The sequence below is a fragment of the Saimiri boliviensis genome, chromosome 13 (assembly GCF_048565385.1).
Source record: "Saimiri boliviensis isolate mSaiBol1 chromosome 13, mSaiBol1.pri, whole genome shotgun sequence".
Taxonomy (NCBI): Eukaryota; Metazoa; Chordata; class Mammalia; order Primates; family Cebidae; genus Saimiri; species Saimiri boliviensis.
This window is the reverse complement of record NC_133461.1, coordinates 45,850,887-45,915,493: the sequence shown is the minus strand read 5'-3', so window position 1 is coordinate 45,915,493 and position 64,607 is coordinate 45,850,887. Positions and strand designations below refer to the sequence as shown.

Genomic DNA, 64,607 nt, shown 5'->3' with positions numbered 1-64,607 from the left:
CTGATTTTTAATTGCACAATCTCTCTTTCTTCAATTTAGATGGATTATATGATAAAGCAAAACCTGACTGGTTACAGTGGATCACACCTATAATCCTAGCACTGTGGGGGGCTGAGGTGGGACAGTCACATGAGTCTAGGAGTTTAAGACTCTGGGCAATATAGTAAGACTTCTCTTAAAAAAAAATTAAAAGCTGGACATAATGCATACCTTTAGTCTCAGCTACTGGGGAGACTGAGATGGGAGGATCACTTGTGCCTAAGAGGTCAACTCCACAGTGAGCTATGATCACGCCACTGCACTCCAGCCTGGGCAACAGAGCAATACTCTGTTTCCAAAGACATAAATAATTAAATATAAATAAAAATAAAGCAAAAGCTGTTAGGAAACAAGAGAAAAAGGAGAGGAATTTTTCAGAAATAATTATAAAAAGAAAAATTGTCTTCAGACTGGAAGTCTAGCCCCTGAGAAATGAAAACATAAGCATTGGTGTTGACCATGCAGACAAACTTTGTTACTTTAGAGCAATACAAAAGGCACCTTTAATCTATAAAAGTTGAAAAAAAAATAAAAATTGTGTTTTGCATAAAGCTTTAAGGCATCTGTCACTAACTTCAATGCAGCAATTCTGACTCCTATGCCTGGATTCCTCTTATGATAATTTTGCCACCTACAGGACAGATTAGGTGCTGGTCGCCTGGATTATTTTGTGTTGTGAATTATTTTGAGTTCTAAAATGGTGAAGTACAAATACTCATTGTTTCACTGTGCCTTTGGCTTTTTATAAAAAGATATTTATAATTCGTTGCTGAAAACCAGTATTTGAAGCTGTTGATTATCAACAAAAAAATTTCACTCTCTTTATAGTGCCTCAGGATACCACTTTTTCGAGGCCTTATTAGAGAAAAACTGATTCACATGTCATTCTTCTAAAGCTAAATTCTTTTTTTTTTTAAGGCAGGGTTTCACCATGTTAGTCAGGCTGGTCTTGAACTCCCAACCTCAGGTGATCCGCCTGCCTTGGCCTCCAAAGTGCTTGGATTACAGGTGTGAGCCACCACACCCAGCCTAAAGCTAAATTCTTAAAATGGAGGTTGAAAGATTGAATTGATTGTGAGTCTACACTAAAGATATGATTCCAGGAAGAGCTCCTTAGAGATACTGTCTTCAATGATGTTGCATTTCATTACTGTTACTGGGTGCCAAGTGTCTCTCATTTGGAAGTGAACTTACTCCAGTTACTGAATGTTTATTATATCATAATTTGTATTTTCAAACATTGAAGGTATTTTTAAGTCACTAAAAGATTCATTCATTATTCAACTACAAAAAAATTAGTGTAATGATCAGAATTTTAAATGTACAATTCTTTTCCTTCTGTAAGTATGTATTGCTATGAGAAATAAAAAATGGCAGGACCATTGTTTTTATTAAAATCCCTACTGTGTCTATTCTTAAACATTAATCTTGGTTTTTTTTTTTTTTACACAAACCTGATAATGCTTTAAAATTTTTCATCATTGAGCAATATCTATCACATGAATAAAGTATACATTCATTTAGGCCAGTAGTTCTCAGCTGGGGGTAATTTTGTCTTCCAGCAGATGCTGGCAATGTCTAGACACATTTTGGGTTGTCCTAACAGGGCTAGGGTGTGCTAGTGGCTTGGGATCTAGATAGAAGTCAGGAATGCTGTTCAACATTCTACAGTATGCAAGACAGCTCCTCACAACAAAGAATTATCCTACCCAAAATGGCAAAAGTGCCAAGGCTTAGAAACTGTGATTTGGTCAATGTAATACTGAGCACTATGGAATTATTATTCATTCTGCTAGCAAGAAGCTTCACTGAAATTTAAAAGGTAAGCTGTAGATAGATCCTTCCCCCTGCTAAATCCATACTAAGTTTTGAATGGCTGTAGCTGTCCTGCGTACCCATATGTCATGAGCATATTAATTTTTGGATTTTTAACAAGAAGAGGTACAGGTGCCTCTTCATGGTCCATGATGCCAGCTGAGGTTGTAAATACAATGAAACCAAACTGGTGAGATGGAAGCAGATTATGCTGCCATTTTTCTAGATCTTAGAGTTGCATATCAAATCTGGGGCTAATCACCCCACACTTGTTTAGCTTGTCTGTGGGGTTCACAATTTTGCCGGCTCTGTGATTATCAATAATTTCAAACTGTCCAATGTAACCATGCTTCATTATCACAGTTAGAAATGGGACAATGACTGGAGAACAGCCCAATGAGAACCTAGTGTTTGCCTCTCTTTTTGGCATTGTTGATGCTCTTGAGAGCATCAGCCAGGACATTCATGCACACCATTGTGGTGAAATGGAAAGATGGTCAAAAGAGGCTATTTTTTTTGAAATAGGGTCTTGCTCTGTCTTCCGGGCTGAGTGCAGTGGTATGATTACAGCTCACTGCAACCTTGACCTTTTGGGCTCAAGCCATCCTCCTACCTCATCCTTCCTAGTAGCTGGGATCACAGGCATGCGCTACCAGGCTGGGCTAATTTTTTAAATTTTTGTAGGAATGGAGGTCTCCCTATATTGCCCAGGCTGGTCTCTAACTCTTGGACTCCAGTCATTCTCTTGCTTCGGCTTCTCAAAATGTTGGAATCATGGGTGTGAGCAAACACGCCTGGCCTCCCTTGTTACGAGAATAAATGCTAAAGGACTTTCCATGCCCTTCAAAGTCCTTCACAACCTGGTCCCTGCCTACCTCTCCAAACTTCATCTCACTCCATTCTTTCCCTTGATCCTTACACTTGGGCCACTCTGACTGTTAGGTTTATTTATTTATTTATTTATTTATTTTAATTTTTAGGAAGACCTCACCCAAAATTTGTTAGGTTTACTAAACACATTAAATTTACAGTGGATCCTGCATCTTGGCACTTTCTATTCCTTCTGATTGAAAAGGTCTTCCCTGGAAGTTTGACGTGACTACCTTCTAAATCAGGCGTCCCCAAACTAGGCGGGCCACATGCAGCCCCCTGAGGCCATTTATCCGGCCCCCCGCCGCACTTCAGGAACGGGCACCTCTTTCATTGGTGGTCAGTGAGAGAAGCACAGTATGTGGCGGCCCTCCAACGGTCTGAGGGACAGTGAACTGGTCCCCTGTGTAAAAAGTTTGGGGACGCCTGTTCTAAATCATTGAACTCTCATCTCAAATGCCATCTTCTCATAAAGGAATTCCCTTGTAATTCCAGCCAAAGTCACTACTCCACCAAATTTGTCTATTGTTCTATTGTAATTTCTTCACACCTGTACTAGAATGGGAGGTTATGTTATGAATTTATTTTCATTTTTATTGGTTATTTCCTCTCTCTAGAATATAAATTTTTAATTGCAAGTATTCAAAACTAAATTCTCCAACATCTAAAACAATGGCACATGGCAGGTACTTAGTAAATATTTCAGCTAACTGTCTAATCTATCATGAGAGCTACTGATGATATATACACATATACATCATCAGTGTATGATGATAACACACATATGAAACATCCATCATGAAGCAGGAGAATTGCTTAAGCTCAGGAGTTCAGGAGTTTGAGGCTATAGTGCACTATGATGGTGCGTGTGAATAGCCACTGCACTCCAGCCTGGGTAACATAGTAACCCCACCCCACTTTTTGTTTTTTTTTTTTGAGGAGTCTCGCTCTGTCGCCCAGGCTGGAGTGCAGTGGTGCGATCTCAGCTCAGTGCAAACTCTGCCTCCTGGGTTCAAGCGATTCTCCTGCCTCAGCCTCCAAAGTAGCTAGGATTACAGGTACATACCACCTCAACCAGCTAATTTTTGTATTTTAGCAGAGACAGTGTTTCACCATGTAGGCCAGGCTGGTCTGGAACTCCTGACCTCAAGTGATCTGCCCATCTTGGCCTCCCAAAGTACTGGGATTATAGGCATAAGCCACCTCACCTGGCCACAAAACCCTATTTTTGAAAGAAGAAAAATAGCCTAATATTACTAGTAATCAAATATATTGACTTGAACACTATATTCAGGTACCATTTTTTCTCTCTTAGCATAATGTCTTGCATTGTGTAACCTCTAATAATTCTTTTATTTTGAGACAGAGTTTTGCTCATTGCCTAGGCTGGAGTGCAACAGCACGATCTTGGCTTACCGCAACCTCTACTTTCCTGGTTCAAGCAATTCTCCTGCCTCAGCCTCCTGAGTAGCTGGGATTACAGGCACCTGCCACCATGCCCAGCTAATATTTGTATTTTTAGTAGAGACAGGGTTTCACCATGTTGGCCAGGCTGGTCTTGAACTCCTGACTTCGTGATCTGCTCACCTCGGCCTTTGCAAGTGCTGGGATTACAGGTATGAGACACCCTGCCCAGCCAATAATTTTTTTTTTTTTTTTTTTTTGAGACATGGTTTCACCCTCTCAGCCAGGCTGGAGTGCAGTAGTGTAGCATGGCAGCCTTGACGTTTCAGGCCCAAGCAATCCTCCCACCTCAGCCTCCCAAGTAGCTGGGACTATTGGCACACACCACCACATCTAGATAATTTTTAAAAAATTTTTTAGAGACAGGGTCTCACCCTATTGCCTAAACTGGTTGCAAACTCCTGGGCTGAAGTTACCATCCCACTTCAGCCTCCCAAAGTGCTGAAATCACAGGCATGAGCCACTGGGCCCAGCCTTCAATAAATATTTTTTGATTCAGTCTATTAGCAAAATTTCTCAATTAATAATCCCCCATGAAAGGATGATGTGGCAAAATTGGCATATTCTGCTGGTGATAGTGGTGTAATTTACGTATTTCTTTTTTTTTTTTTTTTTAAATTAGAGGTCAGGGGTCTCACAATGTTGCCCAGGCTGGAGTGCAGTGGCTATTCACAGGCGCCATCCCACTGCTGATCAGCATGGGAGTTTTGACCTGCTCCATTTCCGATCTGGGCCGGTTTACCCCTCCTTAGGCAAGCAACCTGGTGGTCCCCAACTCCCGGGAAGTCACCACACTGATGAAGAACTTAGTGCGGACACCGATCAGCATAGCACACCACAGCCCAGAACTCCTGGGCTCAAGCGATCCTCCCACCTCAGCCTCCCGAGTAGCTGGGACTACAGGCACACTCCACAGCGCCCAGCAACTTACATATTTCAAAGCAAGTTGTTAGTGACATCTTACCTCTTGGTCCAGTAATTCTACATCTGGAAATATTTTCTAGCACTCTAATCTAAAATGGAATCTATATGTAGGATGAAATTTATTGCAACACCATTCATAATGACAAAAAAAAGTACGACGTAAGAAAGTCTAATAACTCCATGTTGCTGAGCACCCCCCCCCCCCGCCAAAAAAAGAAAGTCTAATAACGGTTAAATAGTGGCACTTTTCATTGTCACTGTCATTAGGTGAATATCCTTCCTGTAAGAGCTAGCTTAAAAATAAAAACAAAAGATCGGTGAATACATCATTCATAGCTGGGCATGGTGGCATGTGCCTGTAGTACCAGCCTCTTTCTTGGGAGGCTGACGCATGAGGATTGTATAAGCCCAGGAGTTCAAGGCTGCAGTGAGCTATGATCATGTCATTACAGTTCAGCCTGGGCAACAGAGTGAGACCACATCTCTAAGAAAAAAAAAAGAGAAAAAATACATTATTCAGTTTACTGTCAAGTCAGCTTGGGAAGAAATTTGTATCTTTAAATTACTATATTTAAACTTTGCTTTAGTCAGTTTTAATTTAATTTTCAGAGAGCAATCCTTTTCACTATTTCTAAGGTTTTAGGAACTACTAAAAGTAGTTTGTTGCTCTAGTCCTTCCATCCCCAACACATCATGCTGCTTTATGCCGCTATGATTTTGCACAATTTTTCCTCGGCCTAAAATAAATTTAATCATTTTTCTGAAAAGACTTCTTTGACCCATCCAAGTAGAGTCAGTCACGCCATCCTTTATATCACCAGTATCCCTAGACCATACATCTATTGCTACAGTTATCATATATATATAATATATATATATATTATATATATATATATATATATATATATATATATATATTCAAATAGCTTTATTTCTATTTGGTCCACGGCTTGTTAGGGTAGTTAGAAAGCTGCCTAGTGGCTGGAGGGAGAGGCTTACGCAGAAGCCCTGTTATTTTGCAAGGGCTCTTCAGAAGTCGCTGGGCTCAGTAGGCTCTTAATCGTGCTTAAGAGTGAGCCTTTCAAAGACATACTCGCCCAGCCCAGCCTGTGGGCTGGCCAGCCTGCGGAGGTTGGTTGGTCACCCATCTTCTTGATGATTTTCATCTAGGAAGTGACTCTCCAGGAAGTCACAGAGATGAGGGTCTGCGCGGGCAGAACCCAGGGCATGAAGATCCCAAAGGGCCTGGTTCAGATTTTTCTCCAGGGCCATGGCGGCTGCCATGGCGTCCAGGGTTTCACCCCACTCATTTTGAGCCAGCTTCTTAATGTCCTGAAAGAGAATGCGGCCACCACGCTGGTTTTGCATCTTCAGGAGATGCTGGTAGCCCTCGTGCCTCTCTTCAGCCAATTCGCGGAAGAAGTGGCTCACGCCTTCCAGAGCCACATCATCGCGGTGGAAATAGCAGCCCAGAGAGAGGTGGGTGTAGGAGGCCTGCAGGTACGCATTGACCAAGCGGCTGACGGCTGCCTCCACGTCAGTGGAATTCTGACAAATCTGGGAGCTCATGGTTGGTCGGCAAAAAGGAGCTAACCACAAAAACGGTGTTAGCAGGTCCCCAGAAGCAGGAGATGGCCGAGAAGATGGTCCCGGAGGTTGCAAGTGGAGAGGAAATTGGAGGGCGATCAGAGGCTGGAAGAAAGAGTCCCGGGATCTGATCCGTACAAACACTGTTGAAGCAAGAGACAGATCCGCGGGACCGCAGAACTGCCCTTTTTTTTTTTGTGATGGAGTTTTGGTCTTGTTGCCCAGGCTGGAGTGCAATGATGCCATCTTGGCTCACCACAACCTCTGCCTCCCAGGTTCAAGCAATTCTCCTGCCTCAACCTGCTGAGTAGCTGGGATTACAGGCATGGGCCACCATACCCAGCTAATTTTTGTATTTTTAGTTGACACGGGGTTTCACCATGTTGGTCAGGCTGGTCTCGAACTCCTGACCTCATGAACCACTCACCTCAGCCTCCCAAAGTGCTGGGATTACAAGCGTGAGCCACTGTGCCCCGCCCACATTATTTTTCCTTGTTTGTTTATCTGAGATCCTTGAGAGGGAGTTTCTTGAGGGCAAAGGCTGGGATTTATCTTTGTAATCACAGGGCTTTACTGGAAATTCAATTCATGTGTCAATCTATTCAGACTACAATAAAAAAATACCATAGACTGGGTGGCTTAAATAACAGAATTTTGGACAGCCAACTTCTCACTGCGTCCTTACATGGTGGGAAGGAAGGGAAAGAGAGAAGCTCTGTGGAGTCTCTTATAAGGGAACTAATTTCCTCTTAATGGTTTCATTCTCCCGAGCTCATCTAATCCTAATTACTATCCAAATGCTCCATCTCCAAATACTATCAAATGGTGGGTCAGGCTTCAACATATGAATTTTGGAAGACACAAACATAACAACATGTTCATTGAATGAATGAATGAATGGCGAACAAATAGATGAGAATATTTATGTTAGCTTTTCAGCATATTTTCTTAGTTATAAAGCCTACATGGGGAGCAAAATTATAATGAAGAAAGCAGCCCTATGTCTAAATTTGTGTATTATTGTTTCCAGAACTTAGCACAGTGTCATGCATCTCTGTAGGCACTCATTAAATATCTGATGAAAAAAAATTAGTGAAAAAATTGTACGTTGATATGCTTAGACAAGATCTTTTTTTTTTTTTTTTTTTTTTTTTTGAGAGGAAGTTTCACTCTTGTTGCCAATGCTGGAGCGCAATGGCAGGATCTCAACTCACTGCAACCTCCCACTCCTGAATTCCAACGATTCTCCTGCCTCAGCCTCCTGAGTAGCTCAGATTACAGGCACCTGCCACTATGCTCAGCTAAGTTTTGAGTTGCGCAATCTCGCTCACGGCAACTTCTGTCTCTCGAGTTCCAACAATTCTCCTGCCTCTGCCTCTGCCTCCCGGATAGCTGGGACTACAGGCACACACCACCACACCCAGCTAATTTTTGTATTTTCAGTAGAGATGGGGGTTTCACCTTGTTGACCAGACTGGTCTTGAATTCCTAACCTCAGGTGATCCACCTGCCTCAGCCTTCCAAGATTACAGGCGTCAGTCACTGCACCCAGCCCCCAGGATGTTCTTAATTAATAAAGTCTTTCTCTGTCTCTCTTTTTTATTTTTTTATATTTTTTATTTATTTATTTTTTTTAAATAAAGATGCGGTTTCACCATGATGGACAGGCTGGTCTTGAACTCCTGACCTCAGGTGATCCACCCATCTCGGCCTCCCAAAGTGCTAGGATTACAGGTGTGAGCCACAGCGCCCGGCCTTCTTTTTTTTTTCTTTCTGTTTTTCTTTTTTGAGGTGGAGTCTCACTTTGTCTCCCAGGCTAAAATGCACTGGTACAATCTCAGCTCACTGCAACCTCCATCTCCAGTTTCAAGCAATTCTCCTGCCTCAGTTTCCCGAGTAGCTGGGACTACAGACATGCACCACCACAGCTGGCTTATTTTTATATTTTTAGTAGAGACGGGGTTTCATCAAGTTGGCCAGGCTGGTCTCAAACTCCTGTCCTCAGGTGAACCATCTACCTCACACCTCAGCCACCTAAAGTGCTAGGATTATAAGCATGAGCCACCATGCCTGGCCTATCCACTATGTTTTCATATACCTCTAAGGGTATTTTACTTTGTCCCTTTGAAACATTCTTAATAATGTATGCAAGAAGGTCAAAGTCTTATAACAAAATCATACTGTCCTTAGACAGTGTTTCGAGGATGTGTCCTTCAGAAATTTTGGCTTTGAGGCATTCTGGTTTTAAAACTACTTTAAAGAGAGATACAGTAACTTTCTAATTTAAAAAACTTAACAGGGCCAGGTGCAGTGGCTCACGCCTGTAATCCCAGCACTTTGGGAGGCCAAGGCAGGTGGATCACCTGAGATCAGCAGTTTGAGACAAGCTTGACCAACATGGTGAAACCCCGCCTCTACTGAAAATACAAAAATTAGCCAGGCATGGTGGCATGCGCCTGTAATCCCAGCTACTCAGGAGGCTGAGGCAGGAGAATCACTTAAACCCGGGACGTAGAGGTTGCAGTGAACCAAGATTGCACCACTGCACTCCAGCCTGGGTGACAGATGGAGACTCCATCTCAAAAGAAAAGAAAAAAATAAACCTCAATAAAGTGATAAAACTCTTAGAAAAAGTAGAATGATAGTTGAAAGTAGAAAAGGGAGTTGTTATTCAATGGGTATAGAGCTTCAGTTCTGCAAGATAAAAAGTTTTAGAGATTTGTTGCCTAACAAGGTGACTATAGATAACACTACTGTCTTACACACTTAAAAAAGATCAGAATGATATATTTCATGTTTTGTCTTTTTAAAACACAATTTAAGGAAAAAAACAACAAACAAAAAAATTTTAAGCAAATACTATGGTGTATATAGTTCTATGACATCCAGTTTGGGAAATTATAATTGTCAGTAAAATTTAGGAAGGAAGAAATGTCATCTTACTGGCAAAGCTCCTGGCGTTTCAAAAATAAAGTATTTAAATATAGAGACAACAACTCTTCTCTCTGTTGCTATTTTTTTCACCCACTGGTCTCTCTCCAGACTTTGGATGAAGCTTCAAGCACAGAGCATCGATCGTTTGCTTGTTTCCCTCACCATTTGCAGTAGTTGTACCATCTCTTAGATATTTGTGAGTTAACAGTTACAGTATCACCCCCATTTTAACTTACCTACTTTTTAAAAGGCGCTATCTCCAAAAAGAGTCACATTCTAAGGTACTGAGGTTAGAATTTCAACATAGGAATTTGGGGAGAGAAAAGGATACAATTTAGCCTATAAAATCTATTATAATTTATAATTTTTATATTAAACTTTATTCAAATGATGTAGTGGTTTCTCTCTCCTGATTAGACCCAGATTGATAAATTAGATTGTGCAATTTTTTCTGAGTACTTTCAATAAGGTACAACCAGAAATTTATATTCTTCCATGAAGATTTTTCTGGATGTGAGTAAAAAAAAGAAGTTGGGAATTGAGAATGTGGAGGTCCAGATGAAGAAAGCAATCCTTTGATGGAGTGAGGTACAGAAGTCAAGTTCAAGTTCTTCGATTCACTTCCATTTCTGTATGTAAGTTTAAAATGCTTACTGGGAAAGTTTGAGATCCTGGCAACTGGAATGGGAAGGAAAGAATGGAATGGAGAGTTTGGGGAATCTTAGCTCCCTGAGCTACGTTAGAGAACCTCACACTGGCTTCCCTCCTGGCAAATCAAATAGGATGTCACTACCATTGCAAAGTACATTGGACTGGTATTCAATACATTGCCCTGGCTTCCCCCCTGGCAAATCAAATAGGATGTCACTACCAGTACAAAGTACATTGGACTGCTATATATATTTACACACACACACACACACACACACACACACACACACATACACACACATCATATATATTATATTTGTATTTATATGTCTATTTAAATATAAGTAGAGTTTATTTGGGCCAAGTTTGAGGTCTGCAACCTGGGAGCGAAGATTCAGGATGCCATGAATTCAGATCACCAGGCAATATTTTAGGGAATAGAGAAGACCACTCTGCCAGCCCAGCTAGTCTCCTTGACGCTGTCCTGATATAAAGTTTGTCAAACAGCATACTGGGATATATATTGCCCCAGAGTTGCTGAAAGCAAACGGAAACTCTATGGGTGTAGGCCAGCCTTGGCTCTTCAATTTAGCAGCCCTGCTAACCTGACATTTTTGGTGTTTGATTTTAGGAATTTCCCCTAAAATAAAATTAATGGACAGGTGACAAAGTTTTTATTAGAATTACAGCACCAGAAAAACATAATCTGTATAATAGACCTGTGATTCATTAAAACCAATGTTCCAGTTCCTAGGAGACCCTTAAGTCCTCAGGGCATTTGTGGACTCCAGTACCTTTAACAAAAAGTGAATTGCAAGTGAGATATACCCATCATCCTTCCCCAAACAGGGTAGTCTCCTCTAATGTCCTTTTATATGCTCCCTTGACAATAAAAATGATCTCAGAAGGCAATATCAGAGTAGCTAGATTTATTAACAATAGATCTCTCACTATTGCGAAGTCAACCAAATCATGCCCATGAGATGCTATGGTTCTCTGCTTTGCTTTATTAATTCTGTCCAGCAACAGGTGGTACATGTCCTATGGTTTCTTCCCCTTTTTCCATGTTCTAAATGGAAGTTGTTACTGTAGTTTTATTTGCTCTCCATTGTGATACCTAACAGGTGGTTGATAGGAATTACAGTTCTTGTTTGGTCTAAGGTTGCAGTATCATGAGATCTCAAAATTGGACCAGATTAAGACCAAGTAATGGGAAAAGTAAATTATTTGGAGATACTGAACTGGAAAAATAGTGGTCTCATGACATTGTGACATTGCTGCTGGAAAGGACTTTGGGTTGCCTCTTTTTGAGAAAATAATAACTGCCTATGTATTGAGGGGCAAGGCTGGAATAATTGAACTTCATGTACGGAAAGAAGGGCTTATACGTGTGATGGATGGTTCTTCTGTTTCCCTAAAATGTAAGCTTTGTTTGCTTTTTAAAACTGGTGTCAGGCTTTTGCCTCCAGTGTGATACTGGAACTAATCTTGCTATAGTTGCCTCTGTCCTGGTGAGGAAGACAGGGCAGAACAATGCCCAGAGGATGTTAATGAATGTGGAGTAGGCCAGGTGCCTACTCCACAATGTGGGTCAAGATGGCCAGGGGGAGGCCTATGTTAATTCTAGCTAAATAATTATAAGCTTGATTGGCTCACAGTGCACTGAAGTTTATACACTGAAATAAACTATATTATTGGTGCAGTTAATTAGAAATCAAGCAGCAACAGGAGGCCTAAGGTAAAGATCATCCAAGAGGCCAGGCGCGGTGGCTCATGCCTGTAATCCAAAAACTTTGGAGGCCAAGGCGGGCGGATCACCTGAAGTCGGGAGTTCAAGACCAGCCTGATCAACATGGTGAAACCCCGTCTTTATTTAAAAAAGAAGAAGAAGAACATCGTCCGAGAGCACAGTAACACCAGGAAACACCTCGGGGTGGTTGCAGAGCAGGGAATATTGCTCTGGTCCCACAAATGCCTTCTCAACATGGAGTCTTCATGAGGGCCTTGTAAAGAAGGCTTATGCAAAGATCTCTGAGAAAGGAGGCTACCTCTGCTCACAAGATCGGGGAGGGTCTTTGCAGATGGGAGCTGGCAAGGAGGAGAAAAGCCTTGCAAAGCAGAGATCACAGAACACCTCAGGCTCTGCCTAGGTTCTCAGAATATGGAGTGATTTAATTGCTCTATGTCCTCAATGCTCAGGAGATAAAAGCCCCTTGATGCATTGGGAGTGGTTAGACGAAGTGGCTCTTAATCTGCTATACTTCTGATGCAGCTGCACCCTAATAATCGGTGATAAACTCAGAGTACTAATTTAGCTTGTCTCAGAAGGATCTCAAGTGCTCTCCACTCGGCTGTCTTACCTACACCTTCACCCTCCCCTTCCAAGCCCATAAGATCAATGAGACTGTGCATATAATAAAAGTGTTTGGAGCCCAGAGCTCTGGGCCAATGTGTTTTCCACGCTTGCGTTGGTCCCCTGGACCCATGCTGTAAATTCTACTTTTGTGTCTCTGTCTTTATTTCCCTTTCCCAATCCCTCATCACCACCGGGACTAACGGCACCCATGATGGGGTTGAGCTAGTTCCCAACGGTGGCTTATGCTTTTAATCCCAGCACTTTGGGAGGCCGAGGTAGGCAGATTTCTTAAGCTTAGGAGTTTGAGACCAGCCTGGGCAAGATGACAAAACCTTATCTCTACAAAAAATACAAAAATTAGCTGAGTGTGATTGTGTGTGCCTATAGCTCTCACTACCCAGGAGGCAGAGGTAAGAGGATTGCCTGAGCCTGGGAATTTGAAGCTGCAGTGAGCTGTGATAGTGCCACTGGGCGACAGAGCAAGACCCTGTCTTGGAAAAAAAAAATGTGGAGGCTGGGCATGGTGGCTCACACCTGTAATCCCAGCACTTTGGGAGGCCAAGGCGGGTGGATCATGAGGTGAGGAAATCAAGACCATCCTGGTTAACACAGTGAAACCCCATTTCTACTAAAAATACAAAAAAAAAAAAAAAAATAGCCGGTCACGGTGGCATGCGCCTGTAGTCCCAGCTACTTGGGAGGCTAAGGCAAGAGAATCGCTTGAACCCAGGAGGCGGAGGTTGCAGTGAGCTGATATCATGCCACTGTACTCCAGCCTGGGTGACAGAGCGAGACTCTGTCTCAAAAAAAAAAAAAAAAAAAGTTGAGTTAAGGAAAAATAAAAAGGCAAAAAAGAGGAAGGTGAGATGGAGGAAGTGTAAGGAAAAGAAAGGGATAAAGGGAGAGAGAAGAGACAGAAACAGAGAAAGATCTTACTTTTAGCTTCAAATTTACATGTTTCTCTCAAAGATTAAAAAACAACAATTGAAAGCATGGTGGCTTATGCCTATAATCCCAGCACTTTGGGAGGCTGAGGCAGGTGGACTACCTGAGGTCAGGAGCTGGAGACCAGCCTGACCAACATGGTGAAACCCTGACTCTACTCAAAATACAAATCCCAGCTACTTGGGAGGCTGAGGCAGGAGAATCGCTTGAACCTGGGAGGCTGAGGTTGTAGTGAGCCGATAGCACCACTGCATTCCAGCCTACAGGATAGAGCAAGACCGTGTCTCCAAAACAACAACTACAACAACAACACAACTACATCGTCAAAGAAAAGTTGAAAGTGAGTTGATTTGTTGAAATCTATTTACCATTACTGGTCTAACCTAGGGCTCTGCCTCCTAGGACAGCATAGCTTATTCAGTGAAGTGACTTTAGCTGCATTCAGAATGTCTGTTTCATTGTTGGTTTGCTCTCTTTCTATGGGCTGATTTCTGTTTTTGGGCAAGGGAGAAGGTGGCTGCCCCACAGCTCCTGTATTAACTTGCCTTTCAAGTTAAGGGATTTAATAGAGACTGACTAGAATATTGAATCTCAGTTCCACAGTCTTGGGAGAGTACGGCTGTCACAGGCTGTGATTATATTCACCTGTAACAGAGGCCAGATTCCATAGGATAAACAGGGCTACTGGGGCTACTCATAGAAACATTAAAAATGGAAGCTGTATAATAATACATAAATACAGATGATATGAAATTAAATGTTAGGAAAATTCATGTTCATAATGACACTGATGAAGAAGTTGAAATGTAACTGTCTCAAATTGGGGTGAATTCAAAAAGAGTAAATTCCTTCGTTTTCTATAGTTAATTTAATCTCCCTTTTGAACTTCCATTGGAGCTACTTTGTATAGGTTTGAGGAGAGAATTTAAACTCACAATGAAAAGTAACCCAGTTTCTTCTCTTTGGGAAGGAAGAACCACTTTGCTGTATTTCTTTCTCACTCGCCTCCCCTCTCCTTCTGAAGTGTTGATTCAGCTAGGAGAATGGGACAGGGGCCAATCGGGAAAGTGGAGCATGCATGGGTGGTTTAGTAGCGGATGTTTAATATGGAAAACTAATTACAAAGACATTGAAAGAGCTGAAAGACCGAGTGTGATAGTGAAGCAAATACACAAGGCATTGAGAAAAGGCAGGGCTGGACCAGTGAGAAGTGGGACCACTGAGAGAAGTGCAGTCTCACAGAAGCTGAAACCGCAGAAGAAACAAAGCCACTGACAGAAGTAGGGGTGGGGGAATGGGGGGGTGGGGGGATGGGGAGAGGGAGAGAGAGAGAGATTGAGAGAGAGAGAGAGAGAGAGGCTGAGGCAGGTGGATCACCTGAGGTCTGGAGTTCAAGACCAGCCTGGCCAACATGGTGAAACTCCATCTCTACTAAAAATATCAAAAATTATCAGGTGGTGGGCACCTCTAATCCCAGTTACTTGGGAGGCTGAGGCAGGAGAATTGCTTGAACCTGGAGGGTGAAGGTTGTAGTGAGCCGAGATTGCACCATTGCACTCCAGCCTGGGCAACAAGAGCAAAACTCTGTCTCAAAAAAAAAAGAGAGGGAGAAATAACTTGGTTTCGTCCTTCCTTCCTTCCTGATCTCTCACTGGGGCCTCCCATTGGCTGAATATAGCCAGAAGTCAGCTAGCAAGGGAAACTGGGAAACAGTTTATGGGAGTCAGCTCCAATAACACAGAGCAGAACAGGAAAACAGATGCGGAAAGGGATCTAGTTGTGAACAAATGCCTAGGTCAGATACTTTCAGCTACAAACAACCGAAGAACCCACTGAGAATAGCTCAAACTAGAAGGCGTTTAATGTCTTGATTAACAGATGGAAGGCAGGGCAGTTTCAGGGTTGACTAGAGCAATTGAATGGCTCAACTATTAACACATCAATAACCTATATATTCTTTCCATCTTTCAGTTCTGCCACCTTCAGCACATTGGCTTATCTTTTCACAGCTGGCTCTTTGCACAGTTTCATCCTGCTTGTAGCAGTTTTGTGTAGCACATACAGACACAGAGACATCTAGATCGGGGAATAGATTTGTCTGTTTCTGTTTTTGTTAAGAGACAAGCTCTTGCTATTTTGCCTAGGGAGGCCTCCTGGGCTCAAGTAATCCTCCTGCCTCAGCCTCTTGAGTAGCTGGGACTATAGGTACACACCACAGCACCTGCATATTTGTGAGTTTTTGTTTTTGTTTTTTTTTAGACAAGTTCTCTTTTGCTGAGGCTGCAGTGCAGTGGAGCGATCACGGCTCACTGCAGCCTCAGCCTCCCTGGCTCAAGCAATCCTTCCAACTCAGCCTCCAGAGTAGGCTGGGCTGCAGTGGTACAATCTCAGCTCACTGCAAACTCTGCCTCCTAGGTTCAAGCCATTCTCCTGCCTCAGCCTCCAAAGTAGCTGGGACTACAGGCAGGCACACCACACCCCGTTAATTTTTGTCTCTTTAGTAGAGACGGGTTTCACCATGTTGGTCAGCCTGGTCACGAAATTCTGACCTCAAGTGATCCATCCACCTCGACCTCCCAAAGTGCTGGGATTACAGGCATGAGCCACCATGAATGGTCTTGACTGGAGAGTTTGGGTACCCATTCAGCAATAAGTGGCAAGGGGAAAAGTCCATTCCTTCTAATCCAAGAGACTATAGGAGAAGAGACAAAGTAGGGGCTTCATTCTGGGGGGGAAAGTTGTGTTAGAGGGGGTGAAGTGTGTGCTGAGGGCAGGAGCCCTGGAAGCACATGGCCTTATAGGCTGTTCACAACCGGAGGGAGAACCACAAAGGATGTCATAAACAGTAGTTGTGTTGAGAGCCGAGGGCCTGCTAAGGAACCTGCCATGTTGAGGGTCAAGGAATTAGAAGATGATCATGGCAGAGATCAGAAGGTTTTACAGTGTTGGTGAAGCTAGGACATATCTTAGGGCCTTGGCCCAGCTGAGACAGGTATGAGTAGTGTTTACCAGCAAGTTTCAGCAACAGAATACCCAGGACACATTGCATCTCAAGGAGCAGTGAAAATTAGTCTTGCTAAAGAAAAATCCAGGCTGGGCGCGGTGGCTCACACCTGTAATCCCAGCACTTTGGGAGGCCAAGGCGGGCAGATCACCTGAGGTCTGGAGTTTGAGACCAGTCTGGCCAACAAGGGGAAACCTCGTCTCTACTAAAAATACAAAAGTTTAGCTGGGTGTCGTGGCGCATGCGTGTAAGACAGCCAAAGCAGAAGAATGGCTTGAACCTGAGAGGCAGAGTTTGCAGTTGATGCCCAGGAGTTTCAGTGTACAGAGGCAGAGATCATGCCTTTGTACTCCAGCCTGGGCAACAGCGAAACTCCGGAGAGAAGAAAGTAAAGAAAGAAAATAAAGAAAGAAAGGAAAGAAGGAAGGAAGAAAGGAAGAGAGGGAGGGAGGGAGGGAGGGAGGGAGGGAGGAAGGAAGGAAGGAAGGAAGGAAGGAAGGAAGGAAGGAAGGAAGGAAAAGATCCAGCAAAAATGTAAAAGAGATCTTGCAGATTTCAGGACCTAGATTCCCCTATAGTATCTTGGGTTCATGTCCGATACCTGTCATCCTCCCTTCCCTCCTTCCAAATGTTTTGAGGGAAGCAGACTGAGAGGGACTGACTGGTTTAACCTAAACTTAAAGGAACTGTGTAAATTATTGCAAGACAGTTTACCAAATTGGCCTAACATCTAGGGTTTTCCCTCCTACTGTTCAAAGGCTGAGGACATTTGATTTACAAAGCTGGATGCATTTTGAATAAATCTATGACATTCCTATAAAAATATAAAGTAGTTTTTCACCTGAAATGTTGCCAAGACAGAAAATTATTCATTTGGTAATTGTAATTTTTTTTTGAGCTTAACTTTTCAAGGGTATCTACATTTTTCTTACATCCAAATTTTTGATGGATTTCCACATATTGCCAGCTATATGCTTACATGTATGCCAAATGACTTCTTAGAATATATGAGGGAGTGATACAAATATGTTTGGATAAGTTAGACATGAGTAAAGCTGCTGTTGCAGAAAAGAATGACGGTCACAAAATTTTTTTATTTTTTATTTATTTTTATTTATTATTATTATTTTGTTTGTTCCTCAGCTGGAAGACAAAATTAATGTTATGGGTAGATAGTCCCAATCAATAAAGTATTATGCAGAAAATGTATTTTGCTTCCTAAATGGCCAGAATGAATGAAATGAGTGGAATTATTAAAAAGTAAAATGTAGGCCAGGTGTGCTGCCTCACACCTGTAATCTCAGTACTTTGGGAGGCCAAGTGGGCAGATTGCTTGAGGCCAGGATTTCAAGACTAGCCTGGCCAACATGGCGAAACCCTGTGTCTACTAAAAATAAAAAAACTAGCCTGGTGTGGTGATGCACACCTGTAATCTCAGCTACTTGGGAGGCTGAGGCTGGAGAGCTGGTTAAACCTGGGAGGCGGAGGTTGCCATGAACTGAGATCATGCCACTGCACTCCAGCCATGGTGACACAGTGAGATTCTGTCTCAAAAGAAAAAAGGAAAATTTGAAGTCAAAGAACCATTTTATTTATTTATTTTTATTTTAAAAAATTTTTATTTATTTATTTATTTTTAAGTTGGGGTTTCACCACAGCCAGGCTGGTCTTGAACTCCTGACCTCAGGTGATCTACCCACCTTAGCCTCCCAAAGTGCTAGGATTACAGGCCTCATGTGAGCCACCATGCCCGGCCTATTTTTATTTTTTGAGACGGAGTCTCACTTTGTTGCCCAGGCTGGAGTGCAGTGGCACCATCTTGGCTCACTGCAACCTCTGTCTCCTGGATTCAAGCAATTCTCCTGCCTCAGCCTCTCAAGTAGCTGAGACTACAGGCACCTGCCACCACACCCAGCTAATTTTTGTATTTTTAGTAGAGATGGGGTTTCACCATTTGGCTGATCTCAAACTACTGACCTTGTGATCTGCCCACCTACACCTTTCAAAGTTCTGGGATTACAGGAGTGAGCCATCGTGCCTGGCCCAAAGAAGCACTTTATAAGTGAATTTGAAAAGCACCTGGACTACTGTTATTAGTTGCCCCTCCCCTCATGTGCTCTTCCTCCTTCCAGGAAATCTGAAGCTAGTGTTAGCTTTCCTGTCTTGCTTCCACTGTGCTTACTGTTAAGGAGGAAAAGTAACAAAACCACAAAATGTAGTTTGGTAGAGGGAATTAGCTATTCATTGGACAAGTAATTATTATTCTAGGAGTCACTGTTTTTGAGATGTACATTAAAACTCATTTCCTCCATAAAGTTTTCTGTTAAATCCATACATTTCCAATCATTCCATTTCCTATCCTCATTACAGCCATTGTTTAATGCAAAATTTAATACTTTGGCAAATACCAATTTTTCTCTTATTTTGATAGACATGTAATAATGTAAACTAGTTGAGAGCAAAGTTCATGACATCTGCATAACACCTAACAGTGCCAATGTCAACATGGACAATAAATGGCAGAATTGATTTAACTAGTCGATTAAATGGCTTCTATTTATTCATTTAGACCTTGGTGGAGGGTTTTAACAAAGGATAGTAATAAAACCTTTTTTTCTCTGAAGCTAATGGAAGATGCTGTATAATGTTCCAGATTTTCCTTAGCTTCTTTCACGTCATTGTGATCCCACCTTATAGATGTGTCTTTTCTCTCTCTCTCCCTCTTTTTTTTTTTTTTTTTCTGAGACGGAGTCTTGCTCTATTGCCCAGGCTGGAGTGCAGTGGCACGATCGCGGCTCACTGCCACCTCCACCTCTCGGATTCAAGCAATTCTCATGCCTCAGACTCAAGTAGCTGGGATTTTTGGCGCGCGTCGCCATGCATGGCTAATTCTTTTATTTTAGTAGAGACGGGGTTTCATCATGTTGGCCAGGCTAGTCTCAAACTCCTGATCTCAGGTGACACCCCCACCTTGGCATCTCAAAGGTGTATATAAAAATACAAATATTAGCGGGTCCTGGTGGCACATGCCTACGGTCCCAGCTATTCCGGAGCTGAGGGAGGAGAATGGCTTGAACCCGGGAGGTGGAGGTTGCAGTGAGCAGAGATCGCGCTACTGCACTCCAGCCTGGCAACAGAGCAGACTCCGTCTCAAAAATAAAATAATAAAAACAATTAAATTAGTGAGTAACCTTGGTGAAAATCCACGTCCATACATTTCTCTTCAAAGCTAAAAAAAAAGAAAAAAGAAAAAGAAAAAAAATCAACCCAGAGGTGTGGGTAGAGGAGTGACTGCGTCTGCGACTGCACTGATCATCAGCCACGCTGTGGAAGGAGAAAGCGGACAAGCTCTCAAGGAAACCTTCATCCTGCCCCCAAAGGATTCGATTCCCCTAACAAACACTGTTTTATACCACATCTTGACAAGATCAAGACCGGGCGACTAGTAAGGACTAAATCTCGAGTAGTGAGGAAGACTTCCTGAAAAGCCCAGTGTATCCCGCACGAGAGACGGGGTCCCGGGCCCAGGGAGGCGGGGAGGGGAGACGCAGGTGTCACTGCGGGCGCCAGCTGCTTCTGTCACAACCCGCGGAAGACGCCACGCGCCGGTTGCCAGGGAGGCCGCGCTCCCCACCCCGCCCCGTCGGCCCCGGTGCTCGCGCGTTCGGTGACGGCCGGGCAGCGCGATGCCAAGGGAGAGCTGCTGGCGGGGGCGGTGGGATCTCGGTGCGCCATGAGCCCGGCTGCGGCCGATGAGCACAGCGCACGCCGCCCTCCACTTGCCCCGGGGCCTCGGCCGCGTAGATAGCGGCGGCAGGACAGGAAGCCCGAGGACACCGCAGGGCCGCGTCTCTACCAACACGCGAAGGTAAAGCAGCTCGGTCCACAGCGCCGCCCGGGGGCTCCCAGGGGAACGTCTCCACAGCTGAGGCGTGGAGAGGCGGGGATGCCAGGAAGCGGGGCGGGGAGCGGCGGGGGAGGAGAAAGGGGCGGGGCGGGGAGCGGCCGGGGAGGAGAAAGGGGCCGGGAGGAAGCCGCTTACGCGGGCTCGGGGCTGGGGGCTCGGGGCTGGGTGAGAAGTGACGGAAAAGCGGTGAGAAGGGAGGCCGCGGGCGGAGACGAGGGCTGGGGGCGGAGCGTCAGCAGGCGCCCGGAGCTCGGTAAGGGCGTGGCCTGGGGCGTGGGGCCGCGGTCCGCGGACGGGGTGAGGGGCGAGCGGGGCGGGCTCCCGGCACACTTGGAGGCCGGCCTCCCGCCAAGCGCCGCCCCCATCCGGCCCCTATGGGCGGAGCCTAGGAGGGGCCGCCTGGGGCCCTGCGCGTGCGGCGGTCGCGCCTCTGCGTTTGCCCCGCCCTGCCAGGGCCCCGCCCCCTTCCTGGCGCGGGTCGCATCCTGACGCGATCCCCTCCCCCCTCCGGCTTCGCGCAGGGAGTCGGGCCCCGGGCCGCCACCGTCACCTCGGCCGCTGCAGCCGTCGCCATCGCCTTGTTCCCCCACCCTCCCGCCATGGCCGAAGAGCTCTCCGCGGCCACGTCCTACACCGAAGATGATTTCTACTGCCCGGTCTGTCAGGAGGTGCTCAAAACGCCCGTGCGGACTGCGGCCTGTCAGCACGTGTGAGTAGACGCCCCCTCCCCCGTGCAAAGCCGGGTGGTCGTCTAGGCCCGACCTCCGGCCCGGGACCCCCGGCTGCCGCCCGGCGGGCACCGAGGCCGCCGCGGCCTGCCCGAGCGCCACCGGCCCCCGACGTCCGGTTCCCCGCCCCGCGGAGCCCCGGGGCCCCCTCCCAGCGCGCGCTTCCTCAGCCCGAGCTCCGGCTCTCCGGCTTTGGCGCCCCCGGGGCAGTGGCCAGGCCTTCGGTTCCCTGCGGCTTCCTCAGGCCCCGGAGGCCCGCGTCGTCTCCGCCGGGCCCGGGAGGAATTGCAGGGAACGTGGAGCCTTTTTGTTCCTTAGCAACCCGGGTGAAGGCTGGGGTGTCGGGTGTCAGGAGCGGCCGGCGGTGCCCGCGTGGGCCTGCTGGCCCCGCGCCTCGACCTGCCCCGCTTTCGGGTCCGCTCGGTCCGAGAGCCCTTCCGTGTGTCGCTTCCCCCCAAGCCCGCTTCGCGGGACAGCCTCGCGAGCGTTTTGTTCCGCTTCCAGTCCGCTGAGTGTTCGAGGGATCTTGAATGAGTTTTTTCCTCCTGTCTGTTAACACTGACAGGATTTTCGGCATTCAAAAGATCGTTCCCTTTGTTTTACCTTTCGGCGTATTACTTGGCTGCCGCAGGGGTGGGGAGGAGAAAGGAAGACTTCTGTTCGGAGGAGCGGACCGGAGATGAGATGCTCCGCAGGGTGGGGGAGGAGCACAAGGGGTTGGCCGAGATAACGCGTGCGTTTGATTGACAGGCACGTTTGTAAGAACTTCGATAAAATTCTGTGGACGGCTAGGGTGTCAGTCAAGGTGGAAAAGTGCCCTTCTTAAAAAGGTGGATAGCCCTTCGGACCTGACTGATGAACAGAGGCCCCGGGGAACTTTTTAAGTAATAAATAAACATACCAATTCCCAAGGTCCATTCCAAATTTACAAAAGAATTTTCAGGCAGGTGGGGCCTCGAAATCTTTATTTTCAGGCTTGAAAGTTACGTGTGCTTGCAAACAACCAAAAAGAACTGACTAACCAAATGTATTTCATTCTCCTTCCACTTTTTGTTTTTTGAAGTGAGACTTTTGTAAAGGATGGATTGAATTTTTGGTTCTTAATTGCAAATGCCCTTACTCTAGTTGTTTTCTTGATACCAGCTCTCCTCATTTTGTTCCCCAATCTTAACTGCACTGTCTACTTTATTCCTATTTTCTGCTGGTTGTGTGAGCCAAGAGGGTGTGGATTTTCATGAGGGAAATTATGCCAGTTAGGTTTTCACTCTTTAAGGGAGATGAATGACACTGTTTTGTGCAGCAAAAGCAGATTCTTAGAGAAATGTTTTGTAGTTCATTAGTGTGATGATTGAGTGTTCACAGGCATGTGTGAGATGTGCCACCCTCAAACCTTGTTACAGGGTCAGCACATTACCCGTCTGACATGACAAAAAAGGTTTGGAGATGTCTAGGGCACGGTAGATAAATCTTTCAATACTTTTAATCTATAAGTATTATCCTAACTTTGTCCTTTTCCAGTATTTAAAAAAAAATTAAGTGCTGTGTTGGCAGTGGGTAGATAAAAGGGAGGGAGGAGGGCAAGGTGAGAGGAAGTTGTAATAGCTGCTAACTGTATATATACCAAACAGGTCTTTTTTGGATCGAATCATTCTAATTATCCTTTGGGTCACTGACTTCATGGACCTCATTGTAATTTTTTAGCACTCTCCAAAATTCCGTGTAGATTGCTCTAATCCACTTCCCTTTTGGGACATTTTAGATCAAGGACTATAATTTGGTTTGACCTCAAGACTAGGAACATATTGGAGATGATTGTTTTCAATTCAGGACCTTTCTCAAATCAATTTGTCGTACTTAGACAGTTCTGCCTGAACAATGAATTAAAGAATAGGCAGAGGGAGAAAAAGTTTTATTTGGAAGAGGTGGTAGTGAAGGAACAGGATCTTAATCAGTTGGAAGGAGTTTAGTGGGGAAATGGAGAGAATTTTAAATTATTATTTTTTTGAGACATGGCCTTGCTGTGTTGTCCAGGGTGGAGTGCAGTGGTGTGATCACAGTTCATTGCAGCCTTTACCTCTCACGTTCAAGCAATCCTCGAACCTCAGCCTCTCAAGGTGCCGGGACTACAGGAGCATGCTACCATGCCTGGCTAATTTTATTTTATTTTTTATAGAGACAGGGTCTCATTATGTTGCCCAGGTAGATCTTGAACTCCCAGGCTCAAGTCCTCCCACCTTGGCCGCCCAAAGTGCTGGGATTACAGGCATGAGGCCTGGCACCTGACCTGTTTTTTAAGTAACATAGTTATGTATGTAATTTGCCCTACCTTCTTCACAAAGGACAGACCTATGCCTTTAAAGGAATTTATTTATATTTGGCTACAAGATCAATTTTTGATTCATGAATAGAGAGTTGAAGTGATAAGGGCTTTGGGTTACTGTGGATCAGTTAGAAAATGAAAAAAATATATTTATTTTAATTTTTTTATAAAGATGAGGTTTCACCATGTTGGTCAGGCTGGTCTTGAACTCCCGACCTCAGGTGTTCCGCCCACCTTGGCCTCCAAAGTGCTTGGATTACAGGTGTGAACCACCACGTCCAGTCAGAAAATGAAAAATTTTTATTGCTATTTCATTGACAGGAAAGGATTTGACAACTGACTATCCTAGTTAAAGGAGAAAGTTCATTATCATTAGAATAACATTTCTAAAATATAAATTCTCATTTAATCCCCATTCATTCCCTGAAACTGCAGTTGTTGAATGCTTTCTGTTTGTCTGGGGCAGGGACTACTAAGTACTCTTTCCCTGGAGACTGTTAATAGGCCATTGGAGAGACCTATAAGTGTGATTGATATAGAAGAGATTTTATGTGAGCATCTGGAGCAGGTATCTAAATTAGCCTAAAGGGTAGGCATGACTTCCTAGATGAAGTAATGCCTTAGGTCAGAGTTTGTATTCAGGGTTTGTGGGACATGCCAGAGTCAGGGAGGGTACAGAGAATGCACGTGAGCTGGCCTTTGAAGTTTGGCTGGAGCCAAAGACAGTGTAGTGGAGATGAAACTTAGAGTTACTGGCAGGAACTTAACTATGTAAGCTAATTTGAGTGTTTTCCTGAAAACCTATTAAAAATTAGATAACCTAATGAATAATACAAGACCTAGTAAGTAATTTTTGGCAGGGGAGTAGGATGGTCACATTTCGTTTTTAGAGTTTACCTTCGTATCAGGGTTTTCAGCTTGGTAGTGATGAGACTAGTGAAGAGGTCATTCATTGATATGTCAGGGAGAGAAATGATTAGAACCTGAACTAAGGAAATGATAGTAGGAATGGAGCAGGGAGACTCCTGACATTTTAAGGACATCATGTAAGATTTGGTGACTGTGTGTTCAATATAGTTAAGTGTATATACCATATATAGATCTGGAATACATGGAGCTAAAGCTGTGGTTGTTGACGAAGATATCGAGTTAGATATATAATTTGAAAGATCGAAGAGCACCTAGATAGAGCAAAGTATTGGAGAATACTTATTTAAATATTGAGTGGAGAAAATTGCAGCCTGACAGGAATGAACAGAAGGATAGGAAGAAAACCAGAAATAAAGTGAGAGTAGAAACTGAGGATTCAAATCATATCCTAATGACTGTTAAGGAAACAGTCATCATTGTCAAATGCTTTAGGGTGGTCAGATGTAATTTTTTTTTTTTGAAATAGGTCTTGCTCTGTTGCAAGGAGTGCAGTGGCATGATCATAGCTCACTGCAGCCTCGACCTCCCAGGCTCAAGAGATCTTCCCACCTCAACCTCCCAAGTAGCTGGGACTACAGGTGCGCACCACTATGCCTGGCTATTTAAAAATTTTTTTTGTAGAGGCGGGTCTTGTTTTGTTGGTCAACCTGGACTCTAACTCCTGGGTGCAAGGCAACCTCCCACCTCAGCCTCCCAAAGTGCTGGGATTACAGGCATGAGCCTCCATACCTGACAGATGTGATATTTTGGAAAACATGTTAACACAAATTAATGTGAAGCTTGAGCAGATAGTCAAAGCAAGATTTCAGAAGAAAGTACAGACTGGCATAAGAGGAAGGTGTTTGTCTCTTTTGGTATTTTATTCTATAATCTTCAGAGGCTCTTGGAAACCTCAGTTCTTCCTTGTTTTAAACAGTCAAGGAAAGAACTTTTTTTTTTTTTTAAATGAGACGGAGTCTTGCTCTGTTGCCCATGCTGGAGTGCAGTGGCGCAATCTCGGCAATATTTGTTGAGAGAATGTGTAATGGAAATTCACCTAGCAGCTATTAGTTTAAAGTTGAGAGAAATGTGAAGCAAACCTTTTTGGTTGTTAAAGGGTAATGCCCTATGCTGAAGATACGGGCCTTTTCAGAAACATGAAAATTAGTTTTAGTAATTCTTGATTTGTACCTTTTTTCCTTTTCACTTCTGCTTCGTTTTGAAATAAGTTCTAGCAAATTCATCCATTCCAGCCCAAAGTGAGATGAGAATAAGCAGTTTTATGTCTAAAGAAACATGCTTCGTGGTACAGAGGAAGGAACAGTAAAATTGGAGATAAAAGACCTGAATAACTTTCTTTGTACCTCTATTTTATTTTATTTTATTTTTTTGAGACACAGTCTCGCTCTGTTGCCAGGCTGGAGTGCAGTGGTGCACTCTTGGCTCACTGCAACCTCCACCCCACCAGTTCAAGAGATTCTCCTGCTTCAGCCTCCCGAGTAGCTGGAACTACAGGCATGTGCCACCACACCCGGCTAATTTTTTTGTATTTTTAGTAGAGATATTGTTTCACTATGTTGGTCAGGCTGATCTAGAACTTCTGACCTCAAATGATCCACCCACCTCTGACTCCCAAACTGCTGGGATTACAGGTGTGAGCTACTGCACCCGGCCATTCTTGTACCTCCTATCACAGTTTGTAATCATAACATTTTTGGAATCAGATGATTTGACCAATGCCAGTTTCGTTGGTTAGACTGCAAGCTTTATAAAGGCAGCATCCACCATTAGTACTATAAAAATATATTTGTAATCCATCGTTTTTGCCAGTTTTGTTTTTTTAAGCATTTTAATGCCATTTTAATACAGTTCATAATGGTGTCGAGAAATCATATTAAAATATATTTATTTAGTTGCTAGCAAGGCTGCATGTATTTTCCATATTACATTTTTGCTTGTTTGTTTTGAGACAGGATCTAACTGTCGCCTAGGCTGGAGTATAGGGGCATTTATTTAGTTGCTAGCAACTAAATAAAAACATTTTAATGTGATTTCTAGACACCATTATGAACTGTATTAAGATAGCATAAAAATGCTTTAAAATAGCATAAAATAGGCCGGGCACAGTCGCTCACACCTGTAATCCTAGCACTTTGGGAGGTCGAGGTGGGTGGATTACCTGAGGTCAGGAGTTCAAGACCAGCCTGGCCATCATGGGGAAACCCCATCTTTATTTAAGAAAAAAAAAAAAAAAGTTTAAAAATGCTTAAAAAAAAATCGCAGCTTCCTGCAGCCTCAGCCTCCCAGTCTCAAGTGATCCTTCTGCCTCAGCCTCCCAAGTAGCTGGGACTAGAGGCATGTACCACCATGCCTGGCTGACTTTTTTTCTTTTTTCTTTTTTTGTTAGAGAGGAGGTCTCGCTGTGTTACTCAAGCTGTCGTCAAACTCCTGGCCTCAAGTGATCCTCTTGCTTTGACCTCCCAAAGTGCTGGTATTACAGGCGTGAGCCACCGCACCCGGCCTTTTTTTAGTTGCTTAAATGAATTTTTGTTTTTTTTTTTGAGATGGAATCTCACTCTGTTGCCCAGACTGGAATGCAGTGGCCCAATCTTGGCTCACTGCAGCCTTTGCCTCCCAGGTTCAAGTGATTCTCCTGTCTCAGCCTCCCAAGTAGCTGGGACTACAGGCGCATGCCACCATGCCTGGCTAATTTTTATATTTTTAGCAGAGACAGAGTTTCATTATATTGGCTAGGCTGGTCTTGAACTCCTAGCCTTGTGATCCGCCTGCCTTGGCCTCCCAAAGTGCTGGGATTACAGGTGTGAGCCACTGTGCCCAGCCATGAATATTTTTCATGATATCACTAGTCTGTAGTAATGCAATTAATATTTGAAGAGTTTGTATTGTACAGTTTGTCATCTGATTTATCATGTAATTTTGGAGGTTAATTTGGTATTTTCTTTCTTTCTTTCTTTCTTTCTTTTTTTTTTTTTTTTGAGAAAGAGTCTTTTTTTTTTTTTTTTGAGGCAGAGTCTCACTCTGTCACCCCGGCTGGAGTGCAATGGTGTGATCTTGGCTCACTGCAACCTCCACCTCCCATGTTCAAGCGATTCTCTTGCCTCTGGCTTCTGAGTAGCTGGGATTACAGGTGTTTGCCACTGTGCCCAGTTAATTTTTGTATTTTTAGTAGAGACAGGGGTTCAACACCTTGGCAGGCTGGTTTGAACTCCTAACCTCGTGATCCACCCACCTCGGCCTCCCAAAGTGCTGGGATTACAGGCGTGAGCCACCGAGCCCGGTCGAGAAAGAGTCTTGTTCTATCACCCAGACTGGAGTTCAGTGGTGCTATCTTGGCTTATGGAAGCCTCTGTCTCCCAGGTTCAAGCGGTTTTCCTGCCTCAGCCTTCCGAGTAGCTGGGATTACAGGTGGGCACCACCATGCCCAGCTAATTTTTATTTTTAGTAGAGATGAGGTTTCACCATGTTGGTCAGGTTGGTCTCAAATTCCTGACCTCAGGTGATCTGCCTGCCTTGGCCTCCCAAAGTGCTGGGATTACAGGTGTGAGCTGCTGCACCTGGCCAATATGGAATTTTCTAACAAAGTAGTTTTGTCATCTAAAGTGATTTTTTGCTTTTCTGTATTTTTATGCCTTTAAATATTTGCTTTGTTTTTATGGCCATTCTGTGTGTGTGTGTGTGTGTGTGTGTATGTGTATAAAATGGCCATTGCATATAAAATATATATATATATTTGCATACATATATATTTTTTTTGGGGGGGTAGCCCAGACCATTTCATTTGTTGTGTGTAAATATTTTTGAAAGTAAATGCTGAATAGAAATTGTTGGCTTTGTTTCTCTTTTTTAGTAAAAATTCATTCATTTATTTTTCATTTTTTGACTAGAGACATGGTTTGTTTTTTTTTTTGAGATGGAGTTTCACTCTTGTTACCCAGGCTGGAGTGCGATGGCGCGATCTCGGCTCACTGCAACCTCCGCCTCCTGGGTTCAGGCAATTCTCCTGCCTCAGCCTCCTGAGTAGCTGGGATTACAGGCACACACCACCATGCCCAGCTAATTTTTTTGTATTTTTAGTAGACACGGGGTTTCACCATGTTGACCAGGATAGTCTCGATCTCTTGACCTCGTGATCCACCTGCCTTGGCCTCCCAAAGTGCTGGGATTACAGGCTTGAGCCACCGTGCCCGGCCTAGAGACATGTTTTAACTCTGTTACCCCAACTGGAGTTACAGTAGTGTGATCATAGTAATAGTTCACTGTAGCTTTCAACTCCTGGAGTTAAGGAATCCTACTGCCTTGGTCTCCCGAGTAGCCAAGACTATAGATGCATACTACCACACCTCACTAATTTTAAAACTTTTTGTAGAGATGAGAAAATCTTACTATGTTGTCCAGGCTGATCTTGAACCCCTAGGCTTAAGTGATCCTCCTCCCTCAGCCTTCCAGAGTGTTGAGATTACAGGTATGAGCCACTGCTCCTGGCCTCATTCAGAATTTGATTAAACATTTTTATGTTTAATCAGAAAAAAAAGAGGATGTCCTTCAAGGAATGCAATCAATAAACAGCAATTTTCCACTTAATAAAATATTTTAATTCATTTTGATCATTAAAAAAATTATTTTTAGACAAGAATACATGGTGAGCTTTTTGCAACTTCATAGCAAATTAGGAATAGACTAAAAAACTATATATATTTTTTGAGACAGTCTAGTTCTGTTGCCCATGCTGGAGTGCAGTGGCCTGATCTTGGCTCACTGCATCCTTTGCCTCTTGGGTTCAAACAATTCTTGTGTCTTAGCCTGCCGAATAGTAATTGGGATTATAGGCATGTGCCACAATGCCTGGCTAATTTTTTATTTTTGTGTAGAGACAGGGTTTCATCATGTTGGCCAGAGTGGTCTCCAACTCCTGAGATAAAGTGATTCCCCCCCCTCGGCCTCCCAAAGTGCTAAGATTACAGGCATGAGCCACCGGGTCTGGCCTAAACCTTTTTTAAAAAAATCCTCATTAAGGATGATTTCCACCTAGTTGTAAACTTTAGGTGCTTTTCTAGTTAGGAACTAGTCAAAGATGTCTGCATCGCCTCTGACATTTAACATTGTATTTCAGGTTTTAGACAATTCAGTAAGAAAAGAAGAAATAAGATACACAAAGATGAAAAAGGAAGACATAAAATTGTCATAATTTATTGATTAAAAACGAGAGGCCAGGCGAGGTGGCTCATGCCTGTATTCCCAGCACCTTGGGAGGCCAAGACGGGCCCAAAGTCAGGAGTTCAAGACCAGCCTGGCTAACATGGTGAAACCCCGTCTCTACTAAAAATAACAAAAATTAGCCAGGTGTGGTGGCATGTGCCTGTAATCCCAGCTACTCGGGAGGCTGAGGCAGGAGAGTCGCTTGAACCTGGGAGGCAGAGGTTGCAGTGAGCCAAGATTGCACCATTGCACTCCAGCCCGGGCAACCAGAGTGAAACTCTGTCCCCTCCAAAGAAAACCAAGAGAAATGATTGCCAAACTATTGGAATAAGAGTACAGAGAGGTTTGATGCCAGAACAGACAAAAATCAACAACATATCTGTATACGAACAATTATCAGATAAAAAATTTAATAGAAGGAAAAACCCACTTACAATAACAACAAAATTATAAAGTTCCTTGGACTAAACAATAAAAATATATACAGCTTCTTAGAAAAAATTACAAAACTTTATTGAAAAGCGTAAGAGAACATGACATTTATGGTTAGAAAGATTTCATAAATTTAAGGTGTCAGTTCTCTCCAGACAATTCTAAACATACAGTTCTGGTGAAGTCCCAACATGATTTCTTGGTATAACTTGAAAAATGGATTAAAAAAATGGATTAAAAAATTCTAATAAAGAATTAATGACTATGAATAACTAAGAAAATATTTGAAAAGAAGAACTTAGAGATACCCTATCAGATACAATGATGTATTATGAAACTATAGTAACTAAAATAGTATGGTTGACTTCTTTGATTTTCCTGTGAAAATATTGTTGAATTAAAAATACAAAAATACAAAATAAAAACAAAAAAAAAATATGCTTTTTTTTTTTTTTTTTTTTTTTTTTTTTGAGGCAGTCTTCCTTTTTTCCCCAGACTGGAATGCAGTAGTGCCATCTTGGCTCACTACAACTTCTGTCTCCTAGGCTCAAGTGATTCTCCTGCCTCAGCCTCCTGAGTAGCTGGGATTACAGGCACCTGCCACCTTGCCTAGCCAAGTTTTGTATTTTTAGTAGAGACAGGTTTCACCATGTTGGCCATGCTGGTCTTGAACTCCTGACCTCAGTTGATCTGCCCACGTCAGCCTCCCAAAGTTCTGGGATTACAGGCATGAGCCACTACGTCCAGCCAAATTGTATGGTATTCATTCAGCAGTAGATAATTGACTAGAACATGCTACAAAATCCAAAAATAGACATATTTTGGAATTGTTATCTTTGATAGATGTGACAGTGCAAATCAATGAGGAAAAGGTGGCTTTGATTAGTAAGATAGCAATATTTGGGCAATAGCCTTACATGTAGAATTTCTGCTGTGTACTGTACATGAAAATATTTCCAGGTGGATTAAGAACTTGAATGTAATGAGCAAAGCTTAAACTTCAGAAGGAAATGGGGAATATCTCTTATCCTGAAGTGGGGACTTCTTAAGACTGCAAAAGCACAAACCATAATTTTAGGAGAAGGTGGCACTAAAAGTTAAATTTCATTATCAGAAGACCACAAGCAAGGTTAAAGACAAATGATGGACTGAACAGTGATGTAGTCTGTTCTTGCTACAACAGATTATATCAGAACAGATAAGTTTATATATGGTTTTTTCCCAGTGAACATTGTTTTGGTCTATCAACAAATGGCAGCTCAAGCAAAGTACACTAAAACCCAGCTGAATATAGCAAACCACAGAATTATGACACAAAGTGCTCAACCTTCATTCTTCTTAGTTCAGTTTGACTATGAGTTCTGTCTTGGAATACCTATTGCATCTTTCTCTGTTCCTTTGTACATTTTAAATTTATTTCCATAATTTACCAGCTTCAACCACTTATCCCCCTCTTTTAAAAAAAATTTAGGGTGAAGTGCTTATTAGGAACTTAACATACCTTTTCACATTTATTCATATTTTTATTAGGATTGTTTGGGTTTTGTTAGTAGTCTGCTGATGAGGTTGCATAGGTGGTCTATTCCAACCATTTTTTTCCATATGCCCTGTAAATTTTAGTGTACAGGTATGCAGAATGTGAAGTTTTTCAGTGTTTTATATATAACATTATATCAGAAATGCCTTAAGGATATAAAACAATTGATTTAGTATCCAGAAGATGCAGTTCTAGGTTATAAATCATTTCTCCTCAGAACTTTGAACACATCATTCAATTGTTTTGTCATTTGTTATTGCTCATGAGTTTGATGCTAATCTGATTCTCTTTCCTTAGTAGGTGATCTATTTTTACTTCCTCTCTGGAAAATATTAGAAGTTGAAGATCATTATTTGAAATTTTCCAGTGATCTATCTGGTTGTGACTCTTAAATTTATTTTACAGGTTATTCACTTGTCTCTCTTCTGCTGACATATTTTTTAGTTCTGGAAATTTCCCTCACACTTTCACTTTCTTTTTTTGTTTCTTTAAAAATAATTTTCTCTTTCTGTCTCCTGTGGCTGATTGAGCCACTGGATTAGGGCTCTCAATGTGTTAACTGTCTCTGGTTTAATTCACTTTCATTTTGTTCTTTTTCTTTTCTTTTTTGGAGACCAAGTCTCGCTTTGTCACTCAGGCTGGAGTGCACTGCTCGACCTCAGCTTACTACAACCTCCACCTCCCAGGTTCAAGCCGTTCTCCTGCCTCAGCCTCCCAAGTAGCTGGGACTATAGGCACACACTGCCACACCCAGCTAATTTTTTTTAATATTTTAGTAGAGATAGGGTTTCACCATGTTGCCTAGGTTGGTTTCGAACTCCTGAGCTCAGGCAGTGTGTCGCCTCAGCCTCCCAAAGTATTAGGGATTACAGGCATGAGCCACTGCACCTGGCCCACTTTCCTTTTTTTCTAGTAATTCTTTTTAAAATTTTAGCAGGTTTTTAAAGTCCAGTTAGAAGATAATCTTTAAGATTATCTTTTAAATTAAGTTACATTAAATTAAGCTTTAATGTAACTACCCCTGTTTAAAGGGTACTCCTAATTTTTTTTTTTTTTTTTTTTGGCTGGAGGGTAGTGGCGTGATCTCCATTCACTGCAGCCTCCGCCTCCCAGGTTCAGTTGATTCTCCTGCCCCAGTCTCCTGAGTAGCTGGGATTACAGGTGCCTGCTACCCGCCTGGCTAATTTTTGTATTTTTAGCATAAATGGGGTTTTGCCATGTTGGCCAGGCTGGTCTCCAACTCCTGACTCCAGGTGATCCACCTGCCTCGGCCTCCTAAAGTGCTGGGATTACAGGCGTGAACTATCAGGCCTGGCCATTGTTTTTAAAAATTTAAGTATAAAATGGATATAGAGACATGTCCCTATCAGAAATGTGTAGCTCAGTGAATTTTCCTAAATTGAGTACACCCATATCAAAGAGCCATTTAGCACCTATGTCAAGCAGCAGAACATGAGCATCCCAGGAACTCCCCTAATATTCCCTTTTCCAAGGGAACATATCCCACCTCCTTCAGGATACCTTTATCCTGACTTTTAACATAGTTTAACTGCTTTTTGTACACTATAGAAATATTATCATGAAGTTTGTAAAATCTGGCTTGTTTAGCTCAACATTATATTATTATGTTCATATTGCTTGTAGCTGTAGCATTTTTATTCTCAATACATCATATTGTAGTTTTCATTTTGTGAATATACCATAATTAATTATGCATTCTTCTGTAGGTGGACCTATGTATAGTTTTCAGTTTGGAGCTGTTTAAACAGTATGGCTATGAACTTTCTAGCAAATATTTTTCTGATAATATATGTAGTTTTTAATTATTATTATTTTTTTTTAAATAGATCCAGAGTCTCACTCTTGCTCAGGCTGGAGTGCAATGGGGTGATCATAGCTCACTGCAGCTTTGACCCACTGGGCTCAAGCAATCCTCCTGCCTTAGTCTTCCAAGTAGCTAGTATTACAGGCATGCACCACCATGTCCAGCTAATTTTTTAATTTAATTTTTATTTTTAATTTTTTATAGGAGCAGATTCTCACTATGTTGTTCAGGCTGGCCTCAAACTCCTGGCCTCAAGTAATCCTCCCACCTTGGCCTCTGAAAGTGCTGGGATTACAGGCATAACCCACTGCCCCTGGTTTTGTATATATATATAGGTTTGATGGGTATATACTTCAGAGTGGAATTTATGGGCTCTAATGGATACTGCCACCCAGTTTCCCTAATGGTTGTAAAAGTTTACACTTGCGTAGCATCCAATGTGCGTTTAGGTTGGTTCATATCCTCCCTAACTCTTGGTACTTCCCACTTTTTTCATTTTTGTCTTTTTTTTTTTTTTCTTTTTGAGACAGAGTCTCACTGTGTCGACAGGCGCCAGGCTGGAGTGCAGCAGTGCGATCTCAGCTTACTGCAACCTCCGCCTCCCAGGTTGAAGCAATTCTCCTGCCTCAGCTTCCCGAGTAGCTGGGACTACAGAAGCGAGCCACCCATGCCCAGCTACTTTTTATATTTTAGTAGTGACGGGGTTTCACTGTGTTGGCCAGGATGGTCTTGATTTCTTGACCTTGTGATCCGACCGCCTCGGCCTCCCAAAGTGCTGGGATTACAGGCGTGAGCCACTGCATCCGGCCCTTTTTGTCTTTTTTTTTTTTTTTTTTTTTTTTAACAGCGTCTCACTCTGTCGCTCAGGTTGAAGTGCAGTGGCGTGATTTCGGCTCACTGCAGCCTCTACCTCTTGGGTTCAAGTGATCCTTCCACCTCAGCCTCCTGAGTAACTGGGACTACGGGCATGTGCTACTATGCCAGCCTAGTAGAGACAGGGTTTTGCCATGTTGCCTAGGCTGGTCCTGTGAGCTCAAGCCATTTGCCCTGCTCAGCTTCTCAAACTGCAGGGTTACAGGTGTGAGCCACTGCACCTGGCCATTGTTTTATTATTTATTATTTTTTTATTTCTTTTGAGATGGAGTTTCGCTCTTGTTGCCCAGGCTGGAGTGCAATGGCATGATCTCGGCCCACCGCAACCTCTGCCTCCCGGGTTCAAGCGATTCTCTTGCCTTAGCCTCCCAAGTAGCTGGGATTATAGGTATGTGTCACCATGCCCAGCTAGTTTTTGTATTATTAGTAGAGATGGTGTTTCTCCATGTTGGTCAGGCTGGTCCCAAACTCCTGACCTCAAGGGATCTGCTTGCCTTGGCCTCCCAAAGTGCTAGGATTATGGGTGTGAGCCACTGCACCCGACCCATTATTTTATTATTACTATTTTTTTTAGAGACAGGGTTATGCTGTGTCACCCAGGCTAGCCTTAAATGCTTTGGCTCAAGGGACCCTCCCACCTCAGCCTCCTAAGTGGCTAAGACTACAGGTATATGCTGCTGTCCTCAGCTTTGGTTATTTTTACTATTTTTAAAACTAGTTTTGCTGGGCACCATGGCTCATGTCTGTAATCTCAACACTTTGGGAGGCCGAGACAGCTGAATCACTTGAGCTCAAGAGTTCCAAGACTAGCCTGGGCAACTGGCGAAATGCCATCTCTACAAAAAGTACATAAATTAGCCATTGCAGTGGTACATACCTATAGTCCCACCTACTGGGGAGGCTGAGGCAGGAAAATTACTTGAGCTGGGGAGGCAGAGAGGTTGCAGTGAGCCAAGATGGCACCAGTACACTGTAGCCTGGGGGACAGAGCAAGGCTCTGTCTCAAAAAAGTAAAAAACAAATAAATAAAAATAGTTTTTAGTTTGACAAGTCAAAACTGGTATCTTGTTTACTTTGCTTTATTTTGGTTTCTGGTTATGGTAAATATTTTTAATTATCATTGTTTTCTGAGAGATGGTATTGCTCTGTCACCTAGGCTGGAATGCAGTGGCACCTTCATAGCTCACTACAGCTTCAACCTCCTGGGCTCAAGTGATCCTTTGCCTTAGCCTCCTGAGTAGCTGGGACTGCGCGTACGTGCTACCACACCCAGCTAATTTTTTAGTTTTTATTTTTTGTAGAGACAGGGTCTTGCTATGTTGCCCGGGCTGGTCTTTAACTCCTTGCCTCAAGTCATTCTCCTGCCTTGACCTCCCAAAGCACTGGAATTAAAGGCATGAGCCACTGCACCCTGACTTATGTTTTAGTTAATGATCTTAATTGGTAATGACTTCTAGTGCTGCTTTAATGATACTAGCTACTATTTTTTGAGCACTTTCCTGACAATCACAAATACTGTGTTAAACATTTTTGTTGTTTGAGACAGAATCTTACTCTGTCGCTGGAGTGCAGTGTTGCCATCTCGGCTCACTGCAACCTCCACCTACCAGGTTCAAGCGATTCTCCTGCCTCAGCCTCAGCCTCCCAAGTAGCTGGGACTACAGGCACATGCCACCATGCCCAGCTAATTTTTGTATTTTTAGTAGAGAGGGGTTTCACCATGTTGGCCAGGATGGTCTTGATCTCCTGACTTTGTGATCCACCTGCCTCAGCCTCTCAAAGTGCTGGGATTATAGGCGTGAGCCACCACGCCTGGCTAAACATTTTATATGTGTTATCTATTTTAATCTTCTGAACAGCCCAATCAATTGTAGATACTTTTATTATTTCATGAAGGAGGAAACATTTTTGAGGGGGGAAAACTGACTTGTTTAACAGTGCTACATAGTTAGGAAACTCAGGTTCTGTGATCTCTTACTGCACCATAACCTCTCAACTTTTGTTAGTATAGATGAGGAATATTCATATATATTTACAGGAGAGTAGATTAAATGTATATACATTTTAGATTCCAGATATATACGTCTGTAGTTTAACTGGTTCTCTTGAAAGCAAAATGATCAAATAAGGTATTTGGTGGGGCTAGAGAAGATAAAAAGATTTTAGTTTGATTCTAATTAGAAAGTTGGTTATAAATGTTTAAAGCTGGAAGTATTAAATGTTTCTCAAATTATGTTCCATTGCACACTGTTTGGAAAATTTTCCTATTTCCTGACCAAGTAACTTTGATTAACACCTATGAACATACAGATAACTTTGAGAAACACCTAATTTTAGGTAAAATCTATTAACTTTATCCTAGAACTTCGCAAATCAGTTTGTGTGCTCTTTTGTAGTAGACCTGTTTATGTCTTGTGGAACAATATGTTGATATACATCAGTTTGAGACAAAAGCTTGTCATTCATCCTTTTATTTTGTAAGGGGAGGAAATAGAGATCCAGTATGGGTTAATGTGTTGCCTAAGATCACACAGCTACTAAATGGCAGAGCCAGGATCCAGTTCTTCCTTTGTACCTTGCTTCCTCTAGTAATATTATTAATATGTAGTATTTATTCATTATATGCTGTGTTAAGAAGTTGTAAAGCAGACTTGAGTGTAATTTTTTAAATATTCTAGTCCACCTATCAGTCTTACTTTCTGATAAATACATATACAGTTCTTAAACTTGTAAGATTTATGTGTATATGAGTATCCTAACTTATTTAACATGAATGCATATCCATAATCACTTGTTGGTATTTAATTATAGCGATGAAAAGAGTAATTTTCTTCTGTAATTAATGTTTGTTTAGTTTCTGTAAACAATGTTTGGTTTAGTTTCTGTAGAAAATGTTTCCTGACTGCAATGAGGGAAAGCGGAACACATTGTCCCCTGTGTCGTGGAAATGTGACTAGAAGAGAGAGAGCATGTCCCGAACGGGCTTTAGACCTTGAAAATATCATGAGGAAGTTTTCTGGTAGCTGCAGATGCTGTGCAAAACAGGTAGAGTAAAAGTGACATATCTCTTCTTTGGAAGCCAAGTTTCTACTCTGAAATTCTTGTTTGAATTTTCTTGCTGGGTGCTGTTTTGAAAAGACGGAAGGTAGATTGGGGATTGGATAGAAAAGGCCAAAAAAGTTGTGGTCATAGATCTTACTAGATTATAAACTTACTGATAAATGAGATGGGAAAAAAATACCGAATTTCATATTTAGCATAGCATTTTTCTAAAAGTAATTTCTCATTGATTACTTACTAAATTAACTAAATGAGCAAGCTGGCATTTAGCTAATTTAAACCCCATTCTGGTACAAATTCAACCCTTAAGTTTTTCTCCTGGTAGCATCATTATTGCAGCTTTGCACATAGAAATGTTACTAGTTTGGTCACATGTATTTATGTAATTAAGGAACTTTGTAGCTGCTTACTTTACTTATGTATGTATCTATTAAAGAAATCACAAGGGGTGGGCATGGTGTCTCACGCCTATAATTCTAGCACTTTGGGAGGCCGAGGTGGGTGGATCACCTGAGGTTGGGAGTTCGAGACCAGTAGGACCAACGTGGTGAAACCCCATCTCTACAAAAAATACAAAAATTAGCCAGGTGTGGTGGCACATGCCTGTAATCCTAGCCACTTGAAAGGCTGAGGCAGAATTGCTTGAACTGGGAGGCAGAGGTTGCAATGAGCCAAGATCGTGTCATTACACTTCAGACTGGGCAACAAGAGTAAAACTGTGTCTCAAAAAAAAAAAAAAAATCACAAAATATTTCGTTAATTTTAAGGCACATGTAGGAAAATTAGGTGTTAACAAATAACCAGCATTAATTCTCTAATATGGATGTTATTCTATTATTTGGAGAAGGAATAAGTGAGGGGTGGTTTTGCTTTGAGTATATCCATGTGTATAGATTTATCACCACCATTTTTTCTAACAGCTAATGAAGTCAGTGAGCAAAACTGGTTGCTATTTCATGCATTCACACAAATCAGATCTGCTTTTCCATCTTTTTGAAAAAAGTGTTTACCTGATAGGGCGATGAAGTGAAGCTAGAAAACATACATGAGGGATTTTGGCTATTCCTCTCAGTGAGAAACTGAAAAATGTTCCAAGTATTAACCTGGGAACTTAAGTTTCTTTCTTTCTTTCTTTTTTTTTTTGAGACAGTGTTTCACTTTGTCACCTAGTCTGGAGTAGCACAATCTCGGCTCACTGCAGCCTTGACTTCCCAGATTTTAAGGGATCCTCTTGCCTCAGCTTCTCAGGTGGCTGAGACTACAGGTGCACACTACACCTCGCTAATTTTTGTATTTTTGGTATGAACAGAGTTTTGTCATGTTGCTCAGGCTGATCTCAAACCCCTGAACACAAGCAATCCACCCGCCTTAGCCTCCCAAAGGGCTGGGATTACAAATGTGAGCCACCACGCCCGGCCATGAACTTAACTTTTTTTAAAGTGCTTTTAACTCTGCTAGGCTGCAAAAGTTAAATAATAAGACATGCCTGATAGCATCTGGCATCGTCTTAGTACTTTGTTTTTTGTCTAGTACTAGTAGTATCTTTTCAAGTGTAAAGTTATTTGCTGTTTTTTATAGTGAGTTTATGGACAGATGGACTCTTCTCCATCTCTACATTTAATGAACAGAAATGTATTACCTATTTTTAACTCCTGCTTAAGGATGAAATCATTTACTTTAAAAAAATAAAACTCTTGTTTAAATGGAGTATTTAGTTACTTATTTTAATTTTTTTCTTCTTTTTGACAGTATCTCAAATCTTATGAGTTCTATTTTAAATTAAAAGTCACATTTTAATCAATAATTTACAGATTAAATTCTATCGCATGAGACATCATTACAAATCTTGTAAGAAGTATCAGGATGAATATGGTGTTTCTTCTATCATTCCAAACTTTCAGATCTCTCAAGATTCAGTAGGGAACAGGTAAGCAATACTTATTCCTAAATACAGAATTTTCATAATTGAAATGGAAATTGATGTGGGAACTTTATGATAAAGTATTTTGTGGGATGTGTGTGTGTATGTGTGCATGTGTTTTTAAAGTGAATTGCGAAGTATCAGAACTACAGCATTTGCCTTCAAAATCTATTTGGCACATATAAGGTACCATCTGGGAGATGAACCTAATGAACTTTTTTTTTTTTTCTTCAGTTGCCAGGCAGAACTTCGTGAACTTAAGCTTATGCTATTTAAAATCATTCTAAGAATCTTTATTTTTTCGAATAAAAAATAAGTTGGAGATTATTCTCTTACTGATTTTGCAACTGAAATGATTTGAAAACTATAGAAAATTCTTTTTAGTAATGTATTTGCAAACTTCAACCTATTTCTTCTTTGCTATCTAAGGGATAGATTTAGAGTTTGAAATTTTTATTCTAAAATATCATGTAAGAGTGAAACTAGGTGCAATGCAGTTCTGTTTGAGCCTCAATTCTATTAAACAACTAGATTTGGATTTATTTGTAACTTCTCTTAGATTTATGTACATTGAATATTTTTATGAAATGTATTTTACACCGACAAATAGCCAAAATGCACTTGTGGTTTAAAAAAATAATGATAAACATCCAGTTCCAGGTCAAGAAATAGGACATTTTTCAGAACTTTAGAATCTCTATGTAAGCTCTTGCCCATTTGAACCCTGTACTTCTAGATGCAACCACTATCCTCTTATTTGGATTATTCATTCTTTTGCTTTTCTTTATGTATCATCACCCATGCATATATCCCTAAACAATGCATTGTTAATTTTGAAAACTTCAATAGTAGGGATACACATAACTGTGTAAGGAAAGACAGTATTGCCACTATTGTAGAAAGATTCCCAGAAGACAGTATATATAGTATGTTAAGCAGTCTCTGAGATTTTATTTTAGTAGTTTTTCATTTTAGATGTTGCTAATTTTTAGTAACTTAACCGCCCTTAAGCACTTCATGTTTATCATACAACATTAGGTGTCTTCCAGGTTCTCATTTTACATGACTTGTTAGTATCAAGGAAATTTGGTTGAAATTTGTTGCTCTTGTAGTTTATTTTTAGTCCTTCTGGGTTTCTTCATTTCTACATTTTCCTTATTGTTATACTTCTACTTTATTGTAATTTCCTATCTGCTTTTTACCCAATAGATTGTTCTTAATTGAGGGGATGGCATTTGTCTTGTTGAGGATATCTCCAGGTTTTAGTGAAGTTCTTAGTATACATGACTGTAATCACTGCTTTTAATGACCACATTTTCTTGTCAGGAGAGAGGCCTTTCTCCCTCTTACTTACTGCTTAGATCCACTTGCTCATAGACACTTGATTCCTAATAGCAATATTCCTCATCTGTCACTTCCCTAGCTCAGGCCCTCATCTCTCACTCAAACTATTATAATAGTCTAGTTGGTAGTTACTTTCTAATTTGTTTTACATTCTGTGGCCAAAGTAATATTAATGAAGTATAAAAGACAAAATTCCTTATTCCAAAGCTCTTTCTGATCTGGCCCTTTCCTCTCTTTTTATAGCATTTTTCTTGCATCATTGCATCATGTGCCTTAGCCATGTTGAATTTTTTCTTCCGTTATCTTTGCCATTCTTGAAAAACAATATGACTGTGGTTAAAAACAAAGGCTTGGAGCCGGAGTGTTGGGTTTAAATTTCAGCTATCACTTACTAATTGTATTACATTGGCAAGAAACTGCCTCAGTTGTCTTAATCTGTTTAAGGAAAGGTATGAGAGGCGATGATATTAGGACCTCACTGGGTAGAAGTTAATAAATGAGTTAACACAGGTAAAGAAACTTGAATAGTGCTTTGCTTGGTGAATGTTAGTTTTTCCTCCTCATCATCACTATCACTCCCTCACCACCACACCTTTACCAGTAATATCACAACCTGCACTTTGCCAGCTGGTTGACTTTTTTGTTCTTAAAGACAGTCCAAGTGTTAGCTACTCAGTAAAATCCTTCCCGACCTCTAGAGTTTTTTCTTGGTAGAACTGTTCTTAATGCAATTAGACCTCTAAACTTTATTGTATTTATTTATTTCAGGCTGTCTCCTTACCTAGAATGAGCTTTTTAGTCTTATTTATTTCTATATCCTATGCAGAGTTCTGATTGCAATGGAAGAATTGAGTTTGTATGTGGATGTTTAATCAGTAAGAAAATTAGCAAAGGAAGGAAAAGATTATTTTTCTTTTTTGGGACGGAGTCTCTGTAGCCCAGGCTGGAGTGCAGTGGTACAATTTTGACTCACTGCAACCTCCGCCTCCTGGGTTCAAGTGATTCTCCTGCCTCAGCCTCCCAAGTAGCTGGGACTACATGCGCCCACTACCACGCACCAGCTAATGTTTTTTGTATTTTTAGTAGAGACGGGGTCTTAACCATGTTAGCCAGGATAGTCTTGATCTCATGACCTCCTGATCCACCTGCCTCAGCCTCCTAAAGTGCTGGGATTACAGGTGTGAGCCACCACACCCAGTCTTTTTTTTTTTTTTTTAAGTCTTAAATTTATTTTGTTTGTTTGTTCTGTTTTGTTTTTAGACAGAGTCTCGCTCTGTCATCCTGGAGTGCAGTGGCGTGAACACGGCTCACAGTAGTCTTGACCTCTTGGGCACAAGCATTCCTTCTGCCTTAGCCTTTTAGGTAACTAGCACCACAGGAACATGCTACCACATCCATCTAATTTTTTTGTTTTTTGGTAGAGATGGGAGTGTCAGTTTGTTGCCCAGGCTGATCTCAAACTCCTGTGCTCAAGCAGTTCTCCTGCCTTGGCTTCCCAGAGTGCTGGGTTATAGGCGTGAGCTACCATACCTGGCCAGAAATGTTCATTTTTATTTATTTACTTATTTATTTTTAGGCAGAGTTTTGCTCTTGTCACCCAGGCTGGATTGCAATGGCATGATCTTGGTTTACTGCAACTCTGCCTCCTGGGTTCAAGTGATTCTCCTGCCTCAGCCTCCTGGGTAGCTTGGATTACAAGTGCCCACCACCATGCCCTGCTAATTTTTGTATTTTAAGTAGAGACGGGGTTTCGCCATGTTGGTTAGGCTGGTCTCAAACTCCTGGCCTCAGGTGATCACGTGCCTTGGCCTCCCATGTTCTGGGATTATAGTTGTGAGCCACCACACCCAGCCTATTTTTATTTTTATTTTATTTTTTTGAGGTGGAGTCTTACTCTGTTGCACAGGTTGGAGTGCAGTGCCACGATCTTGGCTCACTGCTACCTCTGCATCCTGAATTAAGTGATTCTCCTGCCTCAGTCTTCCTAGTAGCTGGGATTATAGGTGCCCACCATCATGCCTGGCTAATTTTTGTATTTTTAGTAAAGGTAGGGTTTCACCATGTTGGCCAGGCTGGTCTTGAACTCCTGACCTCTGGTGATCCGCCTGCCTTCAGCCTCCCAAATTGTTGGGATTACAGGTGTAAACCACCACATTCAGCCAGAAATGTTGTTTGTTTGTTTTTGAGACAAGAGTCTTGCTCTGTTGCCAGGCGCCAGGCTGGAGTGTGGTGGCGCAATCTCGGCTCACTGTAATCTCCGCCTCCTGGGTTCAAGCAATTCTCCTGCCTCAGCCTCCCGAGTAGCTGGGACTACAGGCATACGCCAACATGCCCAGCTAATTTTTGTATTTTTTAGGAGAGATGGGGTTTCACCATGTTGGTCAGAATGGTCTCATCTCTTGACCTCGTGACCCGCCTGCCTTGGCCTCCCAAAGTACTGTGTTTTTTGTTTTAATAGTAGGTAAAATAAGATATGATCCATAGTATGCTCAAGGTCTGAGCAGGAAACAGATAGTGGGCTCTAATTATGCAATTTGAGGAGAATTGAGTGAAGTGACTATTTTCAAAGAGTAGTGTATTAGGTACCCTATATAAGTAGGGTATAGAAAGCCACAAGGAATAGTGGGCTGTGGATCTACTGAAAGCAGGTGGGAGGAAGAAATGGATAACCAGAATCTGGAGAAGAGAGCTGAATAGAGCATGGCTAAGGAAATTCATAAAGTGGCATTTGTATGTACCTGAGTAGTAAAAAAAATAATAAATTGCCAAATAAATCCATAGATCATTTCACCAATTCAGTACACATTTATTATACTTTCTGAAGTGCTGGACATACTCTACATGTTATTGAATATACAGGGATTGGTAAAACAGACACTTACTTTTTCCATGTATCTAACTATAAGCTGTAACTTTCAGTTGAGTCATCTAAAATAATCTGGCGCTTTCATTCATATTCTGAGAAGTACTGTTTACTGTAAATGACTAAATATTAGAGTGTGTTTTAGCAAAATTATTGCATTGGTGTGGGGTAGTTTCTCATAATACTTAAATAGCAGTGCTAATTTTATTAAGGCCATTTCTATTTCATAACAGAATTCTGCTTCTAACATAAGATTGCATCTTTTTGTTTTCTTTAGCCACAGGAAGTAGGGAGGAGGAGGGCAGATGAATGTAATCATTAAGATACAGACAACATTTCAATTTTATCTTCCTTGGAAATCATTTGGTCTGTTTACAGGCTGTTCCTACTAATCTTGACTCTTCGTAAATATTAATAACTGGATATCAGTAGGTTGATACAGTTTATTTCAAATATAGCTCTTCACAAAAACAAAAAAAAGAAAATTGTCAGCATCTTTTTTTTTTTTTTTTTTTTAAGATGGAGTTTTGTTCTTGTTGCCCAGACTGGAGTACAGTGGCGCAATCTCAGCTCACTACAACTTCCAGCCCCTAGGTTCAAGTGATTTTTCTGCCTCAGCCTCCTGAGTAGCTGGGATTACAGGCAAGCACCACCATACTTGGCTAATTTTGTATTCTTAGTAGACATGAGGTTTCTCCGGGTTGGTCAGCCGTGTCTTGAACTCCCGACCTCAGGTTGATTCTCCCACCTCAGTCTCCCAAAGTGCTGGGATTATAGGCGTGAGCTGCTGCACCCAGCTGCCACTAGTCTTTTATTGTTCCTAATAAATTTCTCTCCAGGTTATTCAACATTTTAAGTGGCTAAATAACTATGAAGGAATCTGGCATAGTATCAAAATGTTCTTTTTCTTATTTATGGGCATTCTTCATGTATTCTGGGTAATAATGCTTTGTGATGGTCGGGTACAGTGTTCACACCTGTAATCCCAGTTTTGGGAGGCCGAGGTGGGGGGACCACCTGAGGTCAGGAGTTCAAGACCAGCCTGGCCAACATGGCAAAACCCCATCTTTACTAAAAATACAAAAATTAGCCAGTCGTGGTGGCACATGCCTGTATTCCCAGCTACTCAGGAGGCTGAGGCAGGAGAATTACTTGAACCCACGAGGCAGAGGTTGCAGTGAGTCCAGATCTGACCACTGCACTCCAACCTGTGCGACAGAGTGAGACACCATCTCAAAAAAATAAAATAAAAATAGGCTGGGTGTGGTGGCTCACGGCTATAATCCCAACACTGGGGGAGGCCAAGGCACGCGATCACCTGAGGTCAGGAGTTTGAGACCAGCCTAACCAACATGGTGAAACCCCGTCTCTACTTAAAATACAAAAATTAGCAGGGCATGGTGGTGGGCACTTGTAATCCAAGCTACCCAGGAGGCTGAGGCAGGAGAATCACTTGAACCCAGGAGGCACAGGTTGCAGTAAACCGAGATCATGCCATTGCAATCCAGCCTGGGTGACAAGAGCAAAACTCTGCCTAAAAATAAATAAGTAAATAAATAAAAATGAACATTTCTGGCTAGGCATGGTAGCTCACGCCTATAACCCAGCACTCCGGGAAGCCAAGGCGGGAGAACTGCTTGAGCACAGGAGTTTGAGATCAGCCTGGGCAACAAACTGACACTCCCATCTCTACCAAAAAAAAAAAAAAAATTAGATGGATGTGGTAGCATGTTCCTGTGGGTGCTAGTTACATGGAAAGCTAAGGCAGAAGGAATGCATGTGCCCAAGAGGTCAAGACTACAGTGAGCCATGTTGACGCCATTGCACTCCAGGATTGACAGGGCGAGACCCTGTCTAAAAACAAAACAGAACAAACAAAATAAATTTAAGACTGTAAAAAAAAAAAAGACTGGGTGTGGTGGCTCACACCTGTAATCCCAGCACTTTGGGAGGCTGAGGCAGGCAGATCACGAGGTCAGGAGATCAACACCATCCTGGCTAACATGGTGAGACCCCTGTCTCTAATAAAAATACAAAAAAAAAAAAAAAAAAAAAGCAGATCCAGGCCAGGTGTAGTGGCTCAACCCCTGTAATTCCAGCAATGTGGGAGGCTGAGGTAGGCAGATCACTTGAGGTCAGGAGTTTGAGACTAACCCAGCCAACGTGGTGAAACACCATCTCTACTAAAAATCGAAAAATTAGCCAGGTATGGTGGCATGCGCCTATAGTCCCAGCTAATTGGGAAGTTGAGGCATGAGAATTAGTTAAACCTGGGAGATGAAGTTTGCAATGAACCAAGATAGTGCCACTGCACTCCAGCCTGGGCAACAGAGTGAGACTCTGTCTCAAAAAAGAAAAAAGAAATGTAGATCCAAATGGAAGATGTATGCCATAAGATAAAAATTTTCATGGGTGAACGATATGAACAGACACTTTTCAGAAGAAGACATTAGTATGGCCAAAAAACGTGAAAAAAAAGCTCATCATCACTGGTCATTAGAGAAGTGCAAATCAAAACCACAACGAGGTACCATCTCATGCCAGATAGAATGGCTATCATTAAAATGTCCGGAAACAACATGCTGGAGAGGACGTGGAGAAACAGGAACACTTTTATACTGTTGGTGGGAGTGCAAATTAGTTCAACCATTGTGGAAGACAATCTGGTCATTCCTCAAGGATCTAGAACCAGAAATAGCATTTGACCCAGCAATCCCATTAGTGGGTATATACCCAAAAGATTATAGATCATTCTACTATAAAGACTCATACACATGTATGTTTATTGCAGCACTGTTCACAATAACAAAGACTTGGAACCAATCCAAATACCCATCAGTGATAGACTGGATAAAGAAAATGCACATATACACCATGGAATACTATGTAGCCATAAAAAAGGATGAGTTCATGTCCTTTGCAGGGACACGGATGAAACTGGAACATCATTCTCAGCAAACTAGCACAAGAACAGAAAAGCAGGTTCTCACTCATAAGTGGGAGTTGAACATTGAGAACACATGGACATAGGAGAGGAACATCACACATTGCGTTCTGTCAGAGGTGGGGAATGAGGGGAGGGATAGCATTAGGAGAAATACCTAATGTAGATGATGGGTTGATAGGTGCAGCAGGTCATCATAGCACATGTATACCTAAGTAACAAACCTGGACATTCTGCCCATGTACCACATAACTTAAAGTATAATTAAAAAAAGAAAAACAAACTTCAATCCTTGTTGGGCGTGGTGGCTCATGCCTGTAATATCAGTACTTTGGGAGGCCGAGGTGGGCAGATCACCTGAGGTTGGGAGTTCGAGACCAGCCTGACCAATATGGAGAAACCCTTCTCTACTAAAAATACAAAACTAGCCAGGCGTGGTGGCACATGCCTGTAATCCCAGCTACTCAGGAGGCTCAGGCAGGAGAATCACTTGAACCCGAGAGGAAGAGGTTGCAGTGAGCCAAGATTGAGCCATTGCACTCTAGCCTGGTCAACAAGAGGGAAACTTAGTCTCAAAACAAAACAAAAACTCAATCCTATTTTCTAAATTTAAAAAGGACTGTTGCTGAAATTTTCATCTTCCCTGATGATATTATAGTTCTATAAACCAATAAGAAGTTGTTTTTAAAGGGCACATCCAAAACCTAGTGTTTATTTTATTTTATTTTATTTTCAAAATCCAGTGTTTATATTAATTTGGAAGATTTTTAAAGCTAGTTAGAAAAATCTACCAAGTTTAAATGTATAGATATGAGTTATTTTTTTAATTGGTGACAGATGCTGTTTTTGCTAACAATCATATAACACTCCCTTAATAAATGCCCTCTCCATAATTTGACTTTATTTTATTATTTATTATTATAATTTTTTGAGACGGAGTCTCACTCTGTCACCCAGGCTGGAGTGCAATGGCGTGATCTCGGCTCACTGCAACCTCCACCTTCCAGGTTTAAGCGATTCTCTTGCCTCAGCCTCCTGAGTAGCTGGGATTACAGGCACATGCCACTGCACCCAGCTAATTTTTGTATTTTTAGTAGAGACACGGTTTCAACATCTTGGCCAGGCTGGTCTTGAACTCCTGGCCTCGTGATCCACTGGCCTCAGCCTCCCAAAGTGCTGGGATTACAGGCATGAGTCATCATGCCCGGCCAATTTGACTTTATTTTAAAGAGCAGGTTTTTAGTTGCAAAAAGGTGAAAATAGTAGTTTAATAGTCTTCTATTTGGGTTATGTATCTTAACAGCCAAGTTTGCTTGCTTGTTTGGGCTATATGTGGAGAGATGACATTGTTATCTTCACAGAAGAGAACTGAGTGTTGTTGGAATGGTGCCTTTTCGCTGTGTACACATTGTTGTATATATATTTATTTTGAAATAAACAGAAAAGAAAGACCAGCTGCTAGGTAGATGATATAGTACTGCTTGTCTTTTGATAAAGGAAAATCAATAACCAGTTTAAGTTTAGCTTTTTAAACTCTGGCATTGAGAGATAGAGCCAACCTGTGTTGTACAATTTTTTTTTTTTTTTTGCCACTACCTATCTTTATTACTGTGTTAAGATTTCTGCTATTAGGCCAGGTGCGATGGCTCACGCCTGTAATCCCAGCACTTTGGGAGGCTGAGGCGAGCGGATCACGAGGTCAAGAGATCAAGACCATCCTGGCCAACTGTGAAACCCCATCTCTACTAAAAATACAAAAATTAGCTGGACGTGGTGGCGTGCGCCTGTAGTCCCAGCTACTCAGGAGGCTGAGGCAGGAGAATTGCTTGAACCTGGGAGGCAGAGGTTGCAGTGAGTCGAGATCCCACCACTGCACTCCAGCCTGGTGTAAGACTGTCTCAAAAAAAAAAAAAGATTTCTGCTATTGAAAAACATTGCTTTGGCCAGGTGCGGTGGCTTGCACCTGTAATCCTAGCACTTTGGGAGGCCAAGGTGAGTGGATCACCTGAGGTCACGAGTTCAAGACTAGCCTGGCCATCATGGTGAAACCCCATCTTAAAAAAAAAAAAAAGAAAAGGAAAAGAAAATCATTGCTTTTAAAAAATTGACCACATTGGGCCAGGCTTGGTGGCTCACACCTGTAATCCCAACACTTTGGGAGGCTGAGGTGGGGGAGTCACATGGGTTCAGGAGTTCAAGACCAGCCTGGCCAACATGATGAAACCCCATCTCTACTAAAAATACAAAAATTAGCTGGGTATGGTGGCTCATTACTGTAATCCCAGCTACTTGGGAGGGTAAGACAGAAAAATTGCTTGAATCCAGGAGGGTGGAGGTTGCAGCGAGCCAAGATTGCACTACTGCACTCCAGCCTGGGCGACAGAGTTAGACTCTGTCTCAAAAAAATAAATAATAAAATTGACCACATTGATTAAATTCTGTAGCACACAAGTGACTACAGCCCTTGGAATACTTAGGGTTCCTCTGATACTCCATATGATACATGACTCTGGTATAGGGTAAAAGTGGATATGTCAAGTTGTTCTATATATTAAATGTTAGTGAAGCCTGCTTTCTTTCCTTTTTGGAAGTAAGGTATAAACATAATGAATAGTCACATATTTTCTTAAATTACTCCACGTTGGAGGTCATAACCTTAAACCATGTCCTAGTTTCAAGTAAAAAAGTAAACAAATTCTTGAGTCTACCTTAGCATTTACAACCTTACTAGTCTATGTAAAGATAGAGGAATGGGACTTAACGGTAATTCTGCAACATTCTCTATACTTCTGTAACTGTGCATAAGTTAATTTAAAAGAATATGAATAAGAATGTAGTAAACAGTGAATTAATTTAAAAGTAATGTCAATTATTTCATAGTTCAGAAGTATTCGATGTTCAGATTTTGTTTTTCAAGGACCTATAGGAAAAAGTATTGAAGTTCAGACTTTTAAAACAAATTCAGACTAGTCTTCTTCATTAATGGTTCAAGATAATTAACCTTTAATGTGTTTTCGTTACTTTGAGGTATTAACTTTTTTCCCCTGTGCTTAAGTAATAGGAGTGAAACATCTACATCTGATAACACAGAAACTTACCAAGAGAATACAAGGTAAGCTTTTAAAAAAATCCTGCCACTTTAGTAAATAATATTATATATTTATCACTTTATCAAATACCTTTTTAAATTAAACTTTCTTTTTTTCTTGTTTTTGAGATGAAGTGTTGCTTTGTTGCCCAGACTGGAGTGCCGTAGTGCAATCTTGGCTCACTGTAACCTCTGCCTCCTAGATTGAAGTGATTATCCTGCTTCAGCCTTCTGAGTATCTGGGATTATAGGTTCCTGTCACCATGCCTGGATAATTTTTGTATTTTTAGTGGAGATGGGGTTTCACCATGTTAGCCAGGCTGGTCTCAAATTCCTGACCTCAGATGGTCTACCTGCCTCAGCCTCCCAAAGTGCTGGGATTACAGGCGTGAGCCATCGCCCCTGGCTGTAAATTAAGCTTTTTTAAAAATTTCAGTTAAATCACTAGGCATGGTGTTTGAAGTTAGCAGTTTAGAAATAGAAAATGCAGTTACTGCTTTTAAGAATCACATTAGATTAAAACAGTTTAGCTATTCTCTTTCACTGTGGTCAGGTTTCTTCCACACATGATTCAGGTCAAGTTGTCCATGTTGAACTGTCCTTCCCTGAAATTCAGAAGTATTAGAACTCAGTTTCAAGGCCAGCCTGGCCAACATGGTGAAACCTTGTCTCTACTAAAAATACAAAAATTAGGTAGGCATGGTGGCACATGCCTATAATCCCAGTTACTCAGGCGTCTCCGGCATGAGAATCGCTTGAACCCCAGGGGTAGTGGAGGTTACAGTGAACCGAGATCGAACCACTGCACGTAAGCCTGGAGACAGAGCGAGACTCCGTCTCAAAAAGAAAAAAAAATCTGTATGATCCTCAGAATGTTTTCGAATAATTTCATTCTCATGATTAATGTTTTTGTTTTTTGCTTTTCCTTCGAATTCTGGATATTGGATTCCTAGGGCCTGGTATATTTTAGAGATATGATATTGATGGGAGTCTTTCAGAAGTTTTAAGTTCCTAGATAATAAGGTTTACAAAATGTAGAACATCACAGAATATTTAAAATTTTCAGGGGACATATAATGAAAGCTACTGGCATCACACAAATGACTACAATTATGTTTGTACCTAACTACATGATAAATGGAGCCAGCTAGGTTTTTGGTTTTGTTTTTGTTTTGGCCTAGAGGCACCATGAAAAAATAGTACTGAGGACACTAAGAGTACTATAAAATGAGATTGGGAACCTCTGTAATGCATCATTTGCTGAAAACATGAGAGACTCTTTGAATAGTCTAATAACTATAACTTTAAAAAAATTTATAGTGATTCCTCAAAAAATAGGAAAGCATTATTTTATGTTATGATTTTGAAATAAGTATGTTTCACTTAAAATTGTTTCACAGTTCTTCTGGTCATCCTACTTTTAAGTGTCCCCTGTGTCAAGAATCAAATTTTACCAGGCAGCGTTTACTGGATCACTGTAACAGTAATCACCTATTTCAGATAATTCCTGTGGTAAGTACATCTGTTTAAGACTGTCTTCTGCTTAGATTAAAACATGCTATTCCATTTATTTCACTTCATGTGTACAAGGGAAAGTAGTTGATTTATATGTGGTTGGGACATTATCAGTAAGGTAGATTTTTGTCAACAAAGGATTTATGACTGTGATGCAAAATGAGATATTTAAAACATAATTAAGTATCTCATTATAAAAAGAGAGATGCATATTGTGAGGTAATATACCACAGTCTCATTATAAAAAAGGAGATGTATAGTGTGAAGTAATATAGCACAGTCTGGAGAAGAGTGAAGTAATGAAAGATGAACTGGGAACTCATTCCTGAGCAGTAGCAGAACCTATCTGTTGGGGCCTCAGTTTCTTGCTCTGTAGATAGCAGACAAGTGGATCTAGTCAGGTAGATTGCTGCAGGTGAAAATACCTATAAGAATAAAGTCAGTAGGTATTTTTATTGTATTCTTGCAGAATCTAGTATGTGAATACATAAAGCAAGGAAAGAAAAGACTCGGACTTTGTTTTTTGATGTGTGCATATTTTTCATAACATTTTGAGGTTATGTAAGAAAGTGGTGAGAGCAGCCTGGGCACGGTGGTGCACGCCTGTAATCTCAGCACTTCAGGAGGCAGAGGCAGGTGAATCACTTGAGGTCAGGAGTTTGAGACCAACCTAGCTAACATGGTGAAACCTTGTCTTAAAAAAAAAAAAGAAAAGAAAAAGAAAATGGTTCAAGCTTTTTGGTAATGAGGAAGAAAGAGCAGAATGCAGTATTCCAACATTTAATGATCCTAGAAGTGTTTCAGAGCTAAGTTATTTGAAATGAATGGAACAGGAGAAACCGAGCTGGGAGAGATTTCCCTTTCAGCTGAACATTTTGATATAAAAATATTGTCTTCAGAAGGAAGAATAGGAAGGGAAATGTAATCAAGAACTGTAGATATTTCTAAGCTATTTTAGTGAATATGCTAGGAAAAGTCGTGACAAAATATGCTTCAGGACCAGGCACAGTGGCTTACAGCTGTAATTCCAGCCCTTTGGGTGGCCGAGGTTGGGGGAATCACTTGACCTCAGGAGTTTGAGACCAGCCTGGCCCATATAGTGAGACGCTGTCTATTTAAAAATAAAAAAAATAAAAAGAATATGCTTCAGTAACCATTGAGGATGACCTTAAACTGTCACATACCACATAGAATGGGTTCGGTTATACTTAATAAACAAGTACAATGCTAAAGAAGTCTCTAGGAAATCTCATATTTAAGATTTTATTGGCGGGGCGTGGTGGCTCACGCCTGTAATTCAAGCACTTTAGAGGCCAAGGCGAGCGGATCACCTGAGGTCCGGAGTTCAAGATCAGCCTGACCAACATGGTGAAACCCCGTCTTTATTTATTTAAAAAAAAAAAAATTAAAGTATAAAAAAAAGAGATTTTATTTACTTTTATATTGGATTACCAAATTCTTACTCATTTCTGCATAATATTCGATATATCATAAACTTTGACTAGAGTTCAGTTACTAAAGTTTGTGTGTGTGTGTGTGTGTGTGTGTGTGTGTGTGTGTTTGTGTGTGTGTGTGTCATTTTAGTTATGTTAGACATTCACTTTTTTTTTTGAGGCGGAGTTTTGCTCTTATTGCCCAGGCTGGAGTGCAACTGCAATGGTGCAATCTCGGCTCATGGCAACCTCTGCTTCCTGGGTTCAAGCAATTCTCCTGCCTCAGCCTCCCAAGTAGCTGGGACTACAGGCGTGTGCCACCACGCCCAGCTAATTTTTGTATTTTTAGTAGAGATGGCGTTTCACCATGTTGACCAGGATGGTCTCGATCTCTTGACCTCATGATCCGCCTGCCTCAGCTTCCCAAAGTGCTGGGATTATAGGCGTGAGCCACTGCGCCTGGCCTTACATTCACTTTTTAAGATGGTACTTCATTTAAAAGTAAGGATATGGCCGAGTGTGGTGGCACACCCCTTTAATCCCAGCACTTTGGGAGGCCAAGGTGCGAGGTTTGCTTGAGCCTAGGAGTTTGAGACCCAGCCTAGACAATAGCGAGACCTTGTCTCTATTTTTAAAAAACGAAGCCAGGTGCAGTGGCTCACGCCTGTAATGCCGGCACTTTGGGATGCCGAGGTAGGCCTATCACGAGGTCAAGAGATCAAGACCATCCTGGCCAACATAGTGAAACCCCACCTCTGCTAAAAATACAAAAATTAGCTGGGCGTGGTGGCATGTACCTGTAGTACCAGCTACTCGGAAGGCTGAGGCAGGAGAATTGCTTGAACCCGGGAGGTGGAGGTTGAAGTGACCCAAGATCCTGCCACTGCACTCCAGCCTGCGAGACTCTGTCTCAAAAAAAAAAAAATAAAAAATTTAAAAAAATGAAAAACTGAGGATTTTAAATTTAATTTTCCAGTTTACTTCATTTTTATTTTACTTATAAATGAAATAAAGCTCATAATAATTATTACTGTACAGATCAAATGAGATAATATATTGGGTATGTTGCAGGCAGCCAGTTAGTGATAACTATCATTACAGTTAGTTTTATGAAAAGCTAGATGTGGTGTTTCTGTTGAAACATTTGTGTAATAAGAGATTTAAGGAATATCCTGAAATACCACAGGGGGGATAAAAAAAAAGATTTAAGGAATAGAATGTCTAAGATCGCTCTTACTGTGTTAATGTCATTTATCTAAAGTAATTGATTGGGAAATTATCTAGTAATTGAAGTTGGCTTTTAAAAATGCTTCTCAGCCAGGAGTGGTGGCTCATGCCTGTAATCCAAGCACTTTGGAGGCCAAGGTGGGCGGATCACCTGAGGTCGGGAGTTCAAGACCAGCCTGACCAACATGGTGAAACCCCGTCTTAAAAAAAAAAAAATGCTTCTCACGTAGATGTTTTTGGTAATGTATGTCTGTTATTTTAATACTCTCAATTGTGTAATATTTTGTTTTTCTTATTTTTTGTTTAAAACAATCTGTTTCTTATAGACATGTCCCATTTGTGTGTCCCTTCCTTGGGGAGATCCTCGCCAGATAACTAGAAATTTTGTTAGTCATCTAAATCAGAGACATCAGTTTGATTATGGAGAATTTGTGGTAAGTGAATTCTTCAAGATTAGGAAAGTACCGTTTAAATATTCAAGTTAAGTAACTTTTTGAAATCTAACTTTGAATTTTGTGCCAAGCTATTCTATCTTACTCGATGGATTTAGTGCAAATTCTTTGGTTTTTAATAATATTGGTGAACTTTAGCTTGTAGAAATGGTAAAAATTGAGTTTACTTTCTACCTTCTGTATTAGAGAGAGAGTTAATAGAGGAACAGCAAGCACCTAGATTAACAAAATGATTTACATGAATATACTGTCTAGATTTAAGAGAAAATTGTACCTACAAGAAAAGTGAAATTGATATAACACATGGAGGATATATTTCTCATGTAGCGTAAGTTCCTTTTATCTATGCTAGAAATCTTAGATTTCTCACATCTTAAATGTAAGACACATGCTTTTTAAAAATGAGGGAGCTTAGTTATCAGATAAAGCCAGGTTACAAAGAGACAATATTTAAGAGTGTAAGGGAAGTTATATAATGTAAAAATGAATTCATAAAGCAAAATAGATTAATTTCTATTTCCAATTGTGTGTGATGTAGTTTTTTAATTAGGTGAAAACTTTAATTAATTCTGAAATTGCATATTATTCAACTTTAGTTTAATTAAAAACCCTATTTAAAATTAGTCCTGATGAAGAATGGCTATTTGTTTTCCAGTTCAGGTAAGCACAGTGATACGAACAAAATCTACATTGTTGTCTGCCTTCCATTGTTGGAATTACATCATTCTTGTTAAATGGTTTTAAATTTTTTAGAATTTGCATTTAGCCTATTTCAAAATAAATATATATAAAATATAGGTGTGCTTTATTGTTTTAGTAATTTTATGAAGTAATTCTAGATTATTATTAAATTCTCATTGTGAGAAAGATTTCTATGTCTAGACAAATGTATTTGGAAATACAAAGACTTGTGAACCACTTTTGATCTAACTGTCAAATTGTTTTACCTTGCCATAGAAAAGTAGGTAATCATTTGAGATTGTCATATTGAGGCCTTGACTTTAAAGCAAAACTCATCAGGCATAAAATTGATAGCAAATACAATTTTTAAAATTAAGGATAAGTTTTATAACTTCATGTTATAGTTAACAATTTATTACTTGGCTGGATGCGATGGCTCACGCCTGTAATCCCAATATTTTGGGAGGCCGAGGCAGGCCGATCACCTGAGGTCAAGAGTTTGAGACCAGCCTGGCCAACATGGCAAAACCATGTCTCTACTAAATATACAAAAATCAGCTGTGTATGGTGGTAGGTCCCTGTAATCCCAGCTACTCAGGAGGCTGAGGCACAAGAATCACTTGAGACTGGGAGGTGGAGGCTGTGGTGGGCCAAGATTGCTCCACTGCACTCCAGCCTGGGTGAGAGCCAAACTCCATTTCCAAAAAAAAAAAAAAAGAGAGAATTTATTATTCAGCTCATAATTCAATAAATGCATGTTTTCTTAAAATCAGTTTACTGTCAGATATTATTTGGCATTATTTCTAGAGATGACACATTTATGATTGTGTGTGATGATTAACTTCAGTTGTATTTTTCATTTTTTAATCTTTATTTTTTAAAGAGACAGGGTCTCCCTGTGTTGCCCAGGCTGGCCTCAAACTCATAGTCTCAAACTGTCTTCTGCCTTAGCTTCCTGAATAGCTGTAACTACAGGCACATGTGTACTCAGATTTTTTTCTCTACTGATCCTCTCTATTGTTTGTTATTCCTGAACAGTTACAACTGAACTTAATTTTTTATTAAATTTCAGATATTCAAATCTTGTATCTTAAAAGATACCATTATGTATGTTGTACATAACTGTCCTAAGTGTGTGTAATGTGTATCAAGATATCTAATGTATTGGGCAAAATATTGAGTAGTTGAGTATGTTTGTTTTTCCTGTTGACATGTAATGTTACTGTTTTTAGAATCTTCAGCTAGATGAAGAAACCCAGTATCAAACTGCTGTTGAAGAATCTTTTCAAGTAAACATCTGAAGGCTGTAGACGCCTCTGCATCTTTGTACCTGCAAGTGCCATCCTTAGGGGAAAACTACATGTAGTCACCGTTTCAGTAACTTGATGTGTATATTAATAAAAGTAATTCCATCATTTTAGGTTTTGATTGAAAATAAAGGCGAGGCTTCTAAAAACTTCATCCTCTTGATAAGTTAAAAAATGAAAGTTATGACATTAGCTTTAAAAGCGTAAAAAAAGATATTTCACTAATGTAATGGTGAAAGAGAATCCCTGTTGTACTTTATCTTTTTGTAATACTAAATATTCTTGAATTTTTCATTATGTTGCTTTTGAAATTTGGTGCATTCCTCCCATTTACTTTATTATTGTACACAGATAACACACAGTAGCAAATTTTGAACAGTGTGATTGATATAAACCTAACAAATCTGAGCCAGTTATTAGAGTTGCAGAGTAGAAACTTGAAGTGCTAAATGGAATAATCCAAAGGAAATTTTTAAAATGCAGATTCTAGCTGAAAAATTCAACTATAAGAAAATTGTATTTATATAACATTTACTATTTTTGAAGACTAGTGAGAGTTCTGTAATAATTTTAATTCTTTAAAAAGTGAAAGCTTGTAAAGATATTTTGTTTTTGTTATTAGAAGGAAATAATGAGAAAAATTTATTTCTTTCATGGGCATTTGTTAATTTCAGTCTTACTTTGACTGATTTGTAAGCTTGGAATTTACTAAGCTGAATAACAGCTCGTTAGCCTCAGAATTTTCAATAGCCAGTATTTCTGATTAACTAAGTTGAAACTTTTATTAGAAACTTTCAGTTGGTGATACTGTATTACTGTACTCTACAAGATACAAATGAGAGATTTGGCTTCATCTCAGTTTAGAAATTTATTCAAAGCTAAAGATGTATATGTATGTATACATACACTTGTGTGTGTATATATATATATTACACACATGTATGTATGTATGCAGTTTGTCAGGTTATATATAGAATTTCTATTAAGGGTTTTTAAAATGGACAAACAATGGGGGTTGAAGTGTTTACCTGATTTGTTAAAATTTTGTATATCACCAAATTTTTAAAAAGTAACAGTCACATTGCTCAGTGATCTAGTTGGCTGCTATTACACCTTAAAAATTGAGTTTACACACACAATTATCTGTTTATATGGTGCTCATTTGTTATTCTCAAATTTAATGTGTGACCATGATGTAGTGAGAAAGATTCTACCAACCATTCTGTTTCACTACTTTTTAGTAAAAACTGGGTTTGTTCTTAGTATTCATTAATGAGAATTATAAAGTATTTTGTAGAAGGCCCAAATCACAGAATAAAGGACGAATAGTAGATTCACTGGCATTCCATACTAATAATAAATTGTTTATGCTTTCTTTAAAATTACTAAAAGAACATAAAAGAGAATCTCAGAAGTAGTTTGCTGCTAATATATACATATATTGTATAAAAAAGGTATATTTTGGTTTTGTTAAAACCCTTCTTGACTTTTCTACACTGAACATTTTTTTAACTTGATTTAATAAAAACGTTAATTTTGGAAGTGGAGTTTTGTAAAAACCTTTTTCAATCAAACAGTAATGACTTTATTTATGGATTATAATAACAACCACAAAAAAAGCCATATGTCTTAATGAACATATGCCTTTGTTTTGTTATTTTATAGGGTGATGTTTACTATGTATGTGCTTGAGCATTTTCTCTGCAGTTACATGGGTGTAATTTTAAAAACAGGTCCTTTTAAAGAGACTTTTGACCATAGTTTTTTCCAGTTTAAAGCAATAACTTTCATAGTTTCTTTCAAAGTTTAATACATCCAATATGTTAAGTTAAACCATTCTGGGATTTGGGAACTTCTTTAAAGGAAAATTGTAGTAGAGGTCATCTTGATGGAATTGTGTTTTGAAGTTTTGTGAATGAGTTAAGTATCACTGGTAGTTTTGTGTGTCTCACATATCAGCTTTTTCATAAGGAAAATACTGACTTTGTTTGCTTTTATCTGGGAATTTCTCAATATGATTGTTTAAAATTTCCCCTTCTTTTGTTAGTGAGTTGGGAATAGGGATAGACTTTACAGATTTAATTTATGGAAATTAAATTTATGGGGAAAAGTTCTTATTTTTAATACTGCTTATAGCTGAATCAGGATTAAAGGAGGGAAACTGTATTGATACTCCAATACCTTAATTTCACAGTACCACTTAGGAAAACGATTTCAACAAATTACAGTTTATGTTGTTAAACAGTCTTATTTGAGATGTATTGCTTTATTTTTAAATTAAAAGTGGTTTTCTCCTACTTGTGTGTCTAATTAAAATTTTGTCTGGAGGCAAACATTTAACTCATAACTCACCCTGAAAGACATGTAGGAGATAACCCATTATTTTGCATTTAAAAAAGGGATACGAAAAAGCTGCTACCACAAACTGGTGCTATATGTCAGATTCAACTTTATAAACCTATTTTATTTATTTCAAATGTTAATCACTGTAAAAGCAATTTTATGAAGTGTCCATGTAGCAAGATTTTCAAGCCCTGTTAGCAGCTAGGCAGAAAGCTTATTAATTGCTTAATAGACACTTTAAGATGGAGAAATTACTTTTAAGTAAGGTATCAGGGTTATAAGACTATATTGCCAAATGTATTGTCATATACCTATGGGCTGCTTGTTAAGTATTAATTATGATATTCAGTACATCATAACTTTTACAGAAACCCCTTACAACTGCTACTCAAATCCTTTGTAGAAGCGTGACTTTTTAGCATACTATGTAGAAAAGGTGTGACCTAGAAAACATAAATACACATACTATAAAAACTCAGACATAAAAGTAAAGCTCTCATTCCATGATACCACTTAGTGTGTAATGTAATTCTCTGTGCCATACAGTTTTGAAAAAAGATGGGGAAGGGAGGTGAGTTAAAGATGGATATAGGATTAATACACTCAGCATTTCTCAATTTAACAAAAAAGGGATACAGGAATCTAAGGAAAATGGGTGTTACAGCCTGTCTCCCCACTTCAACAGCAGTGGTCCCATTCTGGGATTTAGAAAGATGAAATATGCTGCATTCTTCCCCCAAGATGAGTAAAATGGGTGTATTCTGTTGTGTACTTTATTGACAAACAATTTAAACTATATTGTACAAGGTCCTGTATAACGAATTCTTCCAGCCTGGGCAACATATACCCCCATCTCTACAAGTAATCAAAAAATTGGCCTGGTGTGGTGGTGTGTACCTGTAGTCCCAGCTACTCAGGAGGCTGAGGTGGGAGGATGGCTTGAGCTGGGGAGGTTGAGGCTGCAGTGAGCCATTATTGTGCCACTGTACTCCAGCCTGGGTGACAGAGTAAGAGCCTGTCTGAACAAAACAAAAAAAAAAACGAATTCTTAAGATTGTAATAGTGAAAGATGTACTGTAGAATTTAAGACAAGCAAGGCAGGGGAATAAATATGGAAGACTGGTAATCAGATGAGTCACAGCCATTTGGTGGAGGAAACAGAGAAGACGACAATAGGATGTGAGGGAGATTTCATATTTGTCTAAATGGGCAATAATGGTACATGATACTGAAAGTGCACAGAGTGAACAATAACCTAAAGTAATCCATGCTCAGATCAAGAAAAAACACTAGAATCTCCTTAAATCCTCGTTTCTACTTCCAGTCACAGCTAACTACTATCATTATGTAACTTCTAATACCACACATGGATTTGTGGTAAGTGGAAGCACATGGTAAATATTTTATGTCTGGCTTTTATAACATTGAGATTTTTCTGCTTTTTTTTTCTTGTGTTTACAGCAGCAGTGACTTGTCTTATGTCCAGAACAGAAAAGCTTAGTCTTCTAAAGTTACATTTTAATATTGGTAAAAGTTGTATTAAATGTATTACAAGTGATTATGTATGTTGGCACCTAGGGATGCCAAATGTACGTAAAAATAAAACAGGCTGGTCTTCCCCTCATAACAGGAAGGAATTGAAGAGTCTAGCTAAATGGCCTTCCGCTGCTCTTACCTGACTTTCCATGAGCTGTGTGTGGGATGTTTTATCTTTTCAGTGTTTCACTATTACTCAGGCTGGTGCAATCACTGCAGTGGTGCAATCTCTGCTCACTGCAACCTCCGAATCCCAGGTTCAAGCGATTCTCCTGCCTCAGACTCCTGAGTAGCTGGGATTACAGGTGTGCACGAGTTTCACCATGTTGGTCAGGCTGGTCTCAAACTCCTGGCCCCAAGTGATCTGCCTGCCTTGGCCTCCCACAGTGCAGGGATTATAGGCATGAGCCACCACGCCAGGCCTGGATTTTTTTTTTTTTTTTTTTTTTTTTTCATTTTTTGAGATGGAGTGTCACTCCACTGCCCAGTCTGGAGTACAGTGGCGTGACTTCGGCTCACTTCAACCCCTGCTTCCCAGGTTCAAGTGATTCTCCTGCCTTAGCCTCCCAAGTAGCTAGGATTACAGGCACGTGCCACCACACCTAGCTAATTTTTGTATTTTAGTAGAGACGGGTTTTCGACATGTTGGCCAGGCTGGTCTTGAACTCCTGACTTCAGGTGATCCTCCCACCCTGGCCTCCCAAAGAGCAGGAATTATAGGCATGAGTCACCCATGCCCTGCCTCAGCCTGGATGTTTTCTTTTCAAGGCATTTTTTGTAGGCATAAGATTTTATTTTTCTATTTTATTTTTTGCTAGGCTCCTTCAAATCATAGGAAGTGACATTTTAATAAGTATTTAAAGACTATATTTTCTGGGATAGGGTCTGAAGCCACTAATAGAAACAAAAGGGGTTGCAGCAGATATACAGAAGGGGTTTTGGGTAGATCTTTACCAGAAGACCAAGCATTTAAAACAACTGAGCCTACTTTCTTGGACAAGACAGTCTGGTTTTGATGATTCTGCTGGTTGCTACTCATTAACATTTGTAATGGAGAGTAACTTGCAAAAACATTCAGGAGATCTCTCAAATATCTAGATGAAGGGAAGACAGCTAGATTGTTCCTATCTGCATCGGCATTGAATCTATTGTAGGTTATTTTGCTTGAAGGATATGAAGATAATTAATCTTATTCAGATAATGTTGTTGGAAAAGGGAGGAATATTTTAGTAGCCTTTAAAAAAAGAGGCCCAGAATGGTGGTTTACACCTGTAATGCCAGCACTTTGGGAGACCGAGGTGAGCAAATGGCTTGCACTTAGGAGTTTGAGACCAGTCTGAGTAATGTGATAAAATCTTGTCTCTAGAAAAAATAGACAAAAATTAAATGGGTGTGGTGGCGTGTGCCTGTAGTCCCAGCTACCTAAGACGGCTGAAGTGGGAGGTTCTCTTGAGCCCAGTGAGGTCGAGGTTGCAGTGAGCCATGATTGTGCTACTTACACTCCAACCTGGGTGACAGAGCAAAACACTGTCTTAAACAAAACAACAACAAAAACAAACAAACAAACAATTCCAGAAAATGTTGGCTGGGCCTGGGCCCAGTGGCTCATGCCTGTAATCCCAGCACTTTGGGAGGCTGAGGCAGGCAGATCACAAGGTCAGGAGATCAAGACCATCCTGGCCAACATGGTGAAACCCCGTCTCTTTAAAAGAAAAGAGGGTTGGCTGGGTATTCTTACATACTACATCAAAACCACAACCTCCCGAACAAATAGTAACTTCTTAAAAGTTAGTTATAATCTGAACCATATCAAACTTTGTGTACACTTAACAGGAAAATCCATAGATAAATCTTGTATTCAAATGAATCTTTTAGCATGATTGCATAGCATTATGTAGTAGTCAGTCAAAAGATGGTTCACTGAGTTACGGAGATCTTCTAAATATTGACTCACTTTTTATACTATAGCAATTATTTTAATATCACCATTGATCTCATCAGTCTTTAAAAATTGGGAAGCTGGCCGGGTATGGTGGCTCATGCCTATAATCCAAGCACTTTGGAGGCCAAGGCAGGTGGTCGGGAGTTCAAGACGAGCCTGACCAACATGGTGAAACCCCGTCTTTAAAATAAAAAAAAAATTGGGAAACCAGGAAGCTTACAAAATTGTGATTTTTGTTTAAAATCTCAAATTTTATCTTTGACAACAAATGGTTGTTTCCTTGAAGTATTATGACGATTTCCTCCCTCCAAATACCCACATCTAAATATTTTGCCAGTCACTTAAGTAAAAGTGGCCATGCCGTGAGATAAAACAAGTTGGTTGAGCTCATAACTCAATATAATTTGCACAAGCATATTTTCTTGAAACAACCATTGTATCTCCTTATGCAGGAAATGTGCTTTGTGTGTCTTCCCCATTTTGTTTTCCAGAATATTAAAAAAAGACTTGTACTTAAGGGTCAAAATTTTATTTTTTAATTCTTTTTTGAGACAGTTTTACTCTGTCACCCAGGCTAGAGTGTGGTGGCGTGATCTCGGCTCACTGAAACCTTCAACTTCTGGGTTTAAGCGATTCTCATTCCTCAGCCTCCAGAGTAGCTGGGATTGCAGGCACATGTCACCACGCCTGGTTAATTTTTTTTGTATTTTTAGTAGAGATGGGGTTTTATCATGTTAGCCAGGTTGGTCTTGAACTCCTGACCCCAAGTCATCCACCCGCCTCGGCCTCCCAAAGTGCTGGGATTATATGTGTGAGCCACTGCGCCGGGCCGGTCTTGTTACTTGTTACTGGTTTGTTGAAGTTTTCTATTTCTTCTTGATTCATTCTTGGTAAGTTATATATGTCCAGGAATTTATTCATTTCTTCTAGGCTTTTCAATTGTTGGCATATAGTTGTTCATAATAATCTCTAATGATTCTTTTTCTGAGGTCTCAGTTGTTATGTCCCCTTTTTTGTTTCTCATTTTATTTATTTGGATCTTCTCTCCTTTTTTCTTAGTCTAGCTAAAGGTTCAGTGATTTTGCTTATCTTCGGAAAACAACCTTTTTGTTTTGTTGACCTGTATTTTCTTTTTTTAAATTTTTATTTATTTTTTATTTTTTAAAAAATTGAGATGGGGTTTCACGGTGTTGGCCAGGATGGTCTCCATCTCTTGACCTTGTGATCCACCTGCCTCGGCCTCCCAAAGTGCTGGGATTATAGGCATGAGCCACCATGCCCGGCCTGTATTTTCTTTTAGTCTCAATTTATTTATTCTGCTCTGATCTTTATTACTTCTACTTTTAGGTTTGGTTTGCTCTTGCTTTTCTAGTTCCTTGAGGTGCATTGTTATTTATTTGAAGTCTTCTACCTTTTTTTTTTTTTTTTTTTTTTTGAGATGGAGTTTCACTCTTGTTACCCAGGCTGGAGTGCAATGGTGTGATCTTGGCTCACTGCAACCTCTGCCTCCCAGGTTCAAGTGATTCTCCTGCCTCAGTCTCCCAAGTAGCTGGGGTTACAGGCATATGCCACCATACCTAGCTAATTTTGTATCTTTAGTAGCAATGGGATTTCTCCTTTTTGATCAGGCTGGTCTTGAACTCCTGACCTCAGGAGATCCACCTGCCTCTGCCTCCCAAAGTGTTGGGATTCCAGGCATGAGCCACCACATCCAGCCTCTATTTTTTTGAGATAGGCATTTATTGTTGTAATCTTACCTCTTAGTACTACTTTTTCCATATCTTACAGATTTTGGCATGTGGTATTTCCATTTTCATTTGTTTCAAGAAAATTTTTAATTTTCTTCTTTTTTTCATTAACTCATTGGTTGTTCAGTAGCATGTTGTTTAATTTCCATGTCTTTGTGTATTTTCCAAGGTTCCTTTTGTTATTGGTTTCTATTTTTATTCCACTGTGATCAGAAGAGATACTTGACAAAATTTGTATTTTTAAAAATTTGTTGTTTTGTGGCCTAAGAGATGATCTATTCTGGAGAATATTCCTGTATTCTGCAGCCATTGAGTGAAATGTTCTGTAAACATTAGTTAGGCCTATTAGATCTAGTGTGAAGTTTAACTCCACTGTTTCTTTGTAGATAATCTGGATGGTCTGTCCATTACAGAGACTGGGGTATTAAAGTCCCCTACTATTGTTATATTGCAGTCTATCTCTCCCTTTAGATCTATTTCTTAGTTTTTTGAGACAGGGTCTCGCTCTGTCACCCAGACTGTGGTGCAGTAGCATGATCATAGCTAACTGCAGCCTCAAACTCCTGGGCTCAAGTGATCTTCCCACCTGAGCCTCCCAAGTTGCTAGGACTTATGGGCACATACATGCCACCATGCCCAGCCCAAGCTGCTCTTGAACTCTTGGCCTCAAGCAATCCTCCCACTTCTGTCTCCTAAAGTGTTGAATTACATGTATGAGCCACCATGGCTGGCCCTTCCTTTAAATCTATTAATGTTTGCTTTATATACCTGGAGGCTCTGGTGTTAGTTGGCATAGATGTTTATAATTGTTATATTCTCTTGCTGAATTGGCCCCTTTGTCATTAAATAGTAACGTTCTTTGTCTT

At 40.8% G+C, this 64,607-nt stretch overlaps 1 protein-coding gene, 1 non-coding gene and 1 pseudogene across 5 annotated transcripts; 2 read left to right on the top strand and 1 right to left on the bottom strand.

Annotated features, from left to right (window-relative positions):
- Positions 1–6,252: 6,252 nt before the first annotated feature.
- Positions 6,253–6,984, bottom strand: LOC101037676 (ferritin light chain pseudogene; annotated as a pseudogene).
- Positions 6,985–20,370: 13,386 nt separating this feature from the next.
- On the top strand, positions 20,371–57,001 carry RNF138 (ring finger protein 138). Of its 4 annotated transcripts, XM_039463773.2 has the most exons (8): positions 20,371–20,457; positions 21,018–21,205; positions 37,217–37,382; positions 39,209–39,324; positions 49,525–49,581; positions 50,958–51,069; positions 54,059–54,166; positions 56,098–57,001. In XM_039463773.2, exons 2-8 carry the CDS (start codon positions 21,096–21,098, stop codon positions 56,164–56,166), a joined length of 738 nt encoding a protein of 245 aa, XP_039319707.1. In that variant the 5' UTR covers positions 20,371–20,457; positions 21,018–21,095; the 3' UTR covers positions 56,167–57,001. The 4 variants fall into 4 exon arrangements, with proteins under 4 accessions (XP_039319707.1, XP_039319709.1, XP_074239744.1 ...); XM_074383643.1 differs by lacking the exon at positions 20,371–20,457 and having other exon boundaries at positions 20,919–21,205; positions 49,531–49,581; XM_074383641.1 differs by lacking the exon at positions 20,371–20,457 and having other exon boundaries at positions 20,919–21,205.
- Positions 22,545–22,648, top strand: LOC120361740 (small nucleolar RNA U13). The gene has a single exon (XR_005577872.1). It is a non-coding gene; the product is annotated as a small nucleolar RNA U13 (small nucleolar RNA).
- Positions 57,002–64,607: the final 7,606 nt, after the last annotated feature.

What these genes read in the sequence shown, in the direction of transcription:
- RNF138 (XM_039463773.2), top strand. Translation starts at nt 21,096, where the DNA reads ATGGCCGAAGAGCTCTCCGCGGCCACGTCCTACACCGAAGATGATTTC. An exon ending in ACTTACCAAGAGAATACAAG is followed by an intron (nt 49,582 to 50,957) that starts GTAAGCTTTTAA and finishes ATTGTTTCACAG; the next exon opens with TTCTTCTGGTCATCCTACTT. An exon ending in TTGATTATGGAGAATTTGTG is followed by an intron (nt 54,167 to 56,097) that starts GTAAGTGAATTC and finishes TACTGTTTTTAG; the next exon opens with AATCTTCAGCTAGATGAAGA.